Source organism: Mus musculus, chromosome 9, assembly GCF_000001635.26.
Source record: "Mus musculus strain C57BL/6J chromosome 9, GRCm38.p6 C57BL/6J".
NCBI classification, from domain to species: domain Eukaryota; kingdom Metazoa; phylum Chordata; class Mammalia; order Rodentia; family Muridae; genus Mus; species Mus musculus.
The window spans coordinates 89,709,522-89,781,610 of record NC_000075.6 but is presented as its reverse complement, the minus strand read 5'-3'; the positions used below and the strand labels follow the sequence as shown (position 1 = coordinate 89,781,610).

The following is a 72,089-nucleotide window of genomic DNA, read 5'->3' as shown; positions in this document are numbered from 1 at the left end:
TAAAGGCAGACAGCAGGCAGCAAGTGTTTTTCACAGAAGTGGGTTTTTAAACAAAAAGAGGAAGTCTGTGTTAGGTAAGTCCTAATTAGACAGGTTAGCCAGTGTAGCTAGATAATGAATTTTGGTTGCTGGACCTTGGTGTCTTGATAGTTGGACCTTGGTGATTAGTCTCAGGAATGAATCAGTGGCCAGATAAGGGAATAGACCTTGAGGGCCAGCTTTAGGAAGGTAATCTAACAGTTTAGCAAGGGAGAGGGAAGGGTAAAGGGAAAAACCTGTCTGCAGTGCTTGGGCATGTTAGAGAGCCCTTCACCCTCCTTTCCCAACTGCTAGGAACACAGTTATGGAGAATATGAGGGGTTCTCTTTTGGGCCACGAGGGAAAGCTAACAGGACATCTGAGTTTCAGACGTCTCAGATAACTTTGAGGCCTTCATATCAGCCACAGGTGTGTGATATATGAGCTTCTATCCTTTGAAAGGCTTTGCTGTTTTGGATCTTTGTCACATGAAATTGAGCATTTCAGATACAGATATGGAACATGTGAATTGAATAAATATACAAATGAATGTGTAGACTTCCAAAAGAGACATGTGAAACAAACAGTTAGATGGTATTGAAAACTGTAGGAAGGAATAGAGAGACGGACGAGGAAGAGGCCAACCACTGAACCTGGGGTCAATACTTAGAAAGAAAAGAAGGATCAAGATACAGAGGCTGAGTCAGAGGAATAACTATGGAGGATAACCAGGAAAGTGTTGTCACTTTTGAAAACCACTGGGTAAAGAAAAGAGATGCTGCAAACAAGATTTAGCCAGTGGGTTCTGATCCCCAACATGATGAAATGCCGAGATTTCATAAACTGCAGCAGTAGTCCTTCCTGGTCAGTCGTAGACTTGATCCTTTAATAATAACCCACTGCATTCAACACTTCTGCACCCATCAAACTGTTGCAAGACTCAGCCCCTTTGCTCATGTGGACTCCTTTCCCCTCTCACCAGGCTAGCTTCTACTCATCCACGTTGACTTGGCTTACCGTCAATTCTTCCAAGAATCCTTATTAGAGTTATCTCTCTGCTCCCTCATCTCCCAGGAAGAGGTCTCTGCCTTTGGACAGCCACCCGTGTTCTATCATGGCCCCTTTGTTTGCCACTGTGGCTGACACTAACTTTTCATGGTCTGCAGTGGTTTGTGAACCTCTATGACACGTAGCGTGGGGCATCTATTTATATTATAGGTTGTACTTGAAAGCCAACAGTTATTCTACAGTTATCTGTGGAACGAAATAAGAGTCTGCTGCAAGTTATCTAGCTTGTTGAAATCTTCCATCTATATAGGAAGCCCATTACAATTTTTAAAATTAGGATCCTATCCACATTTTGCTTGAAGTGTTAACTTTGTGAAATCCACGTGCAAGCTGCTGGCTCACAGACACATTGAAGGGATGCTCACAAGGTCACAAGATCAGAGCTAAGAACCATCCACTGCCAGTTCACCTTCTATTTGAACCCATGCCTCAGTCATCAGGGTACCTGCTTACTCTCCCACATTCTTGTTGCAAGGACATCATGGTTGAGTATTCTCACTCTTCCCAGTTACCTTTAAACCCTCTTCTATGAGCAAGAGATGTCACCTCCCGCTCCTGAGAGGTTTCTGTGCTAATCCTAATTTGGAAATAATCACTACACATTGGATTTCTATTCAGCACCTCGCACACCTCCTTATGAACTCTAGCACATTAACAAATACCAAAATATCCATGCAAAAATGTTGCTGTCTTTAGAGAACACTGTTCTCTGTTTCAGGTATTTCTGTTTAATGACATCTAATCAGAGTTGACTCTGCATTTAATTATAATTTTGCTGTAACCTGACATCATTGTGTTAGACATGCAGGGAAGAGAACTCTGCTCTGAAGCTGAGGGAGCAGCAGTGGAAAGATGATGGTCCATAAGGTCTAGAAAAGCCCTCTCCCAGGATGTGAAAGAAATCAAAGCAGGAGACACTGAAAGTAATAAATTGATAGTATTCAAATAAATGAAGCGCTACAACCTTCCACTCCAAATTTGAAAAGTGTCATGGGAAGATATTAGTTTCTAGAAGAAGCAGATTTCTTTACTGCTCTGAGCCAGTCCATCTGCCACACATCTCACTATGAAACCTTTATTTGGGCAGAACCACTGGGAACAGGCATGTAGGGAGCCCAGGAAGAAGGCATGGAATGCACCATTCTAGAACAGTGTTTTCAACAGAAGAGATTTTATCACCCATGCAATGTTTGGCACTGTCACAACCAAAGGTCTGGGTAGGGGCTTTCTCTGGCTTCTGGGTGATCAGCAGTGCCAAGATTGTGTTCTTATAGATAAATTGTATCTATAGAGGGGAGGAATAATTTTGTTTTTCTAAGATCATAATTTCCATGTTTAATTGGCCATTTAAACAGTGTTTAGCAGTCAAGTAAAAAGCTAGCTATGTGCTGTTTACAAAAACTCATTTTCAAAGTCTGCTGCAGGGGATGATAGCTATCGGAGAAACTCACAGCTGGCCAGCGTGCAGAGAACAAGTGTCAGTGGAATGCTTAGCCACAAATGGGGCACCTGAATCACAGCCCTCCCCAAGGCTCAGGCTCCTTCTTAGATGAAACAGAGGAAACATTGTAAGAACTAGAGGTTGGGAGGAGGGGTCAGAAACAAAGCCTTCTGGATGTGATAGGATCGCCGCACTCACGAGCTTACAGCACTACAGTTGCCTGTGCACAATGAAGCCAGTCAACATTCTAGCATGGAATGGCAAGGGAGCCATGGATCCCCAATCTTAACTGAAGGGCTATAAAATGTTGTTGGCTTCTGGGAGAGGAAGAGTCAGCTTTCTGAAAGGGTGTGGGTCCTGGAAGGTCAACCATGCTGCAACCATACTACTATACCTATATCCAGGAAAAAATTATATATATATATATATATCTCACAATTGGAGTTGATGGGTTATTTAAAAAACAAGGAAAAGCTGGGCGGTGGTGGCACACGCCTTTAATCCCAGCACTTGGGAGGCAGAGGCAGGCGGATTTCTGAGTTCCAGGTCAGCCTGGTCTACAAAGTGAGTTCCAGGACAGCCAGGGCTATACAGAGAAACCCTGTCTCAAAACAAAAAACAAACAAACAAACAAAAAAACAAAAAACAAGGAAAAGAAATTGGGAGTGGGTAGGAAGTGAGCCTGGACCTAGGAGGAATCTATTAGGAGTAGTGAGTGTGGATATAATCCAAATAGATGTATGAAAATTTCAAATTAATAATAATATGTTTAAAAGCTATTCTGCATTCTTATCAGAAAACTAAACAAAATCAGAAAATATGATTTGAATACAAATGAAAGCTTAATTCAGGTAACAAGGAAGGTAAGAGCAGAACTTTGTGGAGAGAAAGTGTACATTAGCCATGTGTATAGCTCTTCTAACCTCTTGTTAAAATATCAGCACAGAGAAGAACTGCAAAGTCCACCAATGAACTTAAAAGGAAAGGAATGGAGACAACCCAGCAAGAGAACACGTTGGCTTAGCTTGCTTACGGTGTATCAGAAAGCTTCCTTTGCCAAACAAACACAAACAAATGGATGATAATGTGAACACTGTGCCTAAAAACCAGAAAATCCATACCCTTTTCAAGAACCTTTAAAACCTTCATTAAAAACCATAAAACTGACTGTCAAGAGAAACATTAAGCTATCAAAAATCAAAACAGAAAAGAAGTGGTTCAAATAATTATAGGACAGCTGGGCTTTGGTATCATGCGTGTGACACCAATTAGAGACAGGAGGCTTACCTGCTTTATTGACTTGCTCTATATAAACAAATTCTGAATTTCAGACTAGTCAGGGCTACCAAGAAAGACACTGAATCTGCCTGCCACCACCCTGCTAAAACATAAAAAATAAACAAAACAGTATAAAGTGTTGTGTAAGCTTTACAGACACTTAATTATGCTATAATTTTAGGGCAGTATTAAATGAAGAGATCAGTGTGAGAGAATAGAGAATCTAAAAGTGAATTTAAGTACGTTTGGGAGTTAAATATTTAATTAAGATGGCACGATAAAGCTTTTCCAGCAAGAACAGGTTATTCAAACGGTGGTGCTGGGAAAGTGGCTAGTTATTTAAAGAGACTGCATTCAAACAAGCAAACAAAAGGCTTTCTGTGAAGTGGACACGGAAGGCTGAGTACAGGTCAGGCAGGTGGTCAGATGGGAGACTATTCCAGAAAAATCCTGCCCCCTAAAATGTACTTTAGTCTACCGGGCTTTGTCAAAGGTCATATTTCGTGTTATTTTCTGAAGCAGAAATAAGTGCACATAATACATGTCAGGCCAAAGAGTCAGCAGTACTTAGAGTACATCTTTAAGAAGGTACAAATCATCTACAAAGACAGGAAATAAAGTGGCTAGAAAAGTGACCACTGACCGGTGACCACTACTCCGGATGCTTGATGATTGCCAGGCAGAATTAATTGAGACAGAACCATGGAGAAGACCCCATTCACTTTGGCAAAAGGGGATAGCTACTTCAGAATGAATCCAACCCAGGATGTTTGAGAACCATACTCAGAAAGCCATAGTATGTTTTTTTTTAAGGTGTGTGTATGTATGCACGCATGTGTGCATGCATGCCCATTCTTCTGACCCAGCATGTGTGAAGTCAGAAGCTAAGTCAAGATGTCTTTTCATCATTGCCTCTTCACCTTCTTTTATGAGTCAGGGTTTCTCATTGAACCTTAAGCTTACCATTTTGGCTCTATGCCATAGCTAGCCAGTTCCAAGGGTCCATCTGCCTTTGTTCCTCAGTGCTACTACCCCTGGCTTTTCCACAAATTCTGGAGATCTGAATACTGGTCCTCATACTTGTGGAGTAAGCCATGGAGCTGTCCCCCAAACCCATCCTGGCTTTGATTCTTTTAAGAGATCAAAGTAAATGGAAATTTAAATGTGTCTGTCCCATGGGAACAAAAGAATAGAGAAAACATGGTTTCTCCTATTGCTTTGTAGGGTGGTACAGCAACAGTGCCCTTGACTTTGTGGTTACTGCATATTGGTTGTACCCTTCATCTTGACGCTAAGGGGTTGGCCAGGTGGTCGGCAAACCTGAAAGGAGAAGCAGAGGTAGACATTGAGTAAATCTATGCTCATTTGCTTCCATGGCTGTCAAATCTGAAGCTGACTAAAACATAAGTCAGCATGTCCCATGCCCTGGCTTTCTAATTCAGTCAGCTGGAAAGGGGCCTAAGAATACTGTCAGCAAGCTCCCAGGGCTGCTGGTGCTCTTGGCCAGGGATTCCACTTTGAGAATTATTCAAGTGACTTAGAGGCCAGCGGAATGGAAGGCTGGGGATTCCGTGTGGCTTCCAGGGTTCTTGGGCTTCTTAGATTTGTCAACCACTGACACAATTTTTAACATCAATTAGGTGAGCTCAACAGGGGACATCAGTCAGTTTTTACTGTCTTCTTCCTCTGCTCCATCTGTGAGGGAGTATTAAAGAGCTAGGAGGCAATAATCTCATCTCCCTTTCCTCCCTCCCTCCCTCCCTCCCTCCCTCCCTCCCTCCCTCCCTCCCTCCCTCCCTCTCTCCTTCCCTTCCTCCCTCTAGGACTTACACAAAAGTACCAAGAAAATGCCAGACTTCCCCCTTCTATGCACCCAGCCATTTCTAAGCTAAAGTGTTCAAACTTCATGAATATTATAGCTGGAAGATTAATGGCCAAGGATAAGAACCGATTTTGAGTGCAGAGAAAGGAAGATTTGAGGATTTACCTGTTCTTTATAAAATGAATAAAATCAGCTGGAGTGCGGATATAAAAAGAGTGGGCCAAGAACTAGATCAAATAATACATGGAAGACTCTGAAATATATATATATATCACTAAACAACATGGAAGAGAAGCTTAATAAACCATACTAGAGGGGTTGGAGAGATGGCTAAGAACACTGACTGCTGTCCCAGAGGTACTGAGTTCAATTCCCAGCAACCACATGATGGCTCACAACCATTTATAATGGAGTCCAGTGCTCTCTTCTGGTGTGTTTGAAGAGAGTAACAGTGTACTCACATACATAAAATAAATAAATCTTTAAAAGAATAAACCATACTACAGTCCTGAGGATTGAATTTGAAAGAGAACTTAGACTCATACCTTTTCAATCTCACCAAATTCCAAGCTAGATATTTAAAGATCATAGAGGCTGGAGAGAAAGTTCCAAGGGTAAGAATGCTCGCTATACAAGCATGAGAACCTGAATTTGGGTTTCAGCACCCACACAAAACTGTGCACATAGCCATGCCTGCCTGTAACCCGAGTGCCACGATGAGAGGAGATGGAAGACTTTGGGGCTTGCCAGTCTCCAGCCTAGTTCCAGGATTAGCGAGAGACCCTGTCTAAAAGGAATAAGGTAGAGAGTAATAAAGCAGGACAGCTGATGTTCTCCTCTGCCCTCTGCATGCACATTTGCATAGACATGTGCATACACAAATACACACAATTTACATACAACAGATAAAAGAGAAAAGGTAATGCACTTCGGTCATTACCATTTGCTATACTTCTATGGACGTCCTTGTTAGATAAAGGAAGTGGCATTGTGGAGTGATTACTGTGTGCAGTGTATTTTATCTCATTCGGTCCTTAGAGTAATCCCACAAGACAGTTGTTGATCTTAAACTTTCAGATAGGGAAACTGGGGAAAAAAAGTTACTTTCTAAATATTTGTCAGACTCCATGTTCCATGTTCCTCAGGATTGCCTGCTACTCCAGGTACAACAGAGACTGAGAAAATGGAGCTGGTTGTGCTGGCCCTTGGCTGTAATCCCAGCATGTGGGAGGCTGAGCCAGGAGAATCAAGAATACTTGGGAAGCTATGGCAGAAGGTTCATGAGTTTCCAGCCAGTCTGGGCTATGTAGCAAGACCATGTATCAATAATAAAGGTAAGAGATGGAAGCCAGTTCTCTACAGCTTGGGATGGGATATCAGGAAAGGAGTAATTAAGAACAGAGGCTGGGAAGGAGGCAGCATGCCAGAGCCGCAGAATGAATAGCTTTGTCCATGAAGAGAAGGGAAAGAAATGCATCCCAGAGTCCTGCTTCGAGTAGCAGAGACGTGTGAATCACATGGTCCCAGGGAAGGCTGGGTTGACTGGTACAGAGATTGAAAACATAAGACTTACCCTTTGTCATTTATCCTTAGGGGTTAGGTCCCATCTACCCATAAATAACCCTGCCCCTCTCCCTTCATGAAGGATCTAGAGAAGAAAAGTGGTGTCCCCAAAGAGCAAATATATTGGATCAAGGAACTCATTTTTGAGGTATTTACTAGGTGGATGGCTTGATCCAAACCTAGCCCCCTCAGAGCCTTAGTTTTCTTATTTGCACATCAAATAACCATGTTTGCCCATTAGAATTCATGTGGTATTTAGTGAGAAAAGTCAGGTAAAGCATTAAGCATTGTAAATGGTATAGAGCAGGATTTAATCAATATTTGTTACATAACAAATATATATACAAATACATATACACATAGTATACACACACACACACACACACACACACACATATTTGCTTAATACATGTATTTACTCATTACCTCTGAGAAAGGAGACCTGTTGACTGGCTCTGCTTGGAAGATGAGAGTTACACATTTTTCATCAGTTATAGCTGAAACATTCCAATTTGGGAATCTGGGTCAAGCTATATCACTGTGCATTAATTAATTATAGGCTGTGATTCCAGAAACCTGCGGAAAGATGAGAAAATAGTCCAGAAGCTGCAGTTTCCCTCAGCAACGAACGTGTCTCAGATGACTTCCAAATGCATGGATCTTCACAGATCACACAGACGATACATGTAACCTACCTTCAATGAAGTCATTATGATGGTTAATCTTATTTGTGGGCCTGATGAGATCTAGAACCATATGGGTCCTGTGCCTCTGGGCATACCTGTGAGGGACTGTCTGTATTAGGTTAAATGAGATAGAAAGATCCGTCTACTGTGGGCAGCACCATTCCTAGGCCTAGAATCCTGTATTATATTAAAAAGTGGAGAGTGAGCTAAGGAGAAGCGGTTTTTCACTCTTTGCTCTCTGCTTTTTGATTGCGTATGTAATGTGACTGATGTTTCAAGCTACTGCTGGTGAGACTTCCCTACCAAAACCAAAACCTCTACTGTTAGCCAAAATAGACTTTCTCCCTTGATTTGGCCATATCAGAGTGTTTTTTCAGGATAACAGGAAAAAATTGAAACTGTGGCTCTGCTCTACCCACCCTTCTACTCTCCATGCCGTTCTAGAGAAGGGACCAAGGAAATCTACTTAATGATCTTGATCCAGCATCTGATTCACATACTAACAGCTTTGAAAGAACTGAAGTCTGGGATGTACAAATGGCTGTACTCATTCATGACCCACCAACTATCTCTTGGTTAGTTCGAGATTCGAGGCACTCAGCACCTAAAAGAATAAACTTACTTGCAAGTGGAAAACCACGAGTCTGGGCCCTGCTAGAGATGAAAGGAATGGAGAATGTGAGGAAGTTGCCAGTCACACTGTTAGGAGAAAGACACATGCATAGTCCAAGCCAAGCAGAGTTCAAAGTTACTAAGCCATTCCCTATGTTTGCCTGCTTTATTGCATTTAAAAACTCTTTATTTTTTAAAATATCCACTGAGGACCATAGGTAGATAGAAATATGGAAAATGTAATAATGAGAGGAAGTATGGGTATGTAATAGTATCAATCACCAAGCCAGGGGTTCAAGGAGGAAGCAGCCTTGCGCAGAATCTACACTTAGTTTTGGATGTGCTGTTTGTGTCTTGGGACCACTAAATAGAGGCATTCTCTCACAGAGGGAAAAAAATGTCTGAAAGTTAAGAAAGAAATATGGATAGTGTCATTCACCTTTTAAGAACAAGGCCAGGGACTGAGACAATGTAGTTAATAACAGCAGATGTGAGTGTCAGAGTTGGAAGCTGCAGTCCAGAGGTAACAAGAGGCTGCTTCTGATGGCTGAACCCGCTGGACCCATTCAGCAGGCTGCCAGTGTGCTCACACAGGGTCTGCCCCCGGGGAATCATCTAGAAAGTCTATCTTCTGTTCCATGACCCAGTTCTAGACAAAATGACAGTAAGTGTACCCATTTACCTCTCAGGATTATGAAGTCAGGAACTAATGTATGCACTGGGCTCATCATGCAAATATCCTTTGGCACAGGCATGGCGGGGGAGTGGGGTGGGGGATGGGGTGGGCTCACAGTTTGTTCCTTTTCTTTCCCTTCCCAGGATTCTGAAGTTGTTGGTAGCAAGGCATAGCCTCTATATTCTGCAGCTATCCAAAAACTTGTACATGATACCTCTTTTGTTTTGTTTGTTTCAAGACAGGGTTTTTCTGTGTAGTCCTGGTTGTCCTGGAACTCACTCTGTAGACCAGGCTGGCCTCAAACTCAGAAATTTGCCTGCCTCTGCCTCCCAAGTGCTGGGATGCTGGTGGCATGCGCCACCACTGCCCAGTTTATAATACCTTTTTAAAGCAGTCATCTTAGTGGTTAGACACGTCTCTAAACTGTTCTGGGTATAAGGACACCCAGCTTAGGCAGTTTTCTATATGGAGATCAGAAGAGGCAACACTGAAAGCGCACAGCACTGGGGCATGGGAGACAGACACCATGTGGCTTAGGATGAGTGTCTGTGTCTGAATTTCTGCTCAATGTGGATATGAACTTACCCAAGCCAGCAAGACCCAGTTCAGAAGGCTGTATGAGTCTAGTCAACAAAGACATCATAGTTTGTTAGTGCACGAGTCAGCAGTATTCAAATATACTCTGAAGCAAGGAGTCAAAAATCCTAAGGTTTACCCTCTTATTTATTCAGTCAAGAAACAGGTACTGAATAGCCTTAAAGGCTAGACTCTGTGGTGGCAGTGAGTAGAGCTGTGGTATGGAAACACACACTGGCAGGCCCCCTTCAGGGTCCAGTGGGAGGTGTTGGATTTCAACACTAGCTCCAGATGTAAGAGGTTCATGGAAGGAAGGAGAGGCTGGTCATCCCATGCCCCACACTTGTCTATGCCTACCTACCTTCATTGTATAGAAACTCCTGCTGCTAGGCCCTGAACATAAACACCCCACACAGAGCAGCCCCTCCAGGAAGGAAGCAGCCCTGCCCCTCAGCTCTTCAGACAGCAGAGCTTTCCCAGTGTCACTGTGCACTGACTCCTCAACTTGTGACTAAACTATTTTTAACTGACTGTCACCATGGCAGCATAAAAACCAGGGGGAACGATGTGGCCTTTCTGGCAGGATTCAGGATGCTGGCTGTCCTCTCTTCCCTTAATTCCCTATGCACTGGAGCCAAAACAATCCACCTTCTACTAGCAGGGACATGGATAAGACTTCTCAGTGAGCATCCTTGTTTGCAAAGTAAGGATTTTAATTAAAAAGAAAACCTCCCTTTAGAAGTCTGTCATGGGGCCCAATTAGATTATTTAAGGAAAGGAATGTGGCTCTCAATATTAATTTCTGTTACAGTCTTAAATTAAACCAGACCTCCCCACAACTGTCCTTCCCACTTCTTGCTTATAAGCCTCCCATGAGTGTTTTACAGATGCTTATAAAAATCTAGAAACATAGACAATACCATTTACCTTTTTAGATGTTGTTGGTGCCTGTTTTGACATTACTCACTTTTCTGGGTTTCCAGACTCTTGAGGATTCCATATTTTTTTCATCATATTCATCCTTCCTTAAGCTTTCAGACGCTCTCCCCATCCTATACCCATCCCTCTTGATGTCCACTTTACTTTTTAGCTATCAAAGTGTTACTTCACAACACCCCGGTTTACTACAGGGAGAAGGATGCTCCGGCTCAAGGGAAGAGTAAAGGGCCTAGGACACATGATCAAAAACTGTCTGAGATGTGCACTCTGTGAGGTCTGGCTCTCTTTCCTCTCTGATTGGCCCTCTGGAAGCAGGAAAGGACTCAGAGGTCAGGGTAGGAGAGATTTCCAGGAGAAATGCAGGTCAACTACTGGGAAGTGGTCACACCTTCATGTCAGGAGCTCTTTCTGCCTAGGTTCTCCCATGCCTACGAAGTGACAGTGCTATTCTGAGGATGTAGGTATATGAGGAATGTCATGAATCAGGATGTGAGAGATGCACAAAACATTCCTGAACTTTACAAAGTGCCTATTCTGGACCACGGAAACCACCCAGCACTCAGATTGTCGCAAAGGGCAAGAGGGAGGGAATGTCCTAACTCTTGGCTCTTATGTGTATCACCACAGCTCACCTTGTGTCAAACATTTTCCCAGGGGTGACCAGTGTTTGTTTCTCTTTCCTCATCCTCCTCCCCATCCACAGTGAACTTTGTTTGTCTTAGGCCAGGCCCAGCACTCAGTTCCCTTCCTGTGGGTCACTGTTCATGCCCAGTGGACTGTGTAGCTGTGTATGCATCACCTTCTACTCTTAGGGCATGGCCAGGCATTTCTTGTTTTTCAGGTTTTGTTTTTTATTTTTTGCCAAAAAAATTATATGCGGTCTGAATTAAAATAAAACTTGAAGAGCATTGGCATCTTATAGAATCTGGTAGCTACAAGCAGCTCATGGTGAACTCTCTAGCTAAACAAATACCATGGCCACTGAGGCCATAATAGGTGGTTGTGGATGAAACAGTTGAGCGTGGCCTAGACATGAGGACAGTGGGCTGTGCTGCCAGGGTGACAGCATACCTACCTTCATAAGAATGATGTCTTCTCAATGAGGACATGTCATGATAGAGAGGCAATGATGTCTTTTAACTTTTATCAAAGCTATGATGCCCATGACTTTATAGCCTCTCAGATTAGAAGGCTACCTTATTATTCCCTAGCGTCTTCCCGGGGGGAAATCATGAACCCGTGTGCTACCAGATTCTATAAGATGCCAATGCTCTTCAAGTTTTATTTTAATTCAGACAGCATATCCCAAGAAGCGGGAGCCAGGGATGCACAATGGAAAGCTGCCTTGGAATGTTCTGGAAAAATCAATTCACTGAGAACCTGTGCCAGCAGGGCTTGAGACCTCTGATCTAGTCTGAGCTCTGTAGAGAATAGGGGACCCACACCTGTAAATCCAGTGCCAAAGCACTACAGGGCACACAGGTTCATGATTTCCCCTCAGGAAGACGCTAGGGAATAATAAGGTAGCCTTCTAATCTGAGAGGCTATAAGGTCATGGGCATCATAGCTTTGATGAAAGTTAAAAGACATCACTCTCTAGGGAAAACATGGGTGATAAACTGTAAGCCCAACCTTCAAGGGGGTCAAGGAGACACGCTGTGGGTTTTGTCTGAGTGGGATGAAGGGGAAACACTGTGGGTTCTGAGTGGGAAGATGCTGAGGCATCCGTTCCTGCCTCATCCCTGCCCTTCCTCTTGAGCTTTCGTCAGCAGCAAGACTCGAGTAATGAGGCTCTGCTCTACATCTGTATCCTAGTCTCCTCCCAAGCTCGTTTTGGAAAATACTGTTTTCTCCCTTTATAACACAGTAATTTGCCCTTCCTAGGGAGTTTAGAAACACGAAAAAGCACCAAGAATACAAAGCCAGCTGTGAGCCAGCTGTAATCCAATTAAGCAGAGGTGATTCCCCCTCTAGCCTTTTCCTTGTGAGTATGTGTTACATGTGTACATGTGTGCCTGCACACGGACAAATGTCTATTTACTCAATGAATATACATTTTTTAGAAAACAAAGCACCATACTGTGCTTGAGAACACAGACTGTGTCATCAAACTGCCTGAACTCCAGTCCTGGCTCTGTTTGTGGCTTTCACATCAGTCTCTCTGTGCCTCGGTTTCAGGATCTTTAGAAAGCAGACTGGGTTTATGAGACATGGTATCGCTCTGTTCCCAGGATCTGAGGTTCTCTCTGTGTGGTTTTGTTTCTTGCTGTCTGCTTCTGCATTCTTCCCTCCTATTATTAGCTGTTATTGATGTCTCTTTGACTTCCATCTTGATTTCTTACCACCAGCCCCCCCCCAATCAATTCAAATGTTCACTAAAATATGTTCACAGGCTGGAGTTATGCTCACCTACCATCCACAAGGCCCTAGGCTCCATCTCCAGCATGGCACACAACAAATGCCATAACATATGTCTTTATTCCTGCACTCAGAGGTGGAGACAGGAAAATCATTAGTTCAGGGTCATGCTTGGCTATGCAGGGAGTTTGAGGCCAGCCTGAGATAAAGGCCTTGTCTCAAGAAATAAACATATTTAGAAGAACAAAGTCACATTAAAGTCTTTTTCTATTTTAAGAGAAGTAGGAAAATGTCTTGCAGAATGATGCACTTTCAGTTCTAAGGCTGCCGCTCCCAGTGCGTGCACCTCTTTTAATCCCTTTTCTCTACCTCAGTCTAGTTGCTGACCTATAAAACCCTTGGGACAAGATTATTAATGGCACCTCCATGCTGAGTTCAGCAAGCATATATGCTTACTCCCATTGACTGCTTGTATTTGTCACCAATGCCATCTCACGTCTCACCTTTCCCTTCTGTCTCCCCTGACCATCTATTCTCTGTCTACTTGGTCTGGTTTTCCTGGGTCCTATTCCACTACTGTCTTTACTTCCTTGTATTCTTTCTTTTAGTTCATTTCACCCTTTTTTAGTCTTTTCTTATAGTCCTGTCTGTTCTCTGTCATGCTGGTTGGATTTATTTACATCTGCCTCTTCATTACAGCGTTAAGTGTGGATAGTTCTCTGATCTCTATCTCTAGCTCACACTCTTCTCCTGAGTTCTAAATAATTGCCAAGTCATCTCCATAAAGACTTCTACACAGCCCTGGATTCTGTGCATCTCAAATGGATGGATTCTTCTTCGTCTGTTTCTGTCTTTGGAAAGAAAATGTTAAAGCCACATCCCTAGTCAAGACAGCCATTGCCATCTCAAAGAGAATCATGTCAGCAGTGACATTTATGTTTGCATTTTTGGAATGAGATGTCAGAGGTTCTCTATGCAGGGGCATCTAGCCTTGCCTGTGGCAACATGGTCACAGAGAGCCTTGTTTGATTGTGTCCCACATGAGATCAACCCTTGACAGATATCAAATGCTTCTAACGACTAAATTATAGGAAACATGCTTCATCAGGAAGGGTGGTGATCCAGAAAGTAGTTTGTGGTTCTCAGTCCTTCACAAACAAAAAGATTCTTTGAGATCCTTAGTATATTTTTTGAAAGCGTAGAAGAATGCCGAGATTGGAAAATGCCGTGCTGCTTTAAATTTATCTAGAAATAAATGAAATAAACAGACAAAAGGAATGATAGGAAGGAAGCCAGACATGAATGATGGATGTGCAACTGGGAATAAAATTGTAGCTTGTCTTCTCAGATACCTGGGAATAGTCTTCTTTGATACTTTTGAGACAAATCATAAGCTTCGTAAGTGTTGGCTGTGGAACACTGGGTAACTTTGAATAAGCCACCAGCTTCCCTTGCTGGAGGACACATTTACCACCCATTTGAGGCATTGTTCAGGGAACAGTAAAGCAACAGAGCTCCACCCGTTTAACTCTAGACATCACCACTGCACACTACCACTATGGCAATGGTTACTTGCACGACTTTCAGGAATTTGAACATGTCCTTGTCTGGCTCAATCACTAGCTCTTCTTTTGGATCCATACCAGGGTCTTAGGCCATGTTTACACATCAGAGGGACTGCAGGTCCATCCATCATGCTAACACCATCATTTTCTGAATCTGCATCCTATGAGGAATAATGAAGTCAGATGTGCAGACCATCAGTCATTTCACTTCCCCCCACACCTTGAACAGATCTGTTTCTTAATCCCATAAATATCCCTAAGTGGCATCATAGGGAGACAGATTTGAGATTCTGGACTTCTGCCTCCTTACAAATAATTAAGCTTTCTATCTGCCAAGTTTGAGCTTTATGAGTGGCATACAGTGATTAAAACAAACAAATAAACCCCAATGAAACAAAAGACTTATTTAGGTAACACACAGCACAATCTAAACGCTACTGATATATTTTATGTATTTTTTATATTAAAATCCTTTGTCCCAAGTGTAGAGCAGAGGCTGAAGGAAACGCCACCCAGAGACTCTCCCATCTGGGGATCCATCCCATATACAGTTACCAAACCTAGACACTATTGTGGATGCCAAGAAATGCTTGCTGAAAGGAGCCTGATATGTCTGTCTCCTGAGAGGCCCTGATAGAGCCTTACAAATACAGAGGCAGATGCTGGCGGACAACCATTGGAGTCAGTGCAGGGTCCCCAATGGAGGACTTAGACAAAGGACTGAAGGAGCTGAAGGGGTTTGCAACCCCATAGGAAGAACAACAGTATCAACCAACCAGACAGCCCCGACCTCTCCCAGAGCTCCCAGGGACTAAGTCATCAACAAAGGAATACACATGGCTCTAGATGCATAGGTAGCAGAGGATGGCCTTGTCATGTATCAATGGGAGGAGAGGTCCTTGGTCCTTTGAAGGCGCAATAGATGCCCTAATGTAGGAGATTCGAGGGCGGGGAGGTGGGAGTGGGAGGGTGGGTGGAGGAACACCGGCATAGAAGCAGAGGGAGGGAGGATGGGATAGAGGTTGGGGGAAACCGGGGAAGGGGATGAAATGTAAATAAAGAAAATATCCAATAAAAGAATCCTTTGCCCCCTATGAACTTTGAGCATATCTTTACCTATGTGTGCTTTCTGATTTTATTTATCACTGATCTTTTGGACAGCCCTAGGTGACTAAGTTGTATCTTAAAAATATGTCTTTTCTGATGCAGGATTCAAACACACTTGTATTCATGTAGACTTCATTGGAACACTTTTACATTCTGGCAAGTTGGGGATACATATTTCTTCAAACTTGAATTTTTTTGAAAGATAAGATTTTTACCACTGACTTTACTGAAAGTGACACTTGACTTTGTGGTTGTTTTTGTTTGTTTGGTTTTTGGTTTTTGGTTTTTTTGTTTTGATTTGTTTTTGAGAAAGTTTCTTTCAAATAGTCAGGTCTGGCTTGACAATCACTTATCTGATAGTTTTTGAAGTAAACATTGTGTTGCATGGATGAAGTGCTCTGCTCAACTTGAAACTGAAAGAATACCAGCGTTCTCTTCTGGGAGACAGTGAGCATTCCTTGGCATGCAATGTGATTGCTTCCATTTCTCCACATGAAATATTGAGAGGATATATTCCAGCAAGGTCAAGTTTGCACGGAATTTAAGATCTTTATTGCTTCATAGAGGACATTCAAATTGGCCGTTTGGGTGTTTTGTCTTGCTCGGAGCAGGTGGCTCTGAAAAACTCATGGTGACAGAATATCTGCACCCCATCCCTTCATTGCTTTTGGGTCATCAGCACAAATGCTAAAGCAATCCCAAAGGAAAAGAGTACTTGAGTTGTTATAGTAATAGTTTTAACTCTGAAAACCACTGGAAAAAATTTCAAAGATCTCTTAGGGTCTTTAGAATGTACTTTAAAAATTCACTTTTTAAAGCAAAAAAAAAAAAAAAAAAAAAAAAAAAAAAAAAAAAAAACACCTAGTAATCATCTCCAATGAAAACTTGAAACACTGTAGGCACTAACAATTTTACTAATGCAACTTAAAAATATGTTTCTGATGTCATTAGGAGTTGGCTCTAGCTGCATATGTATCAAAAGATGGCCTAGTCGGCCATCACTGGAAAGAGAGGCCCATTGGACACGCAAACTTTATATGCCCCAGTACAGGGGAACGCCAGGGCCAAAAAGGGGGAGTGGGTGGGTAGGGGAGTGGGGGGTGGGTGGGTATGGGGGACTTTTGGTATAGCATTGGAAATGTAAATGAGCTAAATACCTAATAAAAAATGGAAAAAAAAAGGAGTTGGGGTTTTTTTATTTGCTTTGTTTAACTCAGGATCCAAACAGCCACACATGACATTCATTTGTGTGTGTTTGTGTATGTGTGTATTCTCTTAATTTTCACTCTATTTGTTGAAAGAAATGGGTCATAATAATGTGCTATAAAATTTCCAGTGTTCTGAATTTAGCTGATAGCATACTCCTGGGGTCATTGAACATGTTGCTCCTGTCTCTTTGTGAACAGGCAGTTGGATCTAGAGCAGGGTTTCTCAGCTCTACATAATATCTTGGGCTGGCCAATTCTTTATTGGTGGGGACCTGTATGGTCTACTATGGTTTCCTAGCACCCCTGTCCTTTTCACACTGAATGTCAGCACTACATCTTCTCTGTTGTTGTGACAGTCGAAACTGACTTTAGACATTGATAAGTGTTCCCTGCTTGGGACTGCTAATGCCTTTACTGTTTAGAAACTTGGTTAGACTCAAGGTTAGCTTTTTGCTTTTGTCAAGAGTAGGTCATTGGATTGGGGGTGTGCTTCAGGGGTAGAGTGCTTGCCTAGTGAACACAATGCCCTGGGTTGTATCTCAAGCGCTGTGCAAAACAAACACAAAGAAACAAACAGTACTAGTCACGGATGAGGTAGAGTATACCTCACTGAATCTTTGTGATGTCTTAATGCCCTGTTGCAATAATGCTGAGATTGATCTCTGAGTTCCAGTGTTGTCAAACAGCTCTACCAACTTTCAGCTCTGGCATTGAATAAACATAAAAATACTAACACACATTGTGTTAGTCAGGCTTCTCTATAAAAACAGAACTTATAGAATGAATATCTATCTATCTATCTATCTATCTATCTATCTATCTATCTATCTATCTATCTATCTATCTATCATATTCTAACTCTATGGAATTTATTAGAATGGCTTATAGGTTGTTGTCTAACTAGTCCAAAGATAGCTGTCTACCAGTGGAAGGTCAGTTGTCCAATTGATGAAGCTGGATGTCTCAGCTAGTCTTCAGTATAATCCAGAATCCCAAAGAAGTGGACTTAAATACTTGTAAAGAAATAGACTTAACAGTGAGAACAACCAGGCAAAGAGAGCAAGCTTCCTTTTCCATGTCCTTCAAACAGGCTGTCCCCAGAAGGTGTGGCCAGATTAAAGGCAGATATTTCCATCTTAAAATACTCATATTGCTGAAAGGACCCAGATATAGCTGTCTCATGTGAGACTATGCCGGGGCCTAGCAAACACAGAAGTGGATGCTCACAGTCAACTATTGGATGGATCACAGGGCTCCCAATGGAGGAGCTAGAGAAAGTACCCAAGGAGCTAAAGGGATCTGCAACCCTATAGGTGGAATAACATTATGAACTAACCAGTACCCCGGAGCTCTGGACTCTAGCTGCATATGTATCAAAAGATGGCCTAGTTGGCCATCACTGGAAAGAGAGGCCCATTGGACACACAAACTTTATATGCCCCAGTACAGGGGAGCGCCAGGGCCAAAAAAATGGGAATGGGTGGGTAGGGAAGTGGGGGGGAGGGTATGGGGGACGTTTGGGATAGCATTGGAAATGTAATTGAGGAAAATACGTAATAAAATATAAAAAATTACTCATATTAAAGGTAGGCCTTCTCACTTAAAATGAGGTTATTAAGAAAACAATCCATCATAGATGTACCAAGCACTTGGGTTTTAGCTAATTCCCATGTAGTCAGGTTGACAACCAAGAGTAGCCATCACACATATTAATGAATGTGGTCTAGATTCATTATCTTACTGGGGTCTAAAAAGTGAGGGGTTACTTTCTTCAACCATTGCCACCCAAATCCAAACAAAACAAATCCTCAAAATGTCCCCTGATCGCCTATTTTGTTATTCTGAAATCAGGGCTATTAGCTTTTCATCTCTATGGCAATCTTAATAATTCATTAAGAAGAAAAGTTTATTTTAGGTTACAGTTTTCTACCTTTCAGACCACGATCAGTGGCCCCACTGCTTTGGGCCTGTGGTAGCGCAAGGCATCATAGCAGAAACACATGAAAGTTCAAAACCATTCACTTTCTGATGGGGAGCAAAAAATGAGACAGAGAAAGAGGCTAGGGACTCACTATCGCATTTGACAGAATGCCACAGGGAACCCAAGGACCTCATACAAACTTCCTTGCATCACCTCCCAGTAGCATATCCTAGGGACCAAGCCTGAATCAACACAGCAGCCTCAGGGAGACATTCACGATTCAAACTCCAGCAAGCTCTGAGTACTAACATCCATCTTTCCCTTTATTTACTAACTTGCAGTAGAGTAAGTCAATACCCTTCTCATGTTTTTGTTGCCTTTTCCGTCTACTTCCTTTGAAGTAGAAAAAGTTACACAAGTCTTTCAAAGGGCTTTGTTTCTTTCCCTGAAACATTTGACAATGAATTGCTGGCAGGATTTCTACAGCACACAAGAACCATAGAGTACAGCCACTGACTGATATCTGTGCTTGACAGTCACCATTGTGACTGTCCTACACCATCCCCAGAATTCAAATGTGCTCCTCTTCCCAATTCACACCAGGTTTCATGGGCTGCTGAGTGTGGGCTCTTTAGGCATCTCTATGTTAAGATATGCAAAGAGATGCTCAGTGCTAACACTGTGTTGAAAGTCATAGTTGTGTAATGGACCTGTTAAGTAGTTTGTTTCAGGTTGTTCTCAGTCTGGGACAGGGGAAATTTTATTTGCTTTATATTTTCAGTTATATGAGACCATTTTAGGGTTTCAAACTCAAAACTAAAATACAAGATAAGAAAAGCTTCAAGAATTCAGAGAAAGCTAGCTTCCTCCCAAATGTCCCCACTTCTGGCTGTTTCCTTTCTCTACTGTTGTGTTAATTTTTGCTTTTAGAGACCATGGTACACATATGCTTCTGATGTACACATATGCTCCTTTACAAAAACCTGGAGATGGCATGTGGTAACTTACAAAGGATAGGACATTATTTGGGCTCATAATTCCAGAGATTTGAAGTCAAGGGACCATATATAGTGATGAACATCTTGTTGACAGAACACCAAGACAGTGGTGAGAGGAGGGTATGTGTGTGTGTTTGTGTGTGTATGTGAGTATGTGTGTAGTTTTAGAGGTTGATTCTGCTAGTTGGCCTCACTTGTTTTTACAGGAATGTGGACTGTCACACATGGTTGTACCACAGCTCATTCCACCCTGTTGATAGAAACATGTTTCGGTTTTTAATTTTGTTATTTCAGTGATGCAATGGACAGCCTATGCATTTGCATACCTTGTGCTAATGTGTCTTTGTTGTTGTTCTAGTTGTTGTTGTTGTTTTAATTGTTAGACATGGATTTGCTGAGTGGAAGAGTGATGACAAATGCAGTTTGACTGGATATTGCAACATTCTTGTCCACAGCATCTTGCCATTCTATACCCCTATCAGAGGGCTGTGAGGGTTGTTTCCCACAGACTTCCCATGAGTACATAGTAAGTATATAATAGGTCTAGAAAATTATCTCAGTATTTTAATCCGTTCTCTTTTCTTATGTGCCCTCTTGTTTGTTCATCCACCCATCCATCCATCCATCCATCCATCCATCCATCTATCCACCCACCTGTCCATCCATCTACTTAGCAGATGATCTGCTAGGGTGTTCTTAGTGAGGAGCAGCTAGTGTTTTTTGTAAGATGACTTGCACAGTGCATGGACTCTTCCTTATCTTACAGGACAATCATCACAGGCTAACCCTGTTGTACTTGCTGGGGAAGGTACAGAGGAGCTAATGTTTTGTTTAACAATCTGGTCACTGGACTATTCCAGGAAGGCCATGAGGTTCTCTTTGGAGAAGGTTTGCTTTGTTCTCTAAATTGCAGTTTGAACAATTTCTGGAGCCTGATGGCTTGTGACCATTAGCATCTTACCAGTACTCTCTGGTCAGGCTTAGTCCTAATGCTTGTCTTATTTTGACCTCCAAAAGCTTCTAGATCCTGAGAGTCCCAGCCCCCAGCTGGCTTTGGTTGGTAATAAACAGGATATAAAGCTATTTTCTTCTAGTTTCAATTGTCACAATTTTTATGATGTATTAAATAAATGAAAATGTAAATTTACCAACAGTGTAAAACTTTAAGTATAACTGACTTAGAATGACTTTTCTAGCTGGGGGGAGGGGAAGTCACAGAAATGTTTAGAGCTTGAGATTAGGTAACCATGGTTTTGTTTATTTGTTTTTTTGTTTTGTTTTGTTTTTAGTGGCACTTTAATGGAGTAATTTTTTTAAAGATTGGATTTTATCTTTATTTGTGTATGTGTGTACTGGTGAGGGTAGAGAATATATGTGTATTTGAGAGGCCAGGAAAAGAGATGTCAAATGCTCTGGAACTGGAGTTACAGGGTTGTAACACATTAGACACTGGTATGAGAAACCAGAACTACTTTATTTATTGGTAGCATGTATGTATGGTGTATGTGTGTGTGTGTGTGTGTGTGTGTGTGTGTGTGTGTGTGTGTACATGCAAGCATCTTTTCCAGTACATCTGCAGAAGTCAGAGGACATGTTGAGTTGGTTATCTCCTGCCCTTCTGCCTTTACATGGGACCCAGGGATCAAACTTATATAGTCAGGTTTGTCAGCAGGTCTTTTTACTTGTGGAATCATTTGTCTACTCATGAAATGGAGTTTTTAAATCCTAAAAATATCTACTGAGTATAGAACTATATAAAAGATGTTCTTTACTATAGTATGAGTGGGAAAAGAAATTGCTACCTCTCCCTTTCTGGCTACAGTGTTGTTGCTCTTCCAATAGTCTTATAATTGCTCAAAGACTGTAACTTATATTATATATACTATATTACATACATACATAATATTATGTAATATATATGATATAATATAATATGTAAAATATGGTATATTGTGATATGTGAAATAATAATAATATATATTAGAGTCTCTCATCAACAAACAATTTTAAATGAATAGTTCATGATCATTTGTTAAAGAAAAATGTAAACAACATCCCCCCAAATTTCCAGGAGTGGCTCATTAATTATGATGGAATGATAGGATCACGAAAGCAAACTGAGGAAGCCATGGGGAGTGAATTGGTAAGCATATTCCTTTATGGCTTCTGTTTTAGTTCCTGCCTTAAATCTCTGCCCTGACTTTTCATACAATTGTAAGCTGTAAGATGAAACAAATCTTTCCTTCCCTACGTTGCTTTCGTTCATGGTGTTTATTACAACAACCGAAAACAAACCAGGACAGAAAGGTATTTCAGAATAACAGTCTTACCTGGGTGGTCATGCCCTTCAAAGGTATAAAAGCACAGATCTTTCTACTACTGCCTTGGTCAAGTCACAATGTCAACTACTTCAACTTCCCTATACTGTTCAAGAGAACATTGGTAGTGTTTTTTCAACCAATAAAGATCTGTTTCAATGTTAACTGGAGGCCTGGTCTTTGAGACTTTTCTCTCTACAAAGTTCTCCTTGGTCCCACAGCTCTCCCACGCACCTTGTGTGGCCTTGCTTACATGGCCGCATCCAACTTCTTTACAGTGACAAATGCAAACTCTCTGGAGTAGCTGGTCTTTGGATGTTTCCTTACTGTATGGTGGGTGTATGTTTCCTCTGCTCAGAATGACACCTAAGACTCTCCAGGGTTGCTGCAGCTCTGCTGCCCATTGAAGAGTTTTCAAAGGGGTTCTAGCTCCTTAGGAGAGACTGACTTAGGCATGGTACCAGTCAGACAAAAGACTTTGATGATATTCTCCAACAGAAGAGAGACTTCAGCAATGCTGTGGTAGTTTGAATGAGATGTCCCTATACTCTTAGGCATTTCAATGTTTGGTCCCCAGCTCTTGGCTCTGTTTGAGTAGCTTTAGGAAGTATAGCCTTGCTGGAGGAAGTATGTCACTGAAGGTAGGCTTTGAGGTCTCATAGCCATGTGCTCTTCTTAATTTTTTCTCTGCTTCCTGTTTGTGGTTTAAGTGAGACCACAGTTCTCAGCTTCCAGCTCCACTCTCCATGTATGTCTGTTACCATGCTTTCCTGACATGATGGTGATAGAACTCTAACCCTCTGGAACTGTAAGCCCCAAATCAGTCCTTCCTTCTGAAAGTTGCCTTGGTTGCGATGGTTTATTGTAGTGATAGGAAATGTGGCTGAGACAGATGCTTTATGACCATGTCCATGGTCATAAAGTTTGTTTATTTGTTTAAAGTACAGGGTCTTAGAGTGGAGACTAGGCTAGTTTTGAACTCATGACAATCCTCCTCTCTCAGCTTTGAGTGCTGGGATTGCAGACATGTGCCGTTATGTTATGCCTGTTTGCCTTAGTTCTTTAGTCACTGTGTAGAAATCAGTGCTACTTGACTCATCCACACATAACAAGCTGGGCCAGGACAAACCTGCCCTGCTGCAAGCACCATCAGCTCATGAATATGGCACAGACTAAGTAATTGAATCAAAATGCAGGATCCACCCTTTATGCCTGCAGAGAGAGAGAGAGAAAGAGAGAGAGAGAGAGAGAGAGAGAGAGAGAGAGAGAGAGAGAGAGAGAGAGAGAGAGAGAGAGAGAGATTAAGATGTAAGGGTCAGGATAAAGGGTCTCTGAAGAACCTTGATATGGCAGGCTCTATCCTACCAATAGTACCCGCAGGGGAGTGGTACTTGAAGGAAGTAACAGAGGGGCTCCCAGGTATTGATCTTCATGGTAGCTTTATCACTGATCCCCATTCACAGTGTTCCTTAGGGACTGAAAGCAAGGGGCTGCATCTCCATAGCGCTCAGTGCTTGGCTCCCAGTTCCTGGAAATTTGCATATGCTAAACCTCCTTTGGGGGAATCAAGGTTTTAAACAAGATTATTTTTAAAAGAAACACAAGGCTCTTACAGGACCCAAAAGCACAAGCTCACAGCTTCTAACTAGGCTAGCTAAGCAAGGATGCTCCACGGAGGGAGCTGCAAGTGTGGGCTCTATTTTAGGCTTTTAAGAAGAACACGGGTGATCATGATTTCTGCTGGGTGGAGCAGCTATTTAAAGGACATTTATTTTTGTTGAAATATTCGCTGAGTATTTTTATAAAGTACTTTAAATCTGAAAAGGCTAAATTGCTTCTGTAGGAGCTTTGAGAATGGGGTGGGAAGGAAGAGGGCAGCCATAATATTGTTGCTTTTATGTGGTGGTGACACCTTGGATTCAGTCTCTCTAGTACAAAGAGAGAATGAAATAAAGCAGAGGCGGTGGCATAAATATCACTGGAGACAGCTCGCTGCCTCTGCAGGTTTTCCCAGAGCTGTCATTTTTCCTGATGGACAGGATAATAGAGAAAATGTTTCAAGTGGCTATGCTTCTGAGAACTGTAACTTCATTCAGATCTTGGGATTCTGTTTTTTTAGGGAGTCCCCAGCCACCACCTGGTATGGCCACTTACATTCCTATTTCTGGGAGAGCTGACCTCAGTATTTCGGGCATTATGGAAGGCATGTGGCACAACTAAGATCTAGAGTCTGTAGCCAAACCGTACTTGTCTCTTTGAAAAAGACACCTATGGTAGGCTCTAGTCCATTCAGTTGTGCAATTTCTGAGGGTGGGACATAGATCTGGGGGCTTAAATTAAACTCTCCACATGAGTCTAATGGACAGTCTGCATTAGAACTCCTCTACAACTCAAGCTTTGATATGAGGAAGATTGACTTGAAGTGTTTGCCATATGGATCTAGCACAAGATTGGTGCAGGGACTGAGAATCTGCATTGTTCTCAGGTTTCTATGTGTTATTGCTGCTGCAGCTGCTGGCATTCCACATTGAGGTCCCAGATGTAGATCACTTCATACTGGACCAGTTGCAGTAGCAGAAGTCCACTCCTGTCATGGCGGTTCTCCTTCTTTCTCTGTGATCTCATTATGCATGAATCCTAAAGTCCCGCCTCTGCCTCCCTGCCCAGCCATTGGCCACTGGCAACTTTATTTACCAAACAAAGCCAACTGGGGGCAGGGACCCTTAGCTTCTTACCAGCAGACTTGTAGGTTCCTGTGTAATTTTGGGAGCTGAATTAACACAAGTAGCTTAGAACCAATCCATAATAGGTCATAATTTTACAAAAGGCGTTCTCAACGTACTTTCCTGGTAACTATGTGTTTGGAATTGAGAACAGAAATCTGCATGTGTGCAGGGATTTCCAAATCTACATTGTGATGTCTAAAGTTGATGTTATAGTCTTTGCAATGAGCAGGGTCATAGAGAGTGAGAGTGGCTGACTCTGAGGACTTTGAGCCCTATGTCTGGAACGTCAAAGTTCTTTCTAGAGAGAACTAGTGGGGAGTCTGGACAGGAGTCACTCTTGTCCCAAAGGCCAGATGACTGGGGTTTATAGTTAGTTACTTTACCCCCTGGGAAGAAATTTTAGATAGCCCCCTTTCCAGATTTATTGATAATTGGTTGTATAGTGGGCTTCCAGGTTTCTGATGGTACATTTTCCATTTCTCTCCCCAGTGGCATCAGCAGCATCCACACATCATTCAACATACACGTTTGGCATAGCAGCTCCTAGTGCTAAGCCTTTGGGGGAGTTCTGTTCGTAATGAATGAAAGATGTGACTTGCTTCCAAGAATCTCGGTAGAAAGAATCACAAATACAGAGTAATTTCAGGTTCTATCCACCCTAATCTGGTCTGTCAAAACCATAATTAAATTGGTTTCTTGCTGGCAGAATCATACTGTCAGCTCTCAATATTTATGGATGCTCAGAATATACATTTATAAGTCCTCTTGGGACACTACCTTACAGAACGTTATTTACATAGGATAGTGCCAAAGATTCTGAATAGTTCAGAAACCTATGCTTTATGAAACTCATGCTACCACCCTCAAAATATTATGTCTCTGGGCGATTCATTTTAATTCCTGACTGAGTGAGCAGGAGAAAGGTATTCCAGGCAGTCTTTGCAAATATTTCCATTCTTTTAGCACAGATATGAAGAGCTAAAAGGAATGTAGGAATAGTCAGAGGCTATTGCTTGTTCTCATAGGGTTCTCAATCAAATACACAAAGAGCAACCTTGTACAAAAATGAATTTAAAAAATGGATCAAAGATCCTAATTTGAATCCCAGTGCACTGAAAACTTCAGAGGAAAACATAGGGAATGCACTTCAAGATGTTAGGGTAGGCAAAGACTTTTAAAAATATCAATCAACAGCAAAAGAGTATCAACAGATATCAATCAACAGCAAAAGAGTATCAACAGATATCAAGCATCAGCAGTAGCAACAGATGGGGCTATATGTAAATAAAATGTTTCCAAACAGAAAGGAAGCAATCAGCAGAGTTCACCGGCAGTCCACGGAATAGGCAGTCCACGGAATAGGCAGTCCACGGAATAGGCAGTCCACAGAATAGGCAGTCCACAGAAGGGGGGAAAATCATTACAAGCTACATTTTCAGACAAGGGGTTAATATCAAGCAATTACAAAGAATTACAGAAGCTAAATACCAAAGAAATGAAACTTAGAATCAACTGGGCAAATGAACTGAATAGACACTAAGAGAGAAAGAAAGGAAGAAAGAAAGAAAGAAAGAAAGAAAGGAAGGAAGGAAGGAAGGAAGGAAGGAAGGAAGGAAGACAAATGTCCAAAAACTACTTAGAAAGTTTTTAGTATGCTTACTTTAGAGAACTGTAGGTTAAAACTACTTTGAAATATGATTTCACCCCAGTTTAATTTGACAAGTGTTGAAGATGATGGAGAGAAAGAGAGAGAATGTTTATGGGGATGCAAGTTAATATAGCCATTGTAAAAATAAGTTTAGAGATTTCTCAAAAATTAAAAATAGAACTATCATATGACTCTGGTATTTTACATCTTATTATAGAGGTAGTTGTACCCGATGTTATTGCTGTATTGTTTATTCACTATAGAAAGGAATTGGAATCAACCTAGTTGTCCATCAATAGATAAATGAATAATTAAAATCACATGCGCGTGCGCGCGCGCACACACACACACACACACACACGCACGCGCGTGCACACACACACATATTACTCAGTTCTAAAGGTAAGTGAAGTTAAAATTTTACAGAGAAATAGGGGAGCTCAGATGTATATTAAGAGAAGTCACACCATCTCAGAAAGAACAAGGCACACGTTCTCACTTGTGTGTGGAATCTAGCCATATATATATATGGCTAGATTATATATATATACTGTACTTATATATACTGTACTTTTTTGGGTACAGTATACAGCGAACAAAAGGGAACAAGGAAAGCTAAATATGAGGCACTACAGAAGAACTGAATGCAGGCATACGTTTTTCTAGTTCTAATTCTGTCATAGATTTTGTTTTGTTTTGTTTTGGTGTGGATAAATGCATAAATATAGCACAAGCTTCACAGATCCCATTTTGGAGTGTCAATTGTAATTGCTTGTAAGTTCATTATATTGCACGGTCTTTGGAGCTGGTTAATTTTTGTGTATGATGTTCTTTATTTATTTAACAAGCTCTTTTTTTCTATAACAAAGTAAAAAAAGAACAATCCAATTAAAATTATGGCATAGAACTAAATGAAGTGTTCTCAAAGGATAAAATACTAATAATTGAGAAATATGTTTACAATGTCCAACACCATTAGCCATCAGGGAAATGATAATTAAAACAACTTTAAGATTTTATCTTATTTCATGCAGAATAATGAAGGTTATTAACACAGATGATTATTAATGGTGGAGTGGCACCGGGGAAAAGCAACACATATTCTCTGTTGGAGTGCAAAGTGATATAGCCACTAAGGAATTCAGCATGGAGGATCATCAAAATTCAAAAAGTAGATGTAACCCATGACCCAGCTGTAGCATTCTTGTGAAGATACTCAAAGGACTCGGTAGCCTACTATAGATCATATGCCTGTTCATTCAGGCTCATTACTGCTATCATCACTGATGAATGGATAATGAAACTGTGGTGCATTATCACAATGGAAAATAATTCAGCCATTAAGAAAAATGAAATTATGAAATGCACAGGTAAAGGGGATAGAGCTAGAAATAATCACCCTGAGTGAGGTAACCCAGACTCAGACAAAATCATACATTTTCTCTTATTTGTAGATGTTAACTTTGAATATATATTCGTACATTCAAATATGCATTTGGATATATATACATATATACATATGTACATATACATATACAAACAGATATACATACACACATATATTTATATATACATATATATGAATGCCATTTGAAATACACATGAAGGTCAGAAAGTTAGTAAGGGGTCAACACAGGAATTCATGAGAAGGGAGATAGAATGCAGCAGTATATAATAGTAAAAAGGAATAGTGGGACAGGAAGGGTTACAAGGGATGTGGGTGGAATGGCTGAATGAAGAAGGGAATAAGGGGAGGATGAACTAACACTAAAGACCTTTTGAAAAAGTCATATGGGAGACATATGTATTAACCATAGACATATTCTAATATACATATCCATATATATCCCAACACATACCCACACCCACACCCACACCACACACAGACACACACACACCCCACACACACTGCTCTTAGTTACTCTCTAGAACTTGACTCTAAGACACAATTATAAAGACACCATAGGACATGGAGTTATAGGACATGGAGAAATTACACTGATACTAACTGGGAAGCTTCATCCCTGCTGGACAACTTTCACAGTACTGAAAGGTGCTGCGTGGGTTACCAGAGGAAAAAAGTAGTCATTAACATCCCTGTTTTCTACTTTATAGCTTGTTCCATTTTTTTTTTCCTCAACAATAAGAATCTTCTTACAACCCTATAGAGTAGTCTCCTGGTGATTGCAAAAATACTAGTTGATTAAAATAGTTATCTTGGGGGAGGGAGTGGAGGGGTTGATCATTGGTTAAGAGCACTTCTTTCTCCTCAAGAGGACCTGAGTTCAGCTTCTAGCCCCCACATCAGTTAGTTCATAAACACCTACAACTCCAGCTCCAGAGGGTTCAGCACCATTTTCTGGCCTTTGTGGATATCCCACAGACATGGTACACATTCACACATATATATTAGTGAAAAAATAAGTCTTAAGTTTTTTTTTTTATTATGGGTCTGGAGAGATGACTTAAGAGTTAAGAGCACTTGCTCTTCTTTCAGCAGTCTCAGCACCCACATGATGTCCTACAACTGTCTGTAACTCTAGTTCCAGGGGATCCAATGCCCTCTTCTGGCCTCCATAGGCATTGGCCACACATATGATACACAGACATAACATGTAGTCCATATACATATAATAAAAAAATCAAAGGTAGAAATTTCATTATGTTTTTTGAGAACTTTATACAATGTGTTTTGATCATATTTACACTTCCTTTGTGCCTCCCCTTTCCAAACATCATGTGTTCTTTCAAGCATCTGCTTCTAGCAAAACATCACGTGCCCTTTTTCCAGTCTGCCTCCAGAAAAATCCACACTTTCTCCCTACCTACCCAAATTTGTGTTCTTTCTTTCCTATCATTTCATTTTTGTAATCATTTCCTGAAGTGGAAATTTCTGGTTTCTTTGGAGACTAAGTTGTGTCACATGATTTTTTTTTCCTTCTGGAAACTGTCTTATGAGAGGATGTTTTTGCTGAAGAAGGCACATGGGAGACTGTTTTGCTAAGAACAGACATGTGATATTTTTTTCTGGAGGCAGACTGGAAAAAGGGCACGTGATGTTTTGCTAGAAGCAGATGCTTGAGAGAACACATGATGCTTGGAAAGGATATAAATATAGCTCAAGAGGCAGTGGATGGTGCTAGATGGTATTGGTACACCTTGTCATTCTTTGCTGGTCACCTTTGGGCTTTACTGATGCTGGCCTTTGCTGATGATGCTGGGTGGTACTGGTATGCCTTACCATTCTTGTTGGTTATCATTTGTTGTGACTTCATAGAGAGAAATGTACCAAAAAACTTCTGGCGGTGTTTCAGCAGCTTCTTGCCACTTCCCTGAGCTCTGGCTGGTTGGCAGAGCCTTGCTATTTCTTCTGGATTAACCAACATTGCTGATTAATGAATGGTACTTTCGAGTCCTACTGTTGCTGATTCTTGAATGGTGTTTGTGAGTAGATCCAGCTGCCTCTGCTGATTCATATGAACTGAACTGCCGATATACTGACAACACAGATTGGATTTGCACCAAAGAAATATTTCTAAACAAGTCCACATCCTCCTTTACTCTATTAATCTTTCCTTTTCACTCTCTCTGGTGGGTGGTGGGCTGGAAGAGATGTTAAAACATTTAAGAACCTTAATTTTTTAAATTTTATTTTATTATTTTTTATTAGATATTTTCTTTATATACATTTCACATTTCAAATGCTATCCTGAAAGTTCCCAATACTCTCCCTCCGCCCTGCTCCCCTACCCACCCACTCCCACTTTTTGGCCCTGGCATTCCCCTGTACTGGGGCATATAAAGTTTGTAATACCAAGGGGCCTCTCTTCCTAGTGATGGCCAACTAGGCCATCTTCTGCTACATTTGCAGCTAGAGACACGAGCTCTGGGGGTACTGGTTAGTTCATACTGTTCTTCCACCTATAGGGCTGCAGACCCCTTCAGCTCCTTGGGTGCTTTCTCTAGCTTCTCTATTGGGGGCCCTGTGTTCCATCTTATAGATGACTGTGAGCATCCACTTCTGTATTTTCCAGGCACTGGCATAGCCTCACTCAAGACAGCTATGTCAGGGTCCCTTCAGCAAAATCTTGCTGGCATATGCAATAGTGTCTGGGTTTGGTGGCTGATTATGGGATGGATGCATGGGTGGGGTAGTTAAGAACCTTTATTAAAAGTACGTTTTGAAAAACCTAAGCCCATAGTTTCCTGAGGGATTACTCTCTTCCTCAGAAAATTCTTGCTTTTACCTGTATCCTGAAGTGTTTTGTCTGTTTTCCTTTAAGAGTTTCAAACCTATATCAAAGTCTTCAATTGCTTTTCATAGAGTAAGAAACAGGAAGCTAGATCACTTATCTACATGAGGGCATCTTTCCTTCCTAGTATTGTCTGTTGAAGAAACCATTTTTCTCTAATGTATATTATTGGCATATTTGTCAAAAAAAAAATCAGGTGTGTATGGCTGTGAGGTTTGTTTCTGTGTTCTCTATACCATTCCATTGATCTACATGTCTATTTTTCTGTCAATCCTATGATGTTTTCCTTGCTATTGTTTTATGGTATAACTTGAAATCAGGTATGGTGACCTCTCTAGCATTGTTCTCTTTGGATTGCTTTGGTTGTGGCTTTTGGGCTTCCACATGATCTTGAGAGATTTTATGGTTCTGTGAAGAACCATTGGAATTTTGATGGTGCTTACAATGAATCTGCACATGACTTTGGCAATATACCCATTTTTATGACATTAATTCTGTCAATCATGAGCATGGGAGGTCTTTCCAACTCTGTATGTATAGTCAAGATTTTAGTCTTTTAAGAAGCTTTGATTTTTTTTTTTGGTTGTTATTTCATAGAGAGAAATGAAAAAGCTTTGTGAAATAATGGTTTTCCAATTTCTTTTTCAGCAAGTTTGTTATTGGCATGCAGAAAAGATTATGGTATATTTAAATGTTGATTTTTTTGTATCTTACTACCTTATTACAGTGATGAACATATTTATCAGAACTAAGAGTTTTCTGATGGCATCTTTAGAATCTTTTAAGTACGGGATGTTGTAATTTGTAAATTGGATTAGAATTGGTATATTGTATTTCATGAGTTCCAGTGTCTTATGTTTTTATTTGATTTAGAATTTTAAAAATTTTCCCCTGATTTCCACAGTTTATTCATCATTCAATAGTATTATTAAGTTGCCATGAGTCCGTGTATATTCTATATTCTCGTTGAGTTTTTAGTTTTATTCCTGTGTGATTAAGGACTATTTCACTTCTACTGTATCTGTTAAGACTTCTTTGGGTCCTGACATGGACTATTTTAGAGAATGTTTCATGGGCCGTTGATAAGAATGTGTGCTATGCAGTCATTGGATGGAATATACTACAGATGTCTGTATGTATATTTACTTCATGATGCCATTTAACTCTGATGTTTCGTCATTTATTTTTGTCTGTGTGACCTGTTTGTTGGTGAGATGGGTATTTAGATCACCCAGTATTACAGTGTTGTAGTCAATGTGTACCTTTACATATAGCAGTGTTTCTTTTACAAAATTAACTATACCAAAACTTAGTACTCATGTTTATAATTATAATATCCTCTTGATATATACTGTTCAACATGTAGTGACTTTATCTCCTCTAATAGTTGTTTGAAGTCTATTTTGTAAGAATTTCTGCACAAGCATGCTTTCTAGTTCCATTAGTTTGGAGTATCTTTTTTCACCCTTTCATTTTAAATCTGTTGATCTTAGCCTCTGAGGTGTATTCTTGTGGCACAAAGTATATTGGTCCCATTTCTTATTCCAATCTTGTCTATATATTTTGATCACAAAACTGAGACTGTTAGAGTTTATAGTGATTATTGGAAATTATGCATTCATTCATTTCATCTTGTTTCTACAATATTGGATAGTTTCTTAATCCTTATTTGCTGTTTTACTGCAGTTTAGTCTTTCCTGTGACCTCATGGATGTGTTTGCCTTCCTCTTCTTTGGATAGAATTTTTGAGAGAATCTTCTCTAGTGCTTTCTTAGTGGTCACAGAGGAAGGTTTTTTTCCCTTCCTCTAGTTACAAAGAATAGTTTTACTGGATATAGAACATAAGTTAACAGTTGTCATCCTGTTGGTTTGATTTGATGCTTTTCTTTGCATTCAATATTCTCTCTTTGTTCCCTGTGTGTAGTAATTCAACTGTAATATGACATGGCAGAGAAATTCCTTTCTGGTTTTGCCTGTTTGGTGCTCCAAATACCTCCTATATCTGGGTGGTCATGCTTTCCCTAGATTTGGGAAAATTACCATAATTTTTGTGGCCTATGTTCTCATAATTTCGTTGAATATGTGTCTTATGTTTTTATCTTGAAATTCTTCTTATATGTATAAGGTTCATACTTTTATACTTTTTATAATGTCTTGTAAATCTCTCAAGTTTTTTTGTGCTTTCTTGTTATTTCATCTACGTTATGTTTTAACATCTTTTTTTTTTTTAAAGATTTATTTATTTATTTATTTATTATATGTAAGTACACTGTAGCTGTCTTCAGACACTCCAGAAGAGGGCGTCAGATCTCGTTACGGATGGTTGTGAGCCACCATGTGGTTGCTGGGATTTGAACTTCGGACCTTCGGAAGAGCAGTCGGGTGCTCTTACCCACTGAGCCATCTCACCAGCCCATGTTTTAACATCTTAAATTAAACATTTATGTTATGATAAGAATGTTCTAATTTATCTATCTTGTCTTCAAGTCCTAGTGTTTTATCTTCCACTTGATTAATTCCATTGATGAGGATTTCCATTTTATTTTATTTTTGGGATAATTTCTAATATTTTAGTTTGGTTATTTTCATTATCTCTGTCTCTTGAATTCTACTTTTATATCTTATTTTGACATCCTTAGTTAGTTCAGCTGTTTGTATTTTCTTTGAATTTTTTGAGAACTTCATTTGTGCTTTCTTATTTCATTGAATGTTCCTGTAGTCATTTATTTGAGTTGTTTAGGATTTCATCTGATTTACTCATTGGTGGGCATTAGTATAAAATCAGTCATTTTCGGTGAAGTCATGTTGCTTTGGGCTTTCATGTTTCTTGTGTTTGAGATTTGGTATTGAGATTTATGTATCTGGGACTAGATTCTTGGTTGTGTATGTTTTTAATAGCCCATGTTCTTTTGGTGGAAATAACTACAAAACTCAAATAGAACTAGGCTTCAGGAAGGTTGAAGTGTTAGTGTCTCTCCTTTGGACTAAAGATATAATTCAGAAGGTAAATTCTCATCCAACAGGCTCAGGGTACCAGACTCAATCTCCATTAATATACTGAGAGTAAAATACTATCTGAAGAAAAAAAACCACAACTGATAGATAGGCCCACCATGAAAATATAGCAGTAGTCAATTACAAACAAGTGCCATTTCATCCAATCCTCCTTTTTTTTTATAGTAAAGAAACTCAGATAGTACTGTGTATGTTACAAAATGAGTTGCCAGACTGACATAAACCAGTGCCTACGCTTAGGAGGCTGAGGCAAGAAAACCTGTAACTTTAGGCCAGTCTGAGTTCATTGTAAAAGCCTATATAAAAAATACAAAGGAAAAAACAGTGTGAGAGACAAAGCTGCTCCACTAAATTGGCATTGGGTAAAAGAAAAGGAAAGAGTCAGATGGAGGTGCTGAGTCTGTGTATAGTTTCTGTGGTGGTTTGTGGATAATGGTACCCAACCACCTCTCTGACTTGTGGATGCTTATCAATCACCTGGGTGGTTCTTTGTAGGCTCAACATATGTGTGTCAAGTCTGTGTTTATGGCTTCAGCCAGATTCCCATTACACTGAATACTGTGTAGTTGCAGTTTAGCATTACCCTACCCCACCCTATGTGCAGGCAGGTTTTATACTTGCATGACCCTTCTTCTGGGTTCCCAATGTGTGCTGTTCAGTAAGAGGCTTTTGTGTCTAGAGTCACCAAGCTACCAATTCAGTATGAGTTTTAAAAAATGACTTCCTGCACTGAGAAGAGAGTGAATAATTTTTCTTGCTGTATTATTTAAAATGGAAACCAAGTGAAACCTTAATGTTAAACAGAGAATTAGGTAAAGGAAGTCTGATTTGTCCATACATTAAAATACAATGTAACCTTTAACAATGACAGAGGAGATACCATGTAATGATATAGAACTACTATATAAAGGGATATAAAATTAATTTAAATTAATAGCTTTGCAGCTAATGTTTTAAGGAAGACAAGAGGATGGTATAAGAAGAATAGTCTGTATCCCATGATTTAATTTCTTTTGTGTAAATTATATTGTGTCACTTAATATAAATGCACATTCCCTCTCTCTCTTGAAAATTTTTCATAAAAACATGATAATTACACTATCTAATTTTATTTTTTATAAGGACATGCTGAAACCAGCAGTAGATCAGACCAAGGAACAGAATAATTTCTTGGTCTCAGCCAATCATACCATTCTTGCTTTCCATATTACCAATATCACTTGCATATGACCTATTTGAAGCAAAATATAATTAAAGATGAAGATGTTGATGTTGATGGGAGATGTGATGTTGGGGAAGTTCTGGCAATATAAGTGGCCACATCCCTTAAATTATTTCTGTCTGGGTTGTGATGCTATCCATTGAGTCAGTTTGGCAAAGAGAAGACAAAGGCAGAAGGCACTGCTCCCAGCCCAGTAAGCTGTAGGCCCCTGAACCACTCACTCAAGGCCATGCTCAGATCTTTTATGTGGTAAGAAAACAAACCCTTCTCTAGTGTTGTGTTGGACAGCACTATGCCTATTAGCAATGCTATGCCATACACTTAATATATTTTTGGTTAAGCGACCCTACCAGTATTTGAAATTAGAAACTAGAACAACTTCTATGGTTGTTCTAGGAGTTTCTGTCAACTGTAGCAACTGTGGGCCTATTTAATAGAAGCATTTGAAAGACAACAATCATCTTTTAAAGGGAAATGCAGTCTAGAAGGAATGGAAACATTCCAGGTAAGACAGTGGGTCAGACACTACTGCTGGGGAATCTGGTGAGAAAGAGCAAGACTAAGAAAGAACAGAGTGATTTCAAAGAGAAAGAGAGAAAGAAATTCAGAAGCTCCCAAAAGGCCGTTAAAAGGGCCAGAGAAAAGGATAAGTGAAGCCCAGAAGGATGTGAGCTAAATACCCAGACTTCTAAATGCATGGCTCCCCAGAGGCAGTGAGGGGAAGCATCAGCCTCATCCAAAGAAAAGCCAGGCAACCTGAGTGCAAAGAGATAGACAGCCCCACTCTCTGAGTAAGCCTGTGCTCTCAAAAACCATAAATTCCCTTGCAAGTTTTGATGAGAAAGTAATTCCTCTGACAGACTAGTCACCAAGAGTGCAACGTAATCCCGTTTGTCACTCTATCCAACTTAGAATGGGGTTGCTGGGTGCCACCTTGAAAGAAAATCTGTTGCTTAAAACTGCCACTCTAGAGGCCGGAGAACAGAGAACAACCATAAACCAGTAAGTCTAACTTTAACCTTCCACTGACTGAAGGTGAGAGACAACCCTGGGATATAGTGACATAGAGGAAAATGTCAGCAAAATTGATGAGAAAATTAACAATATGATGGAAAAAGTCAGCAACATGGGAGAAAAATAACCAGGAAAGAGATTAGAATTCTGAAACAACAACAGTAGCAAAAACAACAAAAACCCAATAGAAATGAAAAACTCGGAGAATCAAAAGAAAGTACAATGGAAAGTTCAGTTTTGACTAAGCTGAAGAAAGACTATCAAAGATGGAAACAAGTTCAAAGAGTTGATGCATTAAAAATCCACCAAAGGAAAAAATAAACCTGATTCCAGCATCAAAGAAATATGGGATGTATTTAAGAGATCAAAACTGTGGGATTGAAGAAGTAATTGAGAAAAAAAATGCACTAAAAGCATAGAAAATCCAGTCATTAAATCATAGCACAAAGTTTCCTAAACCTAGAGAAAGAGATAGAGCTCACCACAGGACACACTTAGAACCCCAACACACATGACCAGATGCCAGATTCTGTCACATCTTATAAAGAAGGTGTCAAAACACAGTGAAAAGAAACAATATTAAAAGCTAACTCATTTAAAAGTCAAAACCTAAGAGCAGATCTTTTGTGAGCAACACGAAAAGCCTAGAAAACAGGGAAGATCTGTTTAGATAGCGGAAAGTGAACAGCTGCCAACTAAGATGGCTGTACTCAACCAATCTGACTTTCAAAGCTGATACAAATAAAGATGCTATAAATAAATACAGACTGAGGAAGTCTGCGACCACCAAGTAAGCCCTAAAGAAGATATTTCAAACAATGCTTCATATAGCGAAAAGAAAGGATGACAAGACTCAAATTAATAAAATTAGAGATGAGGAAGTAGAGGTTAAATATATTCCAGTGGAATCCAGGTGATCATTAAGCACTATCTTAGGAATTTGTATTCCCCTAAACTAGAAAATCTAGCATACATGGATTCCTAGATGCGCAAGATCTGTTAAAACCAAACAAAAGGAGTCTAAACAACATAAATAGATCCATGACAGGCAATTTTGTGAAAATAGCAACAAAAAGTCTCTCAACAAAGAAAAACCTAGGACCAGCTAGATTCACTGAAAAATTCTACCAAGCCTCTAAAGAAGAACCAATGCCAACCTTCCCACCATTGTTTCATGGACTAGAAAGAGAAGGGACTCTCCAAAGCTCACTCTATGAAACTTTAATTGTACGGATGCTCAGACTGAATAAGAACATAACAAAAAAAATGAAAATTAAAGTTCAACTTCCTAATGAACAAAAATGCAAACATTTTAAACAAAATTCCCAGAAACACATTAAGAAGATCATGTACCATGACAAAATTTCTTCCCTCTGAGGATGGAAGGAGAGTGAATATATACAAATCAATAAATGTAATATAACACATAAACAGACTCAAAGACAGAAATCAGAATGGTTTCAATAAACACAGAAAAGGTTTCTGGCAAAGTTCTCTATCCTTTCACATTAAAAGTCCAGAGGAAACTAAGAGTAGAAGAAGCATATTTTGACATAATAAAAATTAGGCACAAGAAACTTATGGGTAAGTTTGAACTAGCTGGGAGAAAAACCGAAATCATTTTCTCTAAAATCAGGAACAAGACAAGGGTGCGGGCTCTCTCCATTGTTTGCTCAAAATCCTAGTAGAACAATAAGAGAAATAAACAAGGATACAAATAGGAAATGACAAAGGAAAATGACCTATTTTTGTAGATGACATTATTCTACACTTAAACTATTCTAACAATTCCATCAGAAAACTCATAGATTTAATAAACAGTTTGAGCAAAATATCAGCACTCAAAATCAACATACAAAAATTAAAGCATACTGGAGAGATGGCTCAGTGCTTCAGAGCCCAGAATTCCCAGACCCTCATGGATCCCCTGGGAACTCCATTCCTCAAACGGACCTCAAAGGCACTTCACACACAAAATATTAAAATCCAGAAGAAGGGGAAGGGGAAGGGGAAAAGGGGAAGGGGAAAAGGGGAAGGGGAAGGGGAAGGGAAAGAAGGGGAAGGGGAAGAAGGGGAAGGGGAAGGAGAAGGGGAAGAAGGGGAAGGGGAAGGGGAAAAGGGGAAGGGGAAGGGGAAAAGGGGAAGGGGAAAAGGGGAAGGGGAAGGGGAAGGGAAAAAGGGGAAGGGGAAAGGGGAAGGGGAAAAGGGGAAGGGGAAAAGGGGAAGGGGAAAAGGGGAAGGGGAAGGGAAAGAAGGGGAAGGGGAAGAAGGGGAAGGGGAAGGGGAAAAGGGGAAGGGGAAAAGGGGAAGGGGAAGAAGGGGAAGGAGAAGGGGAAGGAAGGGGAAGGAAGGGGAAAGGGAAGAAGGGGAAGGGGAAGGGGAAAAGGGGAAGGAGAAGGGGGGAAGGGGAAAAGGGGAAGGGGAAGGGGAAAAGGGGAAGGGGAAAAGGGGAAGGGAAAGGGGAAAAGGGGAAGGGGAAGGGGGAAAGGGGAAGGGGAAAAGGGGAAGGGGAAAAGGGGAAGGGGAAAAGGGGAAAAGGGGAAGGGGAAGGGGAAGGGGAAAAGGGGAAGGGGAAGGGGAAAAGGGGAAGGGGAAAGGGGAAGGGGAAAAGGGGAAGGGGAAAGGGGAAGGGGAAAAGGGGAAGGGGAAAGGGGAAGGGGAGAAGGGGAAGGGGGAAGGGGGAAAAGGGGAAGGGGAAGGGGAAAAGGGGAAGGGGAAAAGGGGAAGGGGAAAAGGGGAAGGGGAAGGGAAAGAAGGGGAAGGGGAAGAAGGGGAAGTGGAAGGAGAAGGGGAAGGAAGGGGAAGGAAGGGGAAAGGGAAGAAGGGGAAGGGGAAGGGGAAAGGGGGAAGGAGAAGGGGGAAGGGGAAAAGGGGAAGGGGAAAAGGGGAAGGGGAAGGGGAAGGGAAAGAAGGGGAAGGGGAAGGAGAAGGGGAAGGAAGGGGAAGGGGAAGGAAGGAAAAAGAAGGGGAAGGGGAAGAAGGGGAAGGGGGAAGGGGAGGGGGAAGGGGAGGGGGAAAGGGAAGGGAAAGAAGGGGAAGGGGAAGGAGAAGGGGAAGGAAGGGGAAGGGGAAGGGGAAGGGAAAGAAGGGGAAGGAGAAGGGGAAGGAAGGGGAAGGGGAAGAAGGGGAAGGGGGAAGGGGAGGGGGAAGGGGAGAGGGAAGGGGAGAGGGAAGGGGGAAGGGGAAGGGGAAGGGAAAGAAGGGGAAGGGGAAGGAGAAGGGGAAGGAAGGGGAAGGGGAAGGAAGGGGAAGGAAGGGGAAGGGGAAGAAGGGGAAGGGGGAAGGGGAGGGGGAAGGAGAGAGGGAAGGGGGAAGGGGAAGGAGGGGAAGAAGGGGAAGAAGGGGAAGAAGGGGAGGGAGGGGAGGAAGGGGAAGAAGGGGAAGAAGGGGAAGAAGGGGAAGGGGAAGCGGCAACAGCAGCTAAGTCAATAGTTTTTCTGAATGCCAGTAATGAACTTACTAAGAAAGACATCAATAAAATGATACTATTTATAACACCCTTAAAATTATCTAAGGAATTGGGCCATTAAGATGGCTCAGCGGGTAGGACACTTGCTGCCAAGTCTGACAACCTGAGTTCATCCCCAGATCCTCATGGTAGAATGAGAAAACAAGTTTCTGCAAGTTGTCCTCTGACTTCTACATATGCTGTACAAACATACATATAGAGGAAATAAATTTTTAAAAAGTTACATAAGATTATCTATAATAAAAATTTTAAGATACTGATGAAATTGAAGAAGACACTAGGAGACAGAAAGACCGTCCCTGCTCATGGGTTGGTAGAATTCGTATTATGAAATGGCTGCATCACTTAAAGAATTCTATATATTCGTTGAACTTCTCAGTCAAAACTCTAACAGTTCTGCAAAAGCAGTCTGAAAGTTCATAGTGAAACACACTAAATAGCCAAAACAATCCTAAGCAGAAAGGGTAGTGGTAGATGCATCTCGATACCTACTCATTAATTATATTACAGAGCCACAGTCAACATCATGGCACAAAAGTAGACACATAACAGTGGAATAGAACGGATGACCAGAAATAAACCCTCGTGGCCACAGGCACCTAATCTTTGAGGAAAGTGTTGAAACAGCATAGGAAAAAAGATGCAACAAATTGTGCTGGGGGGCAGGGGGAAAGCACATCCATGTAGAAAGGAGTGAGATGTGAGCTACAGCTTTCATCCTACAGAAAAGTCAGTTTGAAGTGTCTTCTAAAACCTGAAATTGTAAAAGAAAGCAGGCATGACAGGTCAAGATATAGGCACAGTCTATAAGGCTCAAAATAGCACACAGGGAAAAAAAATAAGAATTGACAGACCCCATAGTCTAATGCTTTTGGCTGGAGGGGACCAGCAATATGAATTATTAAAATTGCATTGCTTTTATTATTAATTTTAAAACATTGTTATTGCTGTTGTGATTAATCAACTGGCTCCAATTCCAGTGTAAGGAAGTGGCAGCATTATTTGCTGACAGGCAGACTTAGAGTAGTTTGTAAAGAGCCTTTGCTCCATAGTGACACATATGACATTGACAGCATAGAATAGAAAAATGCACATACATACACATAGGGAGAGGAGAGAGAGAGAGAGAGAGAGAGAGAGAGAGAGAGCGAGAGAGAGAGAGCGCCTTTCTTAGCAAGACAGGAAATGTAGGAGAGACTATACAAACTTTTATGGGGGTGGGGGAATTCCATAAAAAAAGCTCAGGTGTCTTCAGCAGGTCCCGTCTGTAAAAGCAGAGAATATGTTTGTCTTGTTCATAGCTGAATCTAAGAGTACCAAAGAGGGCAAATGAGGTCACTGTAGCCCAGATTGTTTAAAAATATTAATAGATTAAATGCTAACAGAAATATGGACACACATAGACGCAGTAATTTATCCTATTTTGCACAACAGCAAACTGGGGCATGAAGAAGTTCAGGTTTTTTGGTTTTTTGTTTTTTTTCACCAGAGATGCCATTGTTAGTAAGGATAGACCTGGGATTCAGATGCAGATGCAGACAGTTCATCTCCATGATATGTGCTCTTAGTCAATAGGCTACTGCCTTGGGATGCATAACAGACACGGAAAGGATACATCTACACATTTACACATAAAATGCTACTTTCCCATTGAAACTTAGAGAAAATGCTTATTGAATATTTTTGAAATGGCCATATAAGTAGACTATAAAATGGAAATTATGTAAGTCATACAATTCAAAGACAGCAAAATAATATTAGTTACAGGTAGCAAAGCTAATGTGTGAGTACAGGACTGTGATGATGAAAGGGGGAAAAAGATTTGGTTCAAAGATGAGTAATTGTGAAAGATAACTTGTAACTGAAACTACAGTTTGAAAATATGAAAGACATGGTCTATTTTTTTCTAAGCAAATACACACTACTCAAAATTGACTCAACCAAGGTAAAAATAAAAATCATCTGTCCTTTTAAAAATCCATGAGGCACAGATGGTTTTTGAGGGTCATCTAAGGAACTCTCAATGAATAGATAACCATGTTAATAATTGAAATGTTTCTGAGGGGGAAACTGGAATGTTGGCAGAATCATCCTTTTAGGTTGGTATCACTCAATGAATGATCAGCTATCTCTAACAAGCACCATTTTATTCATAGGAGTGGAATAAACTACCCTTATGTAAATAAACAATTTGAATGCAGCAGTATGCTTGCACAAAAAGAACAGACTATGCAAGTAGAGTTTGCAGACCCTAGCCCTAACCCCTAACCCTACAGCAACACTGTCAAGTAGCATGCTAAATCAGGGGATGAAAAAATGGATTTTTCAGGGGTGATGTGGAATAATTGGCTTCTAACCTCTGCATTACTCCTTTGCACAAATATAATAGTTACAAACCATGAAAACATTTAGGGAAAGAAACACTGTTGAGATTCTGGGGTAGAAAGTCTCACTTAGCAAGATGGGAAATGTAGAAGTGACTATACTAACTTTTACTGGGATTAAGGGGACTCCATAAACAGAACTCAAGTCATTAAAAAATTATGGGGACTGAATGGAAACTTCCATGTGTAGTACTATGGCACTGCTGACTAATAAAAGCACAGTAGGAAATAATATCGATCCATTTAAAAGATCAGTAACATTGATAGCTATCTAGTAAGTTTGGTTTTAAAATAAGTAAAAGAGAAGTGATAGACAATTTCAACAGAAAGTATTAGGAAAGCAAAGAGGATTTTTTTGGAACAGTGTCAGAGACATACATACATACATACATACATACATACATACATACATACATAAAAATAGCAAGACAATACTTTGAAACTTTGTGCTGGAACGTTGAACATATAAATGAGATAATTTTCAAGAAATATAGAAATCACTAAAATTATGTCAAGAAGTAGGACATTTTGGGGTAGGGTAAATCAATGCTATGTGTGCATGAAATTTAGAAGAAAATTCAACTTACCTCTAGGAAGCTGACTAGTGGGGAAAGGAGTCTACAGGGCTCAGTGGAAGGAGGCACCCACTTGCTAAAACCGTACTCTGCTTTGAATAATATGCAGTAGCTATGAATTAATTTAGTTAAAAGATAACTAAAAATTGTTTAGTGTTGACTCCATGGGAAGTCATAGAAGTAGGAAGGAGGTGGGTTAAAGGTTGGAGTTGATGCAATCCAGAAGTAGCCATGTGGAGCCACCACACACACACACACACACACACACACACACACACACACACACACACACAATCAGATTCTCTCATTGTGGACTGTCATCCTGAGATCTCAAGTTTATCAAGGAAATCTGAAATAGGCAGAGCCATAGGAAAAGCAAAGCAGACACGAGTTTGAATCCCTACCGGTGACAAGACTTTGGAAAGGTCCGTTCAAATCTCCAGACCCCAAGGAATAGACTCTTCACTTGCGCAAATACACCAGGGGCTCAAAGGCTCCTGCCAAGTTGTTAAGCAAGTCTGATTTCAAGGAGAACTAGGGACAAGGGGGAGGGGCAGCGGCTCCTTTCCCCACAGGGGCAGGTAGGCACCTCCCCCACCCTCACTGCCCCCTCCTTTCAGCTTCCTCGCTCACACCCACCCACACAGCCCTCTCTGTTCCCGGCTGGAGAGCCTTTCTCGGGCGCCAGCGGGCAGCAGTGGAGCCAGCCAGCAGAAGCCAAGCTGCAGGACTGGGCTGCGCAGGAGCTCTGCAGCTAGAAGCTGCAGTCTAGGGAGCATCCTCACATTTCTTTAATACTTCTTTCTCTTATTAAATACTTCTTTCTCCTTGGCCACCACAAGTTGGAAGATCAGGGTGATTCGAATAATTGGCACAGAGGTTTCATTTGTGGCCCTTGAAGAAGTTCTGAGCAAGTCATTCAACGGCATCCACGAAGACAGGGCTAGTTCAGCTTCTGGCTCTGCTTCAGACAGGCAGAGCCCTCCTGGAGCCAACCTGAAGCCGCAGGAGGAGGTGCTGTGGAAGTGATGGCTCTGTCCAAGTCCTGGACCAAGGTAGCATCTCTGGGTAAGCAGGTAAGCCCCCCCCCCACGGGTTAAGTGCACCTCAAAGGCTTTCTGCTGGTCACCTAGGTGAGTCTAGAGTCTCCCCAGAAGTAAGTCTGCGTTTTCTAGCCAGGGCAGGAGGCGGGGCTGGTAGGAGAGAGCCTGTTTTTATCACAGGAAATTGTGGGAGACTGGAATGAAAGGATTTAATGTAAAATATATATATTTGCATTAACGCGTGGGGATGACATGCGTAGGAGCCAGGGACTTTTGTAGGAAATGGTTGCAGATTGGGGCAGGCTGTTGGGCGTCTGGGTTTTTATAGGAACTAAAACTGGAGCAAAGCCTTACGTTTTTTGCATAAACCTGTGGGGAGTGGGCAAAGACAAGGTGTGATTCTGAAAATGTGCACAAAATTGTAAAGTGTATGTGTCTGAGAATTTCTGAGAAATGATGGGAGGAGCATTTACGGCTCTGACTTCAATTGACTCCGCCACCCCACCCCCACCCATAATCAGTCCTCAGGAAGGGACCCAAAGACACTGATAGCAATGGATTCCCATACACCAGGCGCAGCCACACCCCGGGTTTCAGCACTTCGGACAGAGCCCTTTCCCACCTCCACCCCTGCAGCTTTAAGCCAGAGGCGCTGTTTAGTTCCTCCGCAGTTACCTCTGCATGGTGGGCGGTGACTCCCTGGGTTTGGCAAAACGGGGCTCTTGAACCGAAAAGACGAATATTTGTGAAGTTCAGTTTTTAATCGGCTTCTAACTGCTTCCTGTGACTACAGAAGGAAGGGGCGGAGTGCAAAGGTATCTTTCCAAGGTTCCGCGAATGCTGCAGCTAAACGAAGTGGCCTCCTCTGTTTGGGAGGGTGTATCCAAACTTTCCAAAGTACTTATCTTTTATAAGTCGCTTACCGCATGCCAACACCCGGTGCCAAATGCTCTATATAGATTGTATAATTTTATATACCATAATAGTTCCATTTCTATGCTATTTTTATTCCCATTTTTCAGTCGAGAAATGAAGCAAGAGTGACTAAGAGGCTTGTCCAAGTTTATACAAACAGGGACTGTTACAGCAGACTGAATCTTAAACTCCACCCCAGCCTGCACAAGTGGAACCATAAGCCTGAGCTAAGTCCCTTTGTGCAACAGCTCTGAAGTGGGGGTTAGCGTGGACAGAATGAGATCAGACTTGTAGTGCTGTGTCTTTGGACAAAGTTACTGAATATGTTTTAATTAAGGACCAGTGTTTGGGACTGCAGCTCAGTTGGTAGGATGTTTGCCCAGCATGCTGAAAACCCTGTGTAAGACTCTCAGAATCTGTAAAACCAGGCATGGAGCCTGCATGACTGCAATCTAATACTCTGAAGGGGAAGGCAGGAGGACCAGAAGTTCAAAGCTATCCTCCCTTACATGTGATTTTGAGGACATTAAGATATATAAGATCCTGTTTCAAAAATAAATAATGAATAAAAAAATGTTAGCATTAGGATAGTGGTTCCCTGACAGAATCAATCTCTCTCTCTCTCTCTCTCTCTCTCTCTCTCTCTCTCTCTCTCTCTCTCTCTTTCTCTCAGTGTGTGTGTGTGTTCATGTTCATTGGATTTTAATTGTGGTTGGTGGAATTAGTGAGGACAGAACAGGAGGTGTAAATGACAGTCATGCACAATACTATTATACTTGGGTTCAGAGCAGGGCAAGGCCCCATGGATGGGATGTGTGACAAGAGTACTACAGTGTAGTAACCATTTGGGATTTTTAAAGCAGGACTTCTTGCAGGACCTTCACATATTGCCTACCATTTGATCCTTATAACAATACTGTGAAGTAGTCAGGACTTGGAGTTATTCTACTCATTTGGCAGAAGTATCCTGGGTCTGAATTCCAGTGCCTTATGTACCTACCTAGCAACAGAGCTGAAATTCTAGACAGCTCTTTGGCATCTTTGTTTTGTAGCCCTCCTGCCTAGGACTGGTACTTCCTTAGGAGTGTGGATTTTGGTAATTTCAGCACTAAACATATTTAGATAGTATTAACATGTGACTTATAAACTAACTTTGAATCAACCTAATACATTTATATTAGTTATATTCTATTTTGGTTCAAATGATCTCAAAACCATCTTTAAAGAGTCACAAGATACCAGGCTTGTATTCAGTAGTAGTTGAAAAAGTAAAGGGGAAACAAGATGAAACTATATCCAGAAACAAATGACTATAAAATGTTTATTAAAAAGTCCTAGAAGCCTGCTTTGGGTCATTTAGAGCAAAATTTACCTAAGCCATTTCAGTAAGGCATTACTAATTGTAAAGATATTCACAAATAGTCTATAGACATTTTCCTTTTGCATAATCTCTCTCAGATTATTAAAATATCTGCTTATATGACAAATGAGCGATGATAACTGGAAAATTGTTGGACCTGAGACTGAAGAGAGTAGCCATGAAGTAAATGATATTCTGACATCACATCTTTACCAAAGCAATTTATGATGACTCACATGATCATATGCACCTTAAGCTTTCTGGGGAGAAAAGCCTCTGCATTTATTGTCTTATTTGAGACTTCTAACAACTTTGAAGAGGTCAGCAGTAGGAAGGGTGAGAAATGGCAAAGCAATGGCATGGTGGCCTTTTGCTTTTGTGCAAACCCCTGACCTATATGACCCAGATAAGTCACAAATGTATGAATGGCTCTAGTTGTAAGACTATAGAGAATAATAGGGTTTTCTCATGCTGAGTAACGAGTAATTCTCCCCAGCATATTCAAATACAACAATTAAAATATGCCAAGGGCTGAAGAGATGGCTTAGCAGTTAAGAATACATGTTCTTGCAGAGGACCCAGGTTCTATTCTCAATCCTATATGTCACCTCACAGCCATTCCACATATTCTTCTGACCTTCTTAGGTACCTGGCATGCACATGGTATATAGACACACATTCAAGCAAAACATTCACACACAGAAAATCAAGCAAACAAACCTAAGAACATTTAAAATGTCCTGCCAGTCAAACCGTGGCATGATGACTGTGGGCCACATGGCTCTCAGGCCTTTAATTTGTAGACATGGTCTGATATACTCAGACCAAAGACAGAAAGATGTGGTAATGAATGATTCTAGGTTCAAAGAGAAAATGGCTCAAAGCCTATCATTTTTAGTTCCTACTTTTAATCATGAAGATTGAACAAGGGACATAATTCTATAGTTTCAAGGACAACAAAATAACAGAAAGACTTCAAGACAAAGATGGTACACACTCATACTCTGTCATGCCAATCAGACAGTACATGATTTAACTTTTGGATGTTGAGGGTGTTTAGTCTTTGGCATTTATCTTGTAGCCCTGATACCTTGAAAGTCCTGTGAGTCTTCATCATAGTTATGTTAAATAAGTTAAAATCTAAAGGATCATAGAGAGGTGTGTGTAGTGGGCAGGTCAGGAGACAGCATTTGTCTTTGGCCTGGAAATCCTGAAATGGGCTACCTGGATATTCTGGGAACACCAGAAATCTTTCTGTCTCTGTTTCCCCAGCACTGGGTTGCTAAGTGCAGTCCAACCTACCCTTCTTTTTCATAGGAATTCTAGGTCCTAAATTCAGGTCCTCATGTTTGGAAGGCAAGTGCTTTACTGACCCAGCATAGGGTAATGTTTTAAAGATAAAATAACGGTCCATAGGGCAGTCAAGGTGATAGGATTTCAAAATTCAGAGGACATATTAGCTGTTTCCAATGAGAGATGCAAATTTAGAGACCCTAATAAGTGCCCTGTCTTCTCAGGTCTGCTTAGCATTCACTTTGTGGGGACAATAGAAGACACATTTCAACTAAAAAAAATCCCAGGGTTTGGTTGACTCTCCCATAAAATATATTACTGGCCAGTTCCACCTTCCTGATTTTCTCCAGCTTCACTCAGCCTCAGCCTCTGTACTGTGGTATCCCCAATTCTCTTTGCCCCCACAGGCTCCTACAGTGCTTCCAATCCATTCCCACCCGCTCACCAATGATTATGTCACCTTTTCTATTACACCTCTCCACTCTTTGATATTTCCACATACCAGCATCTACTTTCAGGACAACAGTCTAAAGGGTGTTGCTGGTCCCACCAGTTATCTCACCACCAATGCCTGTGCCCCTTTACTCCTGACTATCTACCACAAGGCTCTCTAAGTTTCTGTGCTATGCTACCTTTTCCTTTATAACCCTAGGTGTAGTGTCTTCCATATTTTGGTTCAAGAAACTCCCATTCACCCTTTTCAAGGGCTATCCCAATTGTGTGTTCATTAACAATCCTTTCCTAATCTGAATCTTTAGTACCTCATGGTATTCATCTCTCCCTGCTGTATATTCGCACTCTATTTTTGGAATTACTATATCAAACTACAATTATTTCGCACAGAGGTGAGAACATGGACTTTGAGGTGAGACTGCTGGATTCAAACTCTAACCCTCCAACCTGGTACTTACGTAGTTTTAGAGAAGTGGCTTTATCTCCATGACAACACCCAGTTTGAAATTCAATTTAAGAAAGGGACAATATTACTGTTCATTGCATGCTATTGTTGTAAGGATTAAGTGGCAATGTATAAAAATATTGTCATTACTCAGCACATTGCTTGGTACATGGCAAGCATAACATAAAAGTTATTACTATTATCTTTCTTCTAAATTATAAGTGTCTGCATTCCATAATCTCTTTACCTTCATATCTGACATCAGTATACAGACTAGGTTTGGTGATGAATAAATGAACAGAGACAAAAATCATATTAATTAACTGAAAGTCTTCTACAGTGCCTTTTCTTATACTCCAAAGGCAAAAACAAACAAACAAACAAAAAACCAAAAATAACAACAACAACAAAAAACCTCAGGAGAGAGAATTATTTTTCCAATGGTCCTCTTAGCTTATTGGTTGGTTTACTCAGTTACAATTACCTGAGAGGTATTTGGAGTTACACAGATAAAATAGTCTCACCTACATTCAAGAAGTTAGCAGACATTTCTGGTGGGATAACCTAGTCTTCCTCCTAAAGCAGCCGGGTTCCAAGAGGGAAAACATAGATGTTTCATGGTCTAAAAGGCTTTACTAAAAAGTGACAGTGTTATTTTGCCCATTTTACTGGCCAACTCTTCACACATATACCAGGACAAGAGAATTTAGTCATGGTTTATAGCTTACCACAAGTATCAACCTAGGCATGGGATGACTGGATCAGGATGTAGGCTTTAATTTAGTAAAGTGGTATCTATTTATACTCCAGCAGGTTCTTGATGGGCTCTGACTTCCTGCATCCTTTGGGTTACTATTCTGTGCAACATTGAGTGGTACCTTGTGCTTTGATTTGATTTTCTTACAGTAGTAATGAGGCTGAGTACCTTTGATGATCACGTAAAGCTCATGGGTCATTTGTGTATCTTTTTTTGGAGGAAGTGATTTGGAGGAGTTCTTTATATAGTGTAGATATGAGTCATAGTAATTTTACTCAACTTTTCCTCTTGGACCTTGATTGATTTTTCTCTTGATTACAAAGGAAGTAGCATTTGGGCTGATGTTTGGAGGATGATGAATAATTAAAGAAGAGCAGGGAGTCCTTGTAGTTAGAAACAAGAGCAGTGCCAGGAGGGGGGATAGTGGGCATATTTAAGAAACAGTTACATTTTAAGGTAGGCAGAACGTGAGAAGAGCTGGCATTGTAGGGGATGATTCTGGAAGGTGAGCTGGGATCAGAGGAAAATGGGCTTCTGTGATGAAATGAGAAGAGTTTTCATTGGTTAATGCTTGGAAATTCTGCTTTTGGACTCCAGAGCATGGAAACTGAGAAGTTTATTGAATATTGAACAATTCAAGATTTTAACATAGACGTCTTAGGTAGCTCACCATTAAGGAGATCTTTATAATAGCAGGAGAGTAAGAGAGAAACACACACACACACACACACACACACACACAAGATTGGGGGAGGAAGGGGATAAAGATCAATAGGCTATTAAAGGAAAGGAGGATGAGATGAGGAAGGACATGGAAATATAGGAATGTCGATATATCAACCTCTCATAGAAACATATGCGCAATGGCAGGAGGTTAGACTCAGCATCTTCTGTAGAATGCATCTGAAGCAGTGGGCATGCACCGAAGCAGGGAGATATAGACATGGCTGTTGATGCTGTTACTTTTAAGGAGACTGCTTTCAGGAGATAGGATGGATGAATGGAGTCTCTTCCTCTTAATGTGGTGGTGATGGTGATGATGGTGTGTGTGTTCACATGTGTACATGAGTGTGAAGAGGCCATAGGTCAATCTTGGATATTATTTCTAAGAAGACATCTACTTATTTTTTGAGACAAGGTCTCTCACTAAGAGCTGAGGTTCACCAATTAGGCTAGGATGGCTGGCTACCAAGCCTTGGAGATCCTTCTGTTGTCATCTCCCCATTTCTAGGGTTACACGTGTGCTTTACTATGTCCATCTTTTTAAATGGGTTATGGTGATTGAATTCAGGTCCTCCTCCTTGTATGACTGAGACTTGTATGACTTGTGGATTAATGTTTATTTTAAATGTCCATCTTGTTTCAACTTCAGCCAAGAAAGCTTTGTCTTCTAATTCCATAAACAAACAGAAGCTCAGAAGCCATGGCTTTGAGTGGTCATGGAAGAGAAAGACTGCTGTGGGTCAGATAAGGAGGAAGCTACAGATCACTAGTTCAGTAGGAACTGGATACCCAGAATGCCCACATGGAAAGCTCATTGTTGCAGACATCAGTCAATGGAATTGGTACTCACAGGCTGGCCAGGACATAGATGCTGGCATGCCCATCCATCCCTATTTGTAAATGAGAATTCTGACATCTGCTGGGAAAGTAGGGACTAGAGCCTGGAAAAGGATAGTTATAGTGATTTTATTTTATATATTTGTTGTAGCTTTCTTTTGATGATCATAGTGATATATATTTATTTTAGGAACAAAAAGAAAAAAATTGAATCCCTCCCGAGGCTTATTATTACCTAGACTACAGTCAACATGTTGGTGTATTTTCTAATAGCTTTTTGGATGAACATCAATAACAATGCCTTTAACAATTATTTGTGAAGTAGCCTACTCATTATGTGAATCACTGCTAAATGCCAAGGATCCAACAGTGAAAAATAAAACAGATATGAATGTTTATTTCCTAAGGGAACTTAAATTTCTATATTTGTATTAATGGAGTAGTCAATATAACCATATCTTGCATTCTAAAAATAGTTACTGTTTGCTTCACATTTTGGTCAGTTGGTTGTATGTTTGTGGGTGTTTTACCTATGTTTTAGACTTACTCATTTTATTTTATGTGTGTGAGTGTTTTTGCCTTTATATATCCATATCAGATGTATACCTGGTTCCCATAGAAGTCACAAGGTATTGGGCTCCCTGGAACAACTGGACTTATGGATTACTGTGAGCTACCAAGTAGGTTCTGGGATTCAAACCAGGGACCTCTGAACAAGTAACATGTGCTCTTAACTGTTGAGCTAGTGCTCTAGCCCTGGCCAAGTGTTTTATATACAACATCTGAAGAAATCTTCAGAATAACCCTAGGAATAAGTAACTACTATTTTCATCCCCATTATAGATGAGGGAACTCTCTCATAGGCATTAGATAACCTAGTTCAGGCAATATAGCTTAGAATCAAGCCAGGATATGATCATACCTAGACTTTGAAATAATCATTCTGCATAGAATAGCAGTAAATTAATGCTTTCCCTTTTTCTTCTCTTGCTAGGTCTGATTACTCCTGTGGCTCAGAGACCCTAAGTTAGAGACACCATGATGGATGATGACACTGAGTTGAGGACTGATGGAAACTCTCTCTTAAAAGCTGTGTGGCTAGGGAGGCTTCGGTTGACCAGACTCCTCTTAGAAGGGGGAGCTTACATCAATGAAAGCAATGACAAAGGAGAAACAGCTCTCATGGTGGCATGCATTACCAAACACGTGGACCAGCAAAGCATTAGCAAGTCTAAGATGGTGAAATATCTGTTGGACAACAGGGCAGACCCCAATATCCAGGATAAGTCTGGTAAGACTGCGCTCATCCATGCTTGCATCAGAAGGGCTGGGGGAGAAGTGGTGTCCTTACTGCTGGAAAATGGAGCAGACCCCAGTCTTGAGGATCGAACTGGGGCCTCAGCTCTGGTTTATGCAATAAATGCAGATGACAAGGATGCACTGAAACATCTCCTTGATGCCTGCAAAGCCAAAGGTAAGGAAGTGATTATTATAACAACAGACAAATCATCTTCAGGCACCAAAACCACCAAGCAGTATCTCAATGTCCCTCCATCACCCAAAGTGGAAGATAGACAGTCACCACCACTGTGTACAACTCCTTCTGATGTTGAACTGAAGACTTCTGGCCTGGCTTCTCCACCCAGTGAAAAGGATGATGACTTCTTCATCCTGCAGACAGGACACCAAAGTGGCTGTAGCACTTCTAAGGTCCTTAATGAGCCTGGATCACCCACCAGGAAAGTGTCTAGCCTCAAAAGGGCCCGTTTGCCCCAATTGAAACGACTCCAGTCTGAACCCTGGGGCTTGATTGCTCCTTCTGTGCTGGCTGCTGCCACACGCCAGGATGAGACCCATGGCACAAGCACAGACAATGAGGTCATCAGGAGCATCAATGATGTGACCTTCCCTAAAAGGGGGCCCCTCTCCAGAACCAACAGCATTGACAGTAAAGACCCTACCCTCTTCCCCACAGTCCAGGAACAAGTTCTGAAGGTTTCAGCTTCAACACCAGCTTCGTGGAAAGCAGCTTATGAGAAAGGCCAGGCTCCCCATCCACGCCTGGCCAGGAGAGGAACGCTTCCTCTTGACCAAGAAAAGAGTGGGATGTGTCCACCAGGACCCTCAACTCTGAAAGATCCAGCATCTCTCAAGCTGTTGGAAAATGACCTATATGACTTAGACATACAGCCAGTGGGTGACCCACCCAACTCTATGTCCCTTGAGTCAGGCAAAGGACCTTTAGATAGAAAGAAGCTCAACAGCTCCCACTTGTCTCTTTTCCATGGCTCCCGGGAGTCCCTGGAAGTTGTACCAAGCACATCTCCCACCTCAGTTCGCCGCAGGCCACCTCATCTCCTAGAAAGAAGAGGTTCTGGAACTCTCTTACTCGACCGCATTGCTCACACGAGGCCTGGCTTTCTGCCCCCTTTAAATGTGAATTTAAATCCACCTATCCCAGATATTAGAGCCAGCAGCAAACCAGCTTCCCCACTTGCTAGTGGCTTAAAATCTATGGCTCCTGTTGCTCCAAATTCACCAAAGAGAGTTGACTTGAGAAGTAAAAAGAAACTCCTTCGAAGACATTCTATGCAGATTGAGCAGATGAAGCAGCTGTCTGACTTTGAAGAAATCATGGCTTAGAACCCTTTAAAAACAGTCCCCTAACTCTTAATCTTTAGAATAGGGAAAGAACCTAATCTAGAGCAACACATCCCATAGCCCCCCTTCACCCCAATCATGATGTATGGCAACATCAGAAAACATGGTGACATGGTGTAAGTTCACTTCTGAGTCAACCCCACGGGTTATTTGAGAGTGTCAGTTCTGAGATGATTCCTGGGTGTTGCTGCTGATGCTGCTGTTGTTGTGCATACTAAAAAGAGCTCATGTTAACTGGCTTTTGGAGATGAAGTTACAGAAACAAAATATATCCCTCAAAGGAAATATACCTTCGTAGTTGGAAAGTAACCATGCAATTTTAATGGTTAGTATTTTCTGCCACAAAAGCAGAGAACAGAGATTTAAAATATGAGGTTGTATTTGGAATATGTCATTTGTAGTGTATAAAGTGTCTAAAAAGAAAATGAAGTTTTCGTGTTTTTTGGAATGTGGAAAAACTCAAAGCACCACAATCTACTATATCTGAACACCTGGGTTCTATATGATGAAGGAGAAACAAAGTGTTTTCTTGTAGAAGAAGTTTTAGCACGTCCCACCTCTTGCGGTGCTGTGAGCATTGCGAAGAAGAAATAGGGACCATTCAGATTCCTTACTGATATTTCTTATTCACATACTAATCTGGATGTGCCATAAATCCACAAAAAAACACTTTTATGTGACCCTCCTCTGGTATGCCACAGTAGTTGGTAACTCAGAGATGAACTATCCTTGAGAAATAAAGCCAGAACATCACAAAGACTCCACGATAAAACTATAGAGCATCCCCTTAGAAAAGACACCCATAATTAATTAAGTCGGACTCAAACATGATATTATTGGCTGAACTGACCTTTACAAATGTCTCCTGATTACATCAAAAACAGTTTGGGGAGATTTATGGAAATCATAATGATAAATCATAATGATAAATCATAATGATAAATCATAATGATAAATGACCATGAGATGTCTACAGATTAAGCAGTATAGTGGGTGATTCTCCAGCTGTATGTAGCAGGAACCAGTTCTTTTTTTGAAGCCTAAACATTTAATTAGTGTGTGTGTGTGTGTGTGTGTGTTTAAACCTCATTCCTCTTCAATGATCTGAGTAATTTTAGGACAAGCTGGTTTCCTCTTTACCTGCATCATCTAGATGATGGAGGACTTATATAAAGCACTTCTACAGTTCTTTCAAGGCATGAGCAAACCCCACCAAAGAGGAGGTACATGGTGTAATGTAGATACACTATAAGTGAGAGGATTCCTAGTCTTCCCCCATTTATTTTTCCTCCCATACTGTGAGGTGCATTTGTTTGGTGGTTAAGAAGCTGAGGTATCTCCATAGACAGCATCATGTAGAGGAAGTAATGATGAGGGCTTACATCCCAGCCTTTTCATTTTCTAGTATTTGATTTTAGGGAAGTAGCAATACTACCTCAAGTTTCTGTTACATCTGCTGTGAAAGGGGATTCACAATGACTATGAAGTTGTGCTAAGGATTAATAATGAAGTATTTAGAAGTGTCAGATTATGTGCCTGGCATGGGTATAAATCATTAGATAATAGTTAGCTACTCTTTAAGTTATTTCTTGAGATCCTAGAAATCTCAAAAATCTCAAGCAGAAATGGCACCCTATTCAAAACAGAGGCAACCTTAGATAAAAGATGCCAGTGTCTCTATAAGGCCCTTAATGATTCTATAATATCAGTTCCCCAAAACTCATTTGTCACATAAAACAATTGCCACAAAAGCTACATATCTTGTGTATCTCTATAAGATCATGTGATGAAAATTTATCTACATATTTCAAAACATTTGTTAATAATATTTATAAATAAAATGAAATGCTTATTTTTTAAATGAATTCCTTTAATACAAGTACTTACTAGATCTCAGAGCTTTTGGCTCACAGGACTAGTAACTGTTATGGGGGTGTATGCCCTAGACATTGTGAAATGAATAACAATATCTCTAGCACTACTCAGTAGATGACAGTCTGACCCCTCCCCCAAATTATGATAACCAGAAAGACCCTAGACATGTCCAGGTGTCTCCCAGCAGCAACACTGCCCTGGTTGCTCACCAATGTTTTTAAGAAATATAGTATATAATAGAAATAGACCATGAACCACAAAGCAAATTGGAGGTGTGGCCTTCCGAACCCCTAGCAAATGCACACCCACGGGGGTATTAAAGGTTTGCAGTTTGCAGGAAAGAAGCATATTAGAAGCAAAGTTTACTAAGTAGTGAAGGTCAGGGGCTGTATGAACTCGGTTTAGTGTAAAAACCCTTTAAGGTTTTCAGAACTGTTCAGTAGTTCTCAATAAGTAGTCGTGGTCACAGGCAAATATCAACTCTGAATGCATTAAAGAGAGAATCCTAGAAATCCTAGACTGGTTTCATCATAACACACACACACACACACACACACACACACACACACACACACACACCACTGCACATTTCAAGTACATTTTAATCTGTGATTAATGCTAATTGGAATTAACCTCTGCTAGTTGTTTCTAGCTGTGAGGATATGAAGACACTACATTAGAAAATTTCCTAAGCCTTTAGCTAAGATTGGAAAGCCTAATTTGTCCTAAGTAGTAACTATGGTACATACATTTACATTAGTTAACTTAGGTAAAATACCAGATGAGAAATTGCTCATTCAGAGTAGTCAGTTCATTGCACAAAAACATAAGATCAGATATTTTCATGCTGGTGTCAGCCAGCTGTGACCTTTCCATCAGCCTTTCTCTAGATAGTCATCAGGGCAGCAGCTCATTACTTTCTGGTGATGTATTAGTCAAACTAGACTGTCCTAAGCTAGCATGATGGCCAGATTACTGCATCACTGCTCATGCCTAAGTAATAAACTTCACAGAAACACTTTTTAAAAATGTTTTAAATCCATACACGCTTTCTAGTCAGGTTAGCATTTCCCATTGGAATCTAGTCACATCAGCTTCAAACTACGGTTTTAATAATCTAGCCACTTAAGTGTCTTGATTGTTCCTAAATATAATTTAGAAAGTGAGCCTTCAGCTTAATGTCTAGCACTTTGGTTTAATTTCTAGACATTCCAAAGCCTTTTTTGTGTTTTATTTTGTTATTTTTTGTTTGTTTTTTAAGACAAACTACTATTGATTCTCTTAGAACTTTGTCAGTGGATGGTACCTTGCCTTTGCAGGTTGTATGTGACCTTAGATGGCATCTTACACATGCAGATTATATGTGAACTTTCTGTTTTCTGTATCTTGGTGTTTTTGAGGTAGCCTCTGCTGCCTGACGTGGTTCTCTTCAGTGCTCTGTCCTACTCTCAAGCAGAGGATTGTGCAAACCTATCCAAGTCTGTGCAATGAAACCATCTAGATGTTTCTAAGATGTCAATAAAAGATGTATTACAATCCTTCAATACAAATGACTTTTCACTTTCTTTTTCCTCAGGGACATTTCAAGGGTAAGTATTGTCTCTGTACATTTTATTTCTTATATTTTAAAGACAGAATCTCACTATGCTTGAGCTGGTATATGGTCTTTAAGATGATATTGCCTGGATCTTCCAGCAACATCAGCTTCAGTAGATCCTGAATATTTTACAATCACACAATTTGAAAAACAAACATTAGGTTTTGTGAACATTGTGGTTGGTTTCTCTCATGTGAGAGAAGAATTTAATCAATGAGAATGTGTGTTGCTACTTTTGAAGATAAAGGCTTGTCCCTGTTTCTTAGAACTCTCAGGATTGCTTGCATCCCCTCAGGGATGGTAGCACAGACTTATAGTCACTGCATATTCCTCTTCGCGTTCTGTAAGCATTTTTCTGTTTGCTCTCATTCAAGATTAGGCAGAAGTGTAAAATGAACTATATGTAATATTTCCCTTGTCCTGTAAATACTAGTGCTTGGGGACTCCCTGGACACTGCCAGACTTTGCCATGATTATCATCCATGATACAAAAATAAAGTTAGTCAATAAATGGAGGGTGGCTAGAGGAAGCTCTGTATGTTACACCATTTCTATAATGACATATGATGGTAATTTATCTAAATCCTCAAAAGAGTTGTCAGTGATATTATAAACAAAACAAAATGCTTATTAAAATTTTATTCCTTTAAAGCAAGTGATCACTGGATCACAGACTAGTTTTAACCTGTTTTTTTCTCCAGTTCTGCACTGGGGAAAGGCAACCTAATATTGCTTACAAATCCTTTGAGAAGAGAGATTGTGAGTGACAGGCCTGAAGGAAGAGAAAATCCTGGGGGATATAGAGGAAGCAATAAGGATCAAAGCTAAACTGGCTCCAGGGAGGCAGGGTGCATTCCCGAGACTGATAAAAAGCTTGGAAGCTTGAGACCCAAATAGAAGTTTGGATCCAATGACTGCAAACTGCTCCTTTTCAGAGAGAAATGACTGCACAGCCAAGCCTGGTGGGAAGACATCCCTGACAGCTAATCTTAATTGTCAACTTGATGAGATTATGAAACACCCAAGAGATTAGTAAGGCTCATCTTTAGGTATGTCTGGGAGGACTTTTTCTGGGAGCATCAAACAGAGACAAGCTTCTCTGAATGTGGGTGGTACCATTCCCATAGGCTTTGGCCAAGGAGAGTAGATGGGATGAAAGGTGATGCCCTGATATGACTGTTGTGCTTCACTGTCCCCTCCCCAGTGATGGACTTCAACCTCAAAAAAATATGATTCAAAATAAATCCTTCTTCCTTTAACTTGTTTCCTCAGATATTTGGTCATCGTGACCTAGACAATCCCTCCAAAGAGATTTTCATCTCAGATGACTCTAAGCTGGGTTAAGTTGACAATTAAAGCTGATTAAGATAGCATAGAAGTATGGGATCTTTATTGCTTAAATTGCCAGGTAAAGATGTTTACAAAGTAAAGAATGGACCTGAGGAAATAGAAGTAAGTAAATACTGCAGCAGAGTCTGTCTGAGAGCTTTCACGGAGCTCCTCAGCAGAAAGTGAGAATGTGATTATGTCAGCATGTGTGTGTGTGTGTGTGTGTGTGTGTGTGTGTGTGTGTGTGTGTGACACTCGCATGTGTCAGGGTGGAGCATGAAAATTATCTGAGAATAGCAGTTTAAAGGGGGAAAGATTAATTCCAGCTGATGCTTTCAATGTATGGCTGTCTGGTTCTATTGCTTTTAGATTGTGATAAGACACAACAGCCTGGTGGGGAGCATGTGGTGGAGTACCGCTGCTCACCTTGGAAGACACAACAGAATGGTGGGGACACATAGTAGAGCACAGATATTCACCTTGGGCCAGTCAGGAAGCAAAGAGGAATGGGGGGGGGGGAACCATGCACAACACATTCCCTTCAAAGGCATGTCACCCAACAACCTACTTCCTCTAGATAGTCCTCACCTCGAAAACTTTCCACCACTTCTAAACAGCCTCAGCAGCTGAGGATCAAGCTTCCATCACATGAAGCTCCTCAGGGGTGCACTTTATATCTGATCCACAACAGGAATCCTACGGCCCAATCCCAGAAGATTGGCTGTGAAAGCCATTTTGAAATCGTAGAGATAAGTTCTAGTGGCAGCCACTTGGAGAAAAGAGTAGTAAGTGTGGGTAAGGCTTGAAGGAAAGTGGGAGGAAAGAGAAATGTGTGGAAATGTCAGAGAGATCAAGGTAATGTACAGATAGACCAATCCAGATGATCATCTCAGTGAAAGAAGCCCTGACCTCCTTCCAGAGTCTTCTGCCTCCTCTTGGTTGATGTGCTCAGAATCAGAGACACTTCTGTTCCAGGGAAGAAGGTAATGGTCTCATATGGGTACAGGACCTAAATGAACTCTTTAAAGTATTCCACTGCAACTTCATAGTCTTTAACCCTGTGTTCACTGCATTGCTAGCCAGTTGGTTGCCCATCGGATTTGACTCCTCCTTTCCCCTCTTTCCTGTAAGATCCTAAGTTTGTTCCTGCAGCCAGCCTATTTCCTAAGAGCTACTTTGACTGAGAGAAGCTGAACCCATCTTCTAAGAGGAAAGTTCTGATTGGGATGAATTCCTTGTGCTCACTACAGGATCCAGCATAAAACAAAGGTCACATGGCTTTTCCTTTGTAAGTCCTGAGCTGAATGAATACATGGCTTAAGCCAGACCAACTTCCCTGAAGAAGAGGATTTTTGTTCCATGCATGAGGGAAAGGATTTTTTTTTATTCCTTTACCAGTCATAATTAATAAATTTTATTTTCTTAAATGGATTTTTTGGTTGGTTTGATAACTTCCATTTCACCATATGGAAACAGAGTCAAAGAGTGAAGCCAACAACACAGAAGAGGGCAGAGCAAAGAGAAAGGGAAGGGAGAGGAGAGGAGCAGAAAGAGGAGGTAAGAGGAGAAAAAGGAGGAGGGTGAATAGAAAAGAAAAGAAATGGGTCCAGAGTCCTGATAATTCTATGCCTGGAGTCCATATCTTTTCCAAGATTTATGCTATGTGAGAGAATATATTCTTGAATCATATGATACAGAGCTACTACACATATAATATAGAATTCAAATATAGATAGAGTTCATGCATATTCTCTTTTATCCAATTACATTTCATGGGTGTATTTGTCTTTAAACACCCATATCACAGCACACTATTTCAATTATTCTAGGGTTTTTGATTCACTGTCACAAATCATGGTAACAGTCCATTCTTTCTGTTGGACAAATTGTTCCTTACACACAGCTCATTAAGTGTTAAATTGTCACAGATTACGGATAAGAGTCTATGAGAACATCAGTTATGCTTGTTCTAATGAACATCTTTAAAGATTAAGTCTTGCAATTGAGAAACACGGATTGCTACTCTAGAACTTCAAACCTTCACTGTCTCTATCCTGTAGTGAACTAGCTCACTTTCTTCATAGAGATCTTAACACATCTTTTTTATCCCATTACTGGTTATTTAATACTTCTTTTTCGATTATGATCATGACACTGTTTCTTATAACAGCAGCTACTGTTGGCCTGTAGAAAAATTTAGACTTTCTTTTTTTTTTTAAATTAGGACATTTAAAAGTGTGGATTTTCCATAGGAAGAACAACAATATCAACCAACCAGACCCCCACCCCCACCCTGGAGCTCCCAGGGACTAAACCACCAACCAAAGAGTACACATGGAGGAACCCATGGCTCTAGCTGCATATATATCAGAGGATGGTCTTGTCAGACCCTTGGTCCTGAGAAGACTTGATGCCCCAGCATAGGGGAATGCCAGGGTAGGGAGGCAGGAATGGATGAGTGGGTCGCTGAGGGGTCACCCTCATAGAAGCAGGAGGAGGGAGAATGAGATAGGAGGGTTCTGGAAGGGAAACCTGGAAAGAGGATAACATTTGAAATGTAAATAAATAAAATATCCAATTAAAAATGTGGGTTTTCCTGAGATTCCACCTCACGCCAGTCAGAATGGCTAAGATCAAAAAATTCAGGTGACAGCAGATGCTGGCGAGGATGTGGAGAAAGAGAAACACTCCTCCATTGTTGGTGGGATTGCAAGCTTGTAAAACCACTCTGGAAATCAGTCTGGCGGTTCCTCAGAAAATTGGACATAGTACTACCTGAGGATCCTGCAATACCTCTCCTGGGCATATATCCAGAAGATGTTCCAACTGGTAAGAAGGACACATGCTCCACCATGTTCATAGCAGCCTTATTTATAATAGCCAGAAGCTGGAAAGAACCCAGATGCCCCTCAACAGAGGAATGGATACAGAAAATGTGGTACATTTACACAATGGAGTACTACTCAGCTATTAAAAAGAATGAGTTTATGAAATTCCTAGCCAAATGGATGGACCTGGAGGGCATCATCCTGAGTGAGGTAACCCAATCACAAAGGAACTCACACAATATGTACTCACTGATAAGTGGATATTAGCCCAGAAACTTAGGATACCCAAGATATAAGATACAATTCGCTAAATGCATGAAACTCAAGAAGAACGAAGACCAAAGTGTGGACACTTTGCCCCTTCTTAGAATTGGGAACAAAACACCCATGGAAGGAGTTACAGAGACAAAGTTTGGAGCTGAGACGAAAGGATGGACCATCTAGAGACTGCCATATCTGGGGATCCATCCCATAGTCAGCTTCCAAACGCTGACACCATCTCATACACTAGCAAGATTTTGCTGAAAGGATCCAGATAGAGCTGTCTCTTGTGAGACTATGTCGGGGCCTAGCAAACACAGAACTGGATGCTCACAGTCAGCTATTGGATGGATCACAGGGCCCCCAATGGAGGAGCTAGAGAAAGTACCCAAGGAACTAAAGGGATCTGCAATCCTATAGGTGGAACAATGTGAACTACCCAGTACCCCCCTGGAGCTCGTGTCTCTAGCTGCATATGAATCAGAAGATGTCCTAATTGGCCATCATTGGGAAGAGAGGCCCATTGGTCGTGCAAACTTTATATGCCTCAGTACAAGGGAACGACAGGGCCAAGAAGTAAGAGTGGGTGGGTGGGGGATTGGATGGGGGAGCATGTGGGGGACTTTTGGGATAGCATTGGAAATGTAAATGAAATAAATACCCAATTAAAAAAATAAAGTTAAAAAATGTGGGTTTTATGTGTGTAGTGGTGTATATGAGTGCATACATCATATGTGTGTGCATGTATGTGTGTGTGCGCATGTCCACATGTAAGTGTGAGTATGTGTGTATATACATGTGTGTGCACGTGTGTGTATATGTTGAGGGCAGAGCTTAACTTTGCAGGAGTTTGTTCTCTTTTTCCTACCATATGAATCCAAGGGCAAGAGCTCAGCTCATCCAGCTTGACAGCAGGTGCTTTTCCCCGTTAAGTTGCATCAGCAGCTCTGGGTTTCCTTCAATGTGAGTTCTGTGAGAATGCTGGTAGGATTGTTTCCTCTTTAGAAATGACAAGATGATCCCAGAATTCATAGCCAGTAGCCATGAGCTAGAAACAGCTAGGCTAGTTCTGAAGAATAGCAATGAGGAAGATCATGGTGCCAGATGAGGAGATTTAAAAAGCACTGGTCATCAAAACAGTGTAACAAAATTCAGTAATACAGAACTGACCCAGAAAACCAGAAACCTGTATAGGCAAAAAAACCAAACAGACAACAAACAAACAAACAACCCCCCCCAAAACAAAACAAAAAAACCCCACATTAGGTATGATAGAGGTAACTTTTCTGGCCAATAAATAATGCTGAAATAATTTTATTTCCATGTAAGATAAAATATAATGAGAAATTGGATCTTTATTTTACAGCATAGAGTTAAAAGGTACATTAAAAATAGACAAATTTTCATCTTTTGTCTTTAGAAATGAGATTGGCTCATACTTTTCCTTTTTAACTAACACTCATTATCTGTGGATGTGAGTCTCATAAAAAGTTATATGTGGAAAACAAGGTTCCTAGCCTGTGTGCTATTGGGAGATGAGGCTTAGTGGAAGTTAGGTATTGACAGTACAAGCAGTAAAGGAGTCTCTCTGTGTCTTCATGTCTTTGTCTGTCTCTGTTTGTCGTCTCTGTCTCTCTCCTTTTTTGCAACCGCACAGTAAGCAGCTTAGCTTTAATGAGAGTGTGACAAAATGTTTGCTCTTTCCTCAGTGTTTTGTCCCAGCAGAAGCACTAACACAGTTGGATTCAGATAACGGGGATGGTCTCTCGGTTTTATAGTCTCTGGACAGGGTTTGTCCAATAGGATTGAAATGATTCTTGATCATGTGCTCGCTCACAGGATTTTTAAGATGTGGACCTTACGGGTAACTGTCTCAGCAGGTGAGATGGCCCGAGTAAGCACAGATGCTCACCAGTGCATAAAGATCCTACTCTTATGTGATAAAGACACCAAGGTATAGTAAGGTCAGGTGACTTTCCCAAAGCCTTGCCATTGGGAAATGCTAACCTAGGATTAGAACCCAGGTACTCTGGGCCTAGATCTACCCTCCCTCCTTCCCTCCCTCCCTCCCTCCCTCCCTCCCTCCCTCCCTCCCTCCCTCCCTCCCTCCCTCCCTCCTTTCCTTTTTTCATTTATCAGGTACTTGAACCTTAAGCTTTTAAGTACCAGCTGTTTTATTTTTATGATATGACATAAGAAAACACCGAGTCCACGTGATTTCCAAGGAAGAGAGATTTATTGGGCAAGCATTTCTGCAGAGTTGTAGAGCATGGTGATGGCCAAGGCCCTGCTGCCTTACCTCACTGCAGACATTAGGGGATCAAGTGGCACATGCCCACAGGTCCCATACCCTTTCTGTGGGCTACATTGACAGCTAGATTTTTACATGAGTTTGGGCAAGGACAACCCACTTCTAAACTGTAGCTTACTTAATGGACATAGGGTTTCTAGGGTTGGGTCAAGAAATTCAGGGCAGTGATTTGGGTTGTTGTGATTTACTGAGGAATACCCACAAGGAAGGTGGGGAAACAGGACTGAGAAGGGGAAAGGGCCCAGGAAGGATACTGGAGGGACCTGTGCACTCAAGGGTGTTCTCCTCTAGACCCTGAATTAGGCATAGAGCATATCCAAACACCAATTCCCTATGACAACCCACACACAAAGAGATCCTTTATTAAACAAGGTGGCTGAATCTGAATTGGCTGCAAATAGCTTTGCAAGCATTAATTTTAAGAGGGTGAGGGGAGAGGAGGTTTGTATTAGAATGAACTAGGATGGGCTGGTAGGGTCTGACTGGGTATTTTCATTAGCGTAGCTAAATGGGGATTTTGATTGCTGAGCTGTGATCCTTTGATAGCTGTACCCTGGTGACCAGCCTCAGGAATGAGTCATGTATAATACAGTGGCCAAATAAAGGAATAGATCTTGATGCCTCGCTTTAAGAATGTAATCTAAGGGTTTACCTAGAGAAAGGGAAGGGGGCAAGGGGGAAGGGGAACACTGGCTAGTTCCATGTTTGCCATGTTTTACTCTGTTAGAGCCCTTCAGATATGACCTCATGGGAAGTGTTGCTTGGGCAGATCGTCAGAGAGGAGCTGTAGAAATAATAACAATCACAATCATATTATTTCTCTGCAATGCAAGGGGCTCAGAGCTGTCATTATAGCTCCTGACAATGATAGATGTAGACAAAGAGAACAGGCAATTTTTCTCTTATTAATCTGAGAGTAATTCTAGGGCAAAATATAGACATGTACAAACTGAGTGGTGAACTCAGCTGGGCAAGTGAGGTGTAAAAGGAGTTTAGACAGGGCCGCTAAACAGCACTGGGCACTCAGGGCTATTCTCCCTGGCTTCTTCCAGAGTCAGGTTTCAAAAAGTTTCATCTTTCTAAGAAATTACTCATTTCCCTTCTAAGTTTACCATTTTGTGGCCTAAAATTATTCATAGTAATATTTGAACAAGATTTCCAAAACTGCTGTTTGGTTTTTGACTTCCTTTAATTCTCTTGAAAGAGTCTTGTGTAGTATGAACTTGTTCAACTTCAGTCTGGTAAAGTCCAATCTATCAATCTGATCTCTTGTTACAGGTTGTGATTTGGGTCTAAGCTTTGTCTTATGTTTTCTCCTAGAGACTTTGTGGTTTTGAGCTTTATATTTAGGTGTACGATTCACTTGATTTAAGTTGTCCATATGATGTGAGATAGGGATTTATGGTCATCCTTTTTACATATGGGTATCCAATTTTTCTGGCCCTGCTTGCTGAATAAATGCCCATTTTGCATGGTGTTAAAAAGCAGTTGTCTATATACTTAGTCAAGTTCAGTTATATATACATTTTCTAGAAATTAATCAATTAATTTTCAATTTGCTTGGGAATGAAGCAAATGGCCTTCAAAAGCTAATGTTGAAAAGGAAGAACAGAGCTGGATGATTAGCTTTTGAATCTTATTAAAATAATTCTCTAGTAATCATAAAAATGCAGGGTTGGCAAAGAGATAGACAGATAGACAATGGGACAGATTAGACAGAATGGGAGAAGATGTATACATACACAAGAAATGGAAACAGGAATGAACTATTTGCATACGCTAGAACATGGGTAAATTTAAAAATAATCATGTTGTATGAGAAGGCATGCTAAAAATGTGTTACTATATTATTCCATTTGTTCAGAATTCTAGAAAATTCTCACACATTGGATAGTGAAAAATCCATTATTCTGAGAGTGAAGTGGGGGTGGAGAAAGATTATGAAGCACGAGATGGCTCTAGAGTTGCTCTACATGCTCATTTCATGATTGTGACAGGGGTCTTGCAGGTGCACATATCGGAAAGTTTACCTAATTAAACATTTTAAACTATATTTATGTTGTTGTATATAGATTACATACATTACATGTATATGAATTTTTACCAAAGTCTCTTAATAAGTCACCCTTTGTGGATGATTCGTTAAGGTCAATTTTCAATTTGATTCACCCAAGAGGCAAGCCTTCAGACACACCTGTTGGGATTAGAGTAGATTAGGCTCTGGGGATTATCTTGATTAGGTTTAATGAGGTTGGAAGACTCACTATCAACAAGGGTAGCACCATTCCTTCTTGGGCTTGAGTCCTGGACTGCAGGCAAAGGAAGAAGCTAGCTGCACAAGAGTGCTCATTGCTCTTTTTCTTCTGGTTGTGGATGTGATGTGACCAGCTATTTTGAAGTTCCTGCTGCCTTGACTTTACCACAGTGTACTGTGCATACAACATTGAATCAAAAATAAATCGCCTCTTTCTCAAGCTGCTGTTGTCAGAATGCTTTGTAACCACAGTAGAAAAGTAACCAAGACACGCTAGATACAGAAGGAAGAATCCAATAACAATTATATAAAAGGAACGATTAAGTCCATGTCAAGTGTAGATGAGAGGGGAGGAGTTTAGAGAGGCTGCCAGTAACAATGGGTCTCAAAATTGAGTTGACAGACCCTCTGGGCAAAGAAGCCAAGGCCACAGACAGAGTCGTGGAGTTGGAAGTCACAAATGACAAAAACCAAAACAACACAAAACGAACAAAATAAAATCTCCCAAACCACCCCCCCCCCCAAAAAAAAAAAAAAACCAAGACCACAACAAAACAAAAACTAAGAGGAGGACACTATGACTGTTTCTAGGTATGTGGAAGAGAAAGTTTATTGTAGATAAAAGGGAGAGTCAGAATGACAATGACCCTGCACAGGGCCATGTGGGGAGATGGGGAGGGGAGAGGAGAGGGGCAGAAAACCAGGAGACCAAGAGGCCAGGAAGATAAAGGGTATAAAAGAACTAATGTAAGCAAAATGGCTGGATTATATAAGGAAGAACCGTTGGGGAAAGAACAATCCAGTCTCTGGGCTGGAAAGTTAAGGGTTGGAGTGGGTATGCCAACCATACTCTGTAACAGGGAGGGACTGAGGGATGCTGAGAGAACCTGGAGACCAGTGTCTGCTTTGATATATTAATAAACATCTTAGTTTTCCTTTTGTCCTGGGGGATCAGGGGTGGGGGGTGGGGTTGAGGCCTGATAGTCACTCTCACAGCCCATGAAGCCCAAAGGAACCTTGTTAGCGCAGAGTTGTTGGCAGGAGTGTGTTGGGATGAGGATCAACATGATCCTCATGATATCCGATGGAGACAGGAGTTGATGTCCATGATGCAGGACTGTCATTGCTAAGCAGGAGAGTGGCATGCTGACGCTCTTCACTGTTTCTCCAACCCATTTTCCTGTTCATTGTCCCTGTGAAGCTGTCAGAATAAATGTCCCAGAATATCGGGGATTGGTAAACAGACTGATGGGGAAAGTTACCTCGGGGCAGCTCCATTTCTGGAATGTCATTGTCCATTCAGTTTTGCCTTCCTGATTCTTTGCTGCTTGCTAGGCTGGGTGATGATCCAGAAAGTAGATTTAAAACAGTGTTTTTACTTCTTTCCAGGGAGAATTTAGGTTCGAATAATCTAACCTGCCTTTCCCTGGAAACTCAAGCCTTTGTTGTGTTTATAAGCAACAGCATCCTCATTATGCCTAATTTTACTGAGGCAGGCTAGAGATGGACCATGTGCTGGCTAGTTTTGCGTCAACTCGGTACAAGCTAGAGTCGTTTTCGAAGATGGACATCAGTGGATAAACCTACCCCACTAGACTAGCCTCTGGAAAAGCCTGTGACACATTTTCTTGCTTGAATATTGATGTGGGAGGTTCCAGTTCATGTGCATGGTGTCACAGTTGGGCTGGTGGTCCTGGATAGTATAGGAAAGCAAGGTGAACAAGCCAATAAGCAGCACCTCTCTCCAGCTTCTGGTCCAGTTCCTGCCTCCAGGTCCTTTCCTGGCTTCCCCCAGGGATGACTTATAAACTATAAATGAGATAAACCCTTTCCTGTCCAAGTTGCTTTGAGTCATGTTATTTCATCACAGCAATAGAAACCCTAATCAATTTGGATTTAATTAAATATCCTGGGATTTCTGTCAGCCTGGGTAGCTGAGTGATGATATAGGGAATTCTTTGCTCCCCAATCTGTGAGAATTATGTATAGCAACTGACGATTGCTATACATAAAATACCTTATTTTGCTGAGGCATAAGATTTTGGGGGTTAATTTTTATGGTATCATAGCTTTTCCTATACTGACCAATATGCAGAACGGAGGCTGAGGCTCTCTCTCTCTCTCTCTCTCTCTCTCTCTCTCTCTCTCTCTCATTTAATTCCCAATGCTGCCCCCTCCTGGCCCCCCTCCCAGAGTCTTCACCCTATCCTCCCTCCCCTTCACCTCTAAGAGGATGTTCTTTCCCTGGGCATCCCTCTTTTCTGGGGCATCAAGTCTCTACAAGATTAGGTGCATCCTTTCCCAGTGAGGGTAGACAGGACAGTCCTTTGCTATGTATGTGCCAGGGGGGCCTTGAACCAGTCTGTATATGTTCTTTGGTTGGTGGCTTAGTCCCTGAGAGCTTCTAGAGGTCCAGGCTAGTTGGCATTGTTAGTCTTCCTATGGGGTTGCCAGCCCCACAGCTTCTTCAATCCTTCCTTTAACTCTTCCATAGGGGTCTCCGACCTCAGTCAAATGGTTGACTGTAAATCTGCATCTGTCTCAGTCAGCTGCTGATAGAGCCTGTCAGGGGACTGTAATGCTAGGCTGCTGTCTATAAGCACATAGCAACAGTAATAGTGACAGGGATTGGTGCCTGCCCATGGGATGGATCCCAAGTTTGTCTGGTCACTAGATGGCCATTTCTTCTGTCTCTGATCCATTTTTGTCCCTGCATTCTATTAGATGGGAACAATTCTGGATCAAACCTTTTGAAGGTGGATTGGTGACCCCATCCCTCCACTGGGGGGACCTTTCTATCTACTGGAGGTGGTCTCTTCAGGTCCCTCACTATTGGGCATTTTGGCTAAGGTCACCTGATGTGGAAACTTCTGGTTTCTTTGGAAAGGCAGTTATGTCAAAAGATGTTTCCCTGAAGCAGCCACAGGTAAAAGGGTGTTTTGCTAAAGCAGACACATGAAGGACTGTTTTGCTGAAAGGACATATGATGAAGGATTCTTTGCTAACAACATGCATGTATTGGTTTGCCTTACATTACAGTGCTGAGCTCCACTTGTCACTCCTGCTGAGTCTTCTTACTCAGCAGAGACTTGGCTGTTTCTGCTACATCATGCCACTGCTGCTGATTTGTGTTTGCTATCCCGATACTACTGACCTGGACTGCTGTTGTATTCGTGAAGTATTTGTGAGTGAATCGAGCTGCTGCTGCTGCTGATTCCTGTGAACTAAACTGCTGTTTTCCTGTCAACATAGATTGGATTTGCTCCAAAGAACAATTTCCAAATAGGTCCACTTCCCCTGTATTCTGATAATCTTTCTTTCTCACTATCTCTGGTGGGTGGCGGGCTAGAAGGGAGGTTAAAGCATTTACGAATCCATACTAAAAGTAGGATTTGATAAATCTAAGTCTACAGTCACCTTCATTGAGTCCTGGGAGCTTCTCACATCCTAGGTCTCTGGGACTCTCTAGAAGTTCCCCTCACCCCACCCCCACTGCTGCATATTTCCATTCATTCTCCTGACCCTCTGGGCTTCTCTCCTATTTGCCTCCATACCTGATACTGTCCACTTTCCCTAACCCCCTCCTATCTCCCACCTAGGTCCTTCCCTCCCTCCCTCCCTCTGCCTCCTGTGATTGTTCCTTCTTCTAAGTGGGGTTGAAGCATCCTCACTTGGACCAACCTTCTTGTTAAACTTCTGAGGGTCTACGGGGCATAGCATGGGTATTCTGTACTTTTTGGCTAATATTCATTCATCAGTGAGTACATACCATGCATGTCCTTTTGGGTCTGGCTTAACTCTCATAGGGTATTTTCTTAGTTCCATCCATTTGCCTGCAAAATTCATGATCTCCTCATTTTTAATAGCTAGATAGTATTCGATTGTGTAAATGAACCACATTTTCTGTATTCATTCTTTTGTTGAGGGACATCTAGGTTGCTTCCAGTCTCTGGCTACTATGAATAAGGCTGCTATGAACATAATGAAGCATGAGGCCACATATGTTTAACATAGAATTTCTCAGCTGAGTATTGAGCTGTACTGGGTGTTTCTGTTATAACAATAAATCAATGCCAAAGATCCACAGTGTGTTTCCTAGAACCTGTAGGAATGTCAGGGAGTGAGCAAAGGTCCATTGGAAGCATGGCAGCTGCAGGGCAGAGTTGACTCTGGTGAACTGTAAGGGTTTGTGGAGGCTTTAGAACTGTGATGGGTAATAGACATTATGTTTGAACTATTGGTGACTTATTTGGTGTTGATTAATCTTTTAGGTCCTTTAGATATGCTACTGATAAAGCTTTGTACTCAAATATGTGTTACCAACACAAAATGCTTGAGGAAAGCCATGCAATGGAGCCTCTTGCTTCTGTTCTTTGAGAAACAGTTGGATTTTGTCTAATGAGACAAGTTTGGACTTGTTTTGGTTGAATCCCAGTGGAGGGATAAGGACATCAACCTATCCACAAAACTTTTGGCCCAATATTTGTCCTGTTTAAAAGCAAGGCAAGGACAAAGATGGAGCAGAGAAGGAATGGCCAACAAATACCTGGCCAAACTTGAGACCTATCACATGGGTAAGCACCAATTCCTGAAACTAGTAATGATACTCTGTTATGCTTGTAGACAGGAGCCTAGCATAACTGTTCTCTGATAGGCACCACCCAGCAGCTAATTGAAACAGACGCAGACACCCACAGCCAAACATTAGATGAAAGTGGAACTCTTATGGAAGAGTTGGGGTAAGGATTGAAGGGCCTGAAGGGGATAGAAACTCCACAGGAAGACCAACAGTGTCAATTAACCTGGACCTTTGGGAGATCTCAGAGACAGAGCCACCAACCAAAGAGCACACACCACAAGGTGACTGGAGGGAGGCATCTAGGGCCCCCCTTCTCCCCCAGCCACCCATAGCACATATATAGCAGATGTGCTGCTTGGTCGTTGTGTGGGTCAAAAAAAAAAAAACTGGAGTGGAATTGGGGAGTTATCCCAAAACCTGTAGCCTGAGTGTAGAATCTGTTCCCCAACAGGGCTGCCTTGTCTGGCCTCAGTGGGAAAGAATGTTCCTAATCCTGCAGAGACTTAATAGGATGAGGGGGCTGATGTCCAGAGGAGGGACCACCCTCTCAGAGGAGGGGGTATGGGGGAGGGACTCTGTGAAGGGAGGACTTGGAGGGGCAGTGTTTGGGATGTAAGCAAGCAATCAAGCAAGCAAACAAATACATACGAGAAACTGTTTGTTCACTAGACTATATAATGTGAGATAGAGCCATAAAAGAGCCCACTTTGCCGTGAGGATCACCTCCATAAGTGCTCTATAAAATCTCTCTGTCCCATCTCTTCCTGACATTTTGAGCAAATGCACAGCTTTAGAGCTATTTTGGGTGATGAAAAAAAATAACAAGTACAGTCAAACTCCATTTCAAATGGATGTTTTACTCCCAGTGTTGGGGATTAAACCAAAAGCCTTGCACATGCGAGGCAACCACTTACCACAGAGATGAATTCCCAAGACTTCAAGCTGCATTTCAGTGAACAAGGTCAAACTCTATTGAACCAATGGGAAAAAATAGAAATGGTCTCACAGAGGAGCTGGGATCAAGAAAGGTAAGTAACCAAATTCATTCCTAAAAACATGTCATAGGGGCCACCTCCCCAAGAAGCACTGCTGACACTGTGGTATACGCTCTCATAACCTCAGGGCTCTTTATGTACTTTATGATTCATAGGCAAAAGCAACCAGTTGGCAGAACCTTTGATCCACACTCATATGTGTTAGGATCAGGGAACAGGGATCGGGAATACCTGCCCCTCTTGGTTCAGCAGTACAAGACAGGATAGTTTCTTCTAATAGAAAGGATGTTTAAGGGGCTGGAGAGATAGCTCAGAAGTTAAAAACACTTATTGCTCTTGTAAAGGACCCAGGTTCTGTTCTCAGTGCCCAATCCAAGGCCCTGTCACCAGGCACACGTATGGTACACATACATGCAGGGAAAACATTCATGCACAGAAAATAGAAATAAATATTTGAAAATATTTAAAAATGCTTTGCAACTCCAAAAAGAATTGTTCTGTAGAAGCTGATAAGTCCTAGGAAAGCAACATTGACACCAACATACCCTGCAATTTAGTTTGCAAACACTTTCTACTTTCTCCGTTTTTAAGAATTATTGCTTATAATTCCATGCTAACACTAAGTTATTGGTGAATTTTCTATCAATATCCATATAGTGGCTACATGGATTTATTTCTTTTTGTTGCTTTACCAGTTGACATTTAAAGAAAATGAATGCATAGTGGATCAGGTGTTCTGACTATATTTTCATAATATTTACTCTTGGTCGATGCTTCCTCCCCAAGTTTTCTTCTCTCTCCCTTGTCTCCCTGCCCACTATTCATGCTTAAACCCTTCCACCTCCAGGATTCCTCTTTCCACTTTTGAATCACATGAGTTCAACTAGAGAACATGGACCCACAGTCACCCTCCCTCAAAACCTCTTTCCCCTATCTCATGAACTCCTTTCTAGTTTCGTGATGTGGCGGGGTTTGAATAGGTATGGCCCTCATAGACTCATGTGTGTGAATGCTTGGCCCATGGGGAGTGGCACTATTAGGAGGTGTGGTATTGCTGGAGTAAGTGTGGCCTTATTGAGGACAAGTGTTACTGTGGGGGTGGGTCTTGAGGTT

The 72,089-nt window shown here is 41.2% G+C and overlaps 1 protein-coding gene across 3 annotated transcripts; it reads left to right on the top strand.

The window, feature by feature from the left end:
- Positions 1 to 42,875: 42,875 nt before the first annotated feature.
- On the top strand, positions 42,876 to 57,678 carry Ankrd34c (ankyrin repeat domain 34C). Of its 3 annotated transcripts, none has more exons than XM_006511243.4 (2): positions 42,876 to 43,515; positions 51,281 to 57,678. In XM_006511243.4, exon 2 carries the CDS (start codon positions 51,325 to 51,327, stop codon positions 52,927 to 52,929), a length of 1,605 nt encoding a protein of 534 aa, XP_006511306.1. In that variant the 5' UTR covers positions 42,876 to 43,515; positions 51,281 to 51,324; the 3' UTR covers positions 52,930 to 57,678. The 3 variants fall into 3 exon arrangements, with proteins under 3 accessions (XP_006511306.1, XP_006511305.1, NP_997143.1); XM_006511242.4 differs by having other exon boundaries at positions 42,876 to 43,536; NM_207260.2 differs by having other exon boundaries at positions 43,136 to 43,528; positions 51,281 to 53,362.
- The last annotated feature ends 14,411 nt before the right edge of the window (positions 57,679 to 72,089 follow it).

What these genes read in the sequence shown, in the direction of transcription:
- Ankrd34c (XM_006511243.4), top strand. Translation starts at nt 51,325, where the DNA reads ATGATGGATGATGACACTGAGTTGAGGACTGATGGAAACTCTCTCTTA.